Genomic DNA, 72,089 nt, shown 5'->3' with positions numbered 1-72,089 from the left:
ATCCATCCAGTCCAGTGGGTTAGCCAACCGTCCAACCATTGTAGTGATGGGATCCACTTAAGAATTTGGTTAGGTTTTGTCCCGGGTACGAGGGAAAAGAGTAGCCAGATATTCATGCAAACTTAAAACTAGCCACACCACTTATACACCCAATATGAAATTGCCTTTTTCTGAGCATTAGCTATCTTTAAAACAATCATTTAATGAAACCATTGTGTCACTGGTCACAATCCTCAAAATCTTCGGTTAAATCCTTATTTTCAATCATTCCTTCATCAGTATACCAATGGCATCATTGGCAACCAGAACGCTCACCACCTGTTCACTCAGGGGCCTTTTCGATAGTTCCTAGCTCATAGTAACCCACAATATATTCACATATCAAAATGTAATCTCCGTTGAAGATCAGCAAGATCAACCAACGGATCCATATAAAAGAGCCATGGACTCATCCGTTGAGGACCAGCAAGGTCAACCAACCAGATCCATGCCCGAATTTAGAAAACAACTCTTACTCCTTGTTCCAATATCTTCCACAACGTACGTGTGGGTATCTTCGGCGACCCAGAGCCTGAGCACCGTATGGTCAGCACCCTCTAGGATCCTTCGCAAGTCACCTAGTGCTTCACTTCTCATAGGCCGCTTCCTTGGTTCCTCATCCACTGTTAACGGAAGCTCACCATTTAAATCAAACCGAGGCTGGTCAAGACCTCGGCCGCGACCTTGCTACTACGTGAGACGTCCTTCGTTGACTCTCCGTCTCAGCAGTTGTAACTTTAACAGATAGGTCTCCACGACCTTATTCACAAGACGGTCAAAATGCTTCCCCAGCATTCTTGACATAAAACACTCATTTAAAAACATATTTCATATACAAATATAGTTCCAACAATATTTCCATTTTTTCACTCCACATCCTTTCACATAAGTCCCTATCTTTTCTCATCTTCCCACAAACTTTTTTTCATCGATCCCTATCACATCACATCATTCCCACATCCAATCACATCCAATCGCATCATCCATACCAATCCACATCAAATCACATCCAATCGCATCATCCACACCAATCCACATCATCCATACATCCATCCACATCAATCCACATTAATCCACACATCCATCCGCATCTTCCATACATCAATCCACATCAATCCACATTAATCCACACATCCATCCACATCTTCCATATATCCAATCGCATCATCCACACCAATCCACATCATCCATACATCCATCCACATCAATCCACACATCCATCCACATCTTCCATACATCCATCGACATCAATCCAGACGTCAATCCACATTACCCACACATCAATCCACATCATCCATACATCCATCCACATCATCCACATCAATCCACATTATCCACTCATCTATCCACATTATCCACACATTAATCCACATCTTCCATACATCCATCCACATGAATCCATACGTCAATCCACATTACCCACACATCAATCCACATCATCCATACATCCATCCACATCAATCCACATTATCCACTCATCCATCCACATCAATCCACATTATCCACACATCTATCCACATCTTTCATACATCCATCCATACGTCAATCCACATTATCCACACATCTATCCACATTATCCACACATCTATCCACATCTTCCATACATCCATCCACATCAATCTATACGTCAATCCACATTACCCACACATCAATCCACATCATCCATACATCCATCCACATCCATCCACATCAATCCACATTATCCACTTATCCATCCACATCAATCCACATTACCCACACATCAATCCACATTCATTTCATAAGTATTTCCATTCTCATATAATCACATCTTTTTCTATCTCATCACTTATTTCCTCATTTATCCTCATCAGATCACATCTACTTGCATCTACCCATACATCTCATCACTTCACATACATTAACATCTATCCAGTTTACATCGCATCTTATCACATCCATTTCACATCACATCTCATTCTCATTCACATCCCGATTCACATGCTAACACATTCATTCACGTCCCTTATTGTTCATTCACATCCCGATTCACATGTTATCACATTCATTCACGTCCCTTATCGTTCATTTACATCCTGATTCACATGACATCACATCTCATCTATTCATTCACATTTATCTGATTCGCATCACATATCATCACATCTATTTACCTTTCATTCTCATCACTTCTATTCTCATCACATCCATCCATCCATTCTTTCCCATCTATCTGATTTGCATTACATCTCATCACATCTATTCACCTCACATTCTCGTCACTCCTATCGCATCTATCCATCCATTCATTCCCATTTATCTGATTCGCATCACATATCATCACATCTATTCACCTCTCATTCTCATCACTTCTATTCTCATCACATCCATCCATCCATTCTTTCCCATCTATCTGATTCGCATTAAATCTCATCCCATCTATCTGATTCGCATTAAATCTCATCACATCTATTCACCTCACATTCTCGTCACTCCTATTCTCATCGGATCCAGCCATCCATTCATTCCCATCTATCTGATTCGCATCACATATCATCACATCTATTTACCTCTCATTCTTATCACATCCATCCATCCATTCTTTCCCATCTATCTAGTTCGCATTACATCTCATCACATCTATTCACCTCACATTCTCGTCACTCCTATTCTCATCGCATCCATCCATCCATTCATTCCCATCTATCTGATTCGCATCACATATCATCACATCTATTTACCTCTCATTCTCATCACTTCTATTCTCATCACATCCATCCTCTATTCATTCTCATCTATCTGATTCATATATCACATCTTATCACATCTTATCTGATTCTTATCACATCTTATCTCATCTATCTGATTCATATCATATCTTATCTCATCTATCTGATTCATATCACATCTTATCACATCTATTTAATGTAAGAGAATTCTTAATTTTGATATAAAGATTCTTTACGTATCTATTTATGCATAAGAACAACTTCAGTGGGAAATAACACTTTTATAAAAATTCGTTTATGCATCTATTTATGCATAAATTCAATTTTAAGGAGAATAACACTTTCGAAATAAAAATAAATCTTTTATGCATCTTTCTATGCATAAATTCAATTTTAATGAAAAAACTCTTTTGAAATAAAAATAAATTTTTTTATGCATCTTTCTATGCATAAAATCAAAATTAATGAGAATAACTCTTTTGAAATAAAAATAAATTTCTTTATGCATCTTTTTATGCATAAAATCAAAATTAATGAGAATAACTCTTTTGAAATAAAAATAATTTTTTTAATGCATCTTTACATGCATAAAATCAAAATTTGATGAAAGTAACGCTTTTATAAAAAAAAATTCTTTTATGCATCTATTTATGCATAAATTCAATTTTAATAAAAGTAACACTTTTATAATAAGAAAATTCTTTTATGCATAAAAATTCTTTTATGCATAAAAATTAATTTTGATGAAAGTAACACTTTTATAATCAAAATATTTTCAATATGCATCTTTCTATGCATAGAAATTAATTCTAATGAAAATAACACTTTTATTATAAAAATATTTCTAATATGCATTTTTCAATGCATAGAATAAAAATAACACTTTTAGAATACACAAAAAGCAGTGGGGATTACTCTTTTTGAATAATAAAAGATAAAACTTATTTCACAAAATTTAAGAAACTTTTGCCATAACTTCCTTTGTATGGGTGACCATTTTTCAAAATTTTTCATTCTCAAGTTACTTAGAAATTATCCCAAATGGTTTAAAGCATTCTAAACTAATCGAATTCCACTTTTTAAAGAGAAACAATATGAAAAGTTTAATTCTAACAATTTGATTACACATCTAGGATAAAGAAAGGCTGAATTCAAGAATGAAGAGAGGGGGAAAGCCTTTCCAAGAAGGCATAGCATCATTTTTCATTTTAAAGAAAATAAAAATTAGAAAACCATTAAATGGAATAAAGAAAAAGTAGGATTTCTAGCTTACATGAATTTTTGTGAGCTTTCCTTTGGCTTGATGGTTTGAGGGATCTACTCTTGTTTGCAATAAGAGTGGCCACCAATTCTTTTGAAGAGGAAATGGTAAAAAACTAATGAATTATTAATAAATTCACTGTTTTTGGCTCTGGGGAGAAGTAGAGTAACAAGGCATAAAACACTATTAACCATTTACAAAGGGAGAGGCTTCATTTATAGGAAAAAGTGAGCCTCTAACCAAGCAAACTGATTCTAGAATTTTTCAGATCAGTTTGGTCATTTTTTGACCATTTTTAGGTGAGTTTAGCTTACTTTTTGGATCTAGTTGAAGCAGGAGAGAGGAGAGATGAAATATGAAATAGGCGCCTCCTTCATGAGGGGAATTCCCCCACACTAAGGTGTCAAAAATGCATCATTTCTTCTAAATATGTCTTCTGTTTTAACTAATAACCTTGTCCTTAGTCAACTCTTCATCTTATGTGAGTATTTACTCATTTTTGGGGGGATTTCCTTTTATTTCTTCAATTTATCTCCTCCCTGCATTTGGATTAATCTAATGGGTCCATAGGAACCTTAATTCAAAAATTTCAAAAAATCAGGACCCTTAGGCTAAGGTCCTTTTTACCTTATTTCAATTTATTCCAAGTGCACATTGGAAATTTCTTTTGAATATCTATTTCAAGGGAAACCATTTTAGACACTAGGAGGATTTTTATATCCAAAAATATCTCAATTTTGAATTTTCTCTCTCTAGATATTTTCTCTCTCTAGGCCAAAACAGGGTAAAACATGATCTTTCTTTTATTTCAAAGAGGAGAATAATTATAAGATCAGAAGGGGGGGTTTTTACACTTGCACACCTCAAAAGCCGGAGGGAGGAATCTTACATTCTACCCCACTTAAAAAACGCGAGATGTCCTCATCTCGCAAAATTAGAGGAGAACTCTTTTCCTTAAGATCTAATTGATTCTGGGGTTCCTTATAGTCTGGTGAACCCAACAGAATCCTGGGATAAAGATCCCTTATATAAAACTCATCATCAGATAATAATTCACTCAGATCGTATCATTCAAATCCTTATCACAACAATAATGGTCCATTAGACTGAATTTTCTATCTGAACAGTCCTTCATGGAAATTTTCAATTATACAGATTTTTAATTTGACATCCTTTAACTTGATCCACTGGGTCAAATGTTAACAGCAGCAATCTGTCAGCATAATCCACTAATCTCATAGTGATTTGCTGAAGTCATTAACGTCATTCTAGCTACGAACATCATCACAGGGACTCGTCCCATTCATCCTCATTGTGGTTTTGCCTAGTTTATTACATTTCAACCAAAATTCAAGAATCTTCATTTTTCAATCAGAATCCAAATCAACTCATCAATTCTCAACCAGAATTTAAAATCATATCAACCACATTTGAATTCATCATTTGGATAGTATTAATGCTTATAATTTCAAGTCTTAGATTTACTCGTATATACTGCCAGTAAAGAGCTGCAGTTATACCCTCGGTATATATGGGTAGTCACGGTCCTTGGAACTCAAGGTAAATACCATCATGTCTAGGCCTCAAGCAAGTCAGGGATTCCATACAATTGCGGTACTTCCATCTGATGACTTAATTACCAATTTACGAATTTCAGTTTGAATATCAATTCGTATGAATTTTTTCACACAATTACAACCTTTTATTGATCCTCATTAGCCAATTTACTCTGATACCAGCTGTAAGGTCCCTTTCCCCACCGTGCAACGAATTCAGGGGTTCTAGCACAGAGAAAGTAGCACTTCTTGTGCGAGGCAGGGTCTCACACTCGGGGCCTCGCCCACAGATATCCGGACAAGAGACTAATCCATCGGTTCTTCCAAAACTGATCCCCAAAAAACTTCCCTTGCCCGGAAAGCACGAGCAATTCCTCCAGGATAACTTTTCTCTAATGTAGTCAAAAGCCTTAACTAACTGAACTGATCTGACCGAACCCGTAAGTCCCAAATCAGATCAGGGAAAAGATTGCACTTGGATCATAGAGACCAACGCTTTTTTCCTCATTGAGAGGCATAGTCGTTGATTCTTTTTCATAGAACAATTTTTGTCCGGGATTTACTTCATCTATCGTACCATAACAGAATTGAGTCTCAATTTAAGGATCCATTAGTCCATCCAATCCCGTGGGTTAGCCAACCGCCCAACCACTATAGTGATGGGATCCAATTAAGAATTTGGTTAGGTTTTGTCCCAGGTACCAGGGAAAAGAGTTCCCAGGCCCCCTAGCCGGATATTCATGCAAACTTAAAACTAGTCACACCACTTACACACCCAATATGAAATTGCCTTTTTCTCAGCATCAGCTATCTTTAAAACAATCATTTAATGAAACCATTGTGTCACTGATCACAATCCTCAAAATCTTCGGTTAAATCCTTATTTCCAATCATTCCTTCATCGGTGTACCTTTGGCATCATTGGCAACCAGAGCGCTCACCACCTATGGCATCATATGGCAACCAGAACGCTCACCACCTGTTCACTCAGGGGCCTTTTCGATAGTTCCTAGCTCATAGTAACCGGCAATATAATCACATATCAAAATGGAATCTCCATTGAAGATCAGCAAGATCAACCAATGGATAACGCGAGATGTCCTCATCTCGCAAAATTAGAGGAGAACTCTTTTTCTTAAAATCTAACTGATTCTGGGGTTCCTTATAGTCTGGTGAACCCAACAGGATCCTGGGATAAAGATCCCTTATATAAAACTCATCATCAAATAATAATTCACTGAGATCGTATCATTCAAATAATAATCACAATAATGGTCCGTTAGACCGAATTTTCTATCTAAACAGTCCTTCATGGAAATATTCAATTATACAGATTTGTAATCCCTTAACTTGATCCATTAGGTCAAGTGTTAACAGCAACAATCTGCCAGCACAATCCACTAATCTCATAGTGATTTGCTGAAGTCATTAATGTCATTCCAGCTACAAACATCATCACAGGGACTCATCCCATTCATCCTAATTGTGGTTTTGCTTAGTTTATTACATTTCAACCAAAATTCAGGAATCTTTATTTTTCAATCAGAATCCAAATCAACTCATCAGTTCTCAACCAGAATTTAAAATCATATCAACCACATTCGAATTCATCATCTAGATAGTATTAATGCTTATAATTTTAACTCTTAGATTTACTCGTATATACTGCCAGTAAAAAGAGCTGCAGTTATAACCTCAGTATATACGGGTAGTCACAGTCCTCGGAACTATAAGGTAAATACCATCATGTCTAGGCCTCAAGCAAGTCAGGGATTCCATACAATTGTGGTACTTCCATCTGAAGACCCAATTACCAATTTACGAATTTCAGTTTGAATATCAATTCGTATGAATTTTTTCACACAATTACAACCTTTTACTGCTTCTTTATAAATTTTTGACATTTTTGGCTTCTCGGCGGTTGATCCTCATTAGCCAATTCGCTCTGATACCAGCTGTAAGGTCCCTATCCCCACTGTGCAAGGAATTCAAGGGTTCTAGCAGCAGAAGTAGCACTTCTTACGCGGGGCAGGGTCTCACACTCGGGGCCTCCCCCATGGATATCCGGACAAGAAACTAATCCATTGGTTCTTCCAAAACCGATTCCGAAAAACTTCCCTTGCCCAAAAAGCACGGGCGATTCCTCCAGGATAACTTTTATCTAACGTAGTCAAAAGCCTTAACTAACTGAACTGATCTGACCAAACTCGTAAGTCCCAAATAAGATCAGGGAAAAGATTGCACTTGGATCATAGAGACTAACGCTTGTTTCCTCATTGAGAGGCACAACCGTTGATTCTTTTCCATAGAATAATTTTTGTCTGGGATTTACTTCATTTATCGTACCATAACAGAATTGAGTCTCAATTTAAGGATCCATCAGTCCATCCAATCCCGTGGGTTAGCCAACCGCCCAACCACTGTAGTGATGGGATCCAATTAAGAATTTGATTAGGTTTTGTCCCAGGTACCAGGGAAAAGAGTTCCCAGGCCCCCTAGCCGGATATTCATGCAAACTTAAAACTAGTCACACCACTTACACACCCAATATGAAATTGCCTTTTTCTCAGCATCAGCTATCTTTAAAACAATCATTTAATGAAACCATTGTGTCACTGATCACAATCCTCAAAATCTTCGGTTAAATCCTTATTTCCAATCATTCCTTCATCGGTGTACCTTTGGCATCATTGGCAACCAGAGCGCTCACCACCTGTTCACTCAGAGGTCTTTTCGATAGTTCCTAGCTCATAGTAACCGGCAATATATTCACATATCAAAATGGAATCTCCGTTGAAGATCAGCAAGATCAACCAACGGATCCATATAAAAGAGCCATGGACTCATCCATTGAGGACCAGCAAGGTCAACCAACCAGATCCATGTCCGAATTCAGAAAACAACTCTTACTCCTTGTTCTAATATCTTCCCCGACGTACGTGTGGGTATCTTCGACGACCCAGAGCCCGAGCACCGTATGGTCAGCACCCTCTAGGATCCTTCGCAGGTCACCTAGCGCTTCACTCATAGGCTGCTTCCTTGGTACCTTATCCACTATACCGGAAGCTCACCATTTAAATCAAACCGAGGCTGGTCAAGACCTCAGCCGACCTTGCTACGCGAGACGTCCTCCGTTGACTCTCTGTCACAGCAGTTGCAACTTTAACAGATAGGTCTCTATGACCTTATTTACAAGACGGTCAAAATGCTTCCCTAGCATTCTTAACATAAAACAGTCATTTAAAAACAGATTTCACATACAAATACAGTTCCAACAATATTTTCATTTTTTCTCATCACTCCACATCCTTTCACATAAGTCCCCATCTTTTCTCATCTTCCCACAATTTTTTTTTTCATCGATCCCTATCACATCACATCATTTCCACATCTAATCACATCCAATCGCATCCACACTAATCCACATCATCAATACATCCATCCACATTATCCACACATCCAAAATCTTCCATACATCCATCCACATCAATCCACATTACCCACACATCAATCCACATCATCCATACATCCATCCACATCAATCCACATCAATCCACATCATCCACATCATCCACATCAATCCACATTATCCACTCATCCATCCACATTATCCACACATCCATCCACATCTTTCATACATCCATCCACATCAATCCATACGTCAATCCACATCAATCCATACGTCAATCCACATTACCCACACATCAATCCACATCATCCATACATCCATCCACATCATCCACATCAATCCACATTCACTCATCCATCCACATCAATCCACATTATCCACACATCCATCCACATCAATCCACATTATCCACACATCCATCCACATCAATTCATATGTCAATCCACATTACCCACACATCAATCCACATCATCCATATATTCATCCACATCATCCACATCAATCCACATTATCCACATCAATCCACATTATCCACTCATCCATCCACTTCAATCCACATTACCCACATATCAATCCACAATCATTTCATAAGTATTCCCACTCATCTAATCACATCTTTTTCTATCTCATCACTTATTTCCTCATTTATCCTCATCAGATCACATCTACTTGCATCTACCCATACATCTCATCACTTCACATACATTAACATCTATCCAGTTTACATCGCATCTTATCACATCCATTTCACATCACATCTCATTCATTCACATCCCGATTCACATGCTAACACATTCATTCACGTCCCTTATTATTCATTCACATCCGGATTCACATGTTATCACATTCATTCACGTCCCTTATTGTTCATTTACATCCTGATTCACATGACATCACATCTCATCTATTCATTCACATTTATCTGATTCGCATCACATATCATCACATCTATTTACCTTTCATTCTCATTATTTCTATTCTCATCACATCCATCCATCCATTCTTTCTTCCCATCTATTTGATTCGCATTACATCTCATCACATCTATTCACCTCACATTCTCGTCACTCCTATTCTCATCTTATCCATCCATCCATCCATTCCCATCTATATGATGCGCATCACATATCATCACATCTATTTACCTCTCATTCTCATCACTTCTATTCTCATCACATCCATCCATTCATTCTTTCCTATCTATCTGATTCGCATTACATCCATCCATCCATTCTTTCCCATCTATCTGATTCGCATTACATCTCATCACATCTATTCACCTCACATTACATCTCATCACATCTCTTCACATTACATCTCATCACATCTATTCACCTCACATTCTTGTCACTCCTATTCTCATCACATCCATCCATCCATTCATTCCCATCTATCTGATTCGCATCACATATCATCACATCTATTTACCTCTCATTCTCATCACATTCATCCATCCATTATTTCCCATCTATCTGATTCTCATTACATCTCATCACATCTATTCACCTCACATTCTCGTCACTCCTATTCTCATCGCATCCATCCATCCATTCAGTCCCATCTATCTGATTCGCATCACATATCATCACAACTATTTACCTCTCATTCTCATGACTTCTATTCTCATCACATCCATCCTCTATTCATTCTCATCTATTTGATTCATATCACATTTATCACATCTATTTATAGAATGTAAGAGAATTCTTAATTTTGATATAAAGATTCTTTACGTGTCTTTTTATGTATAAGAACAACTTCAATGGAAAATAACAATTTTATAAAAATTTGTTTATGCATCTATTTATGCATAAATTCAATTTTAAGGAGAATAACACTTTCGAAATAAAAATAAATCTTTTATGTATCTTTCTATGCATAAATTCAATTTTAATGAGAATAACTCTTTCAAAATAAAAATAAATTTCTTTATGCATCTTTCTATGTATAAAATCAAAATTCAAGGAAATGAAGAGTCTTAAAGGACCAGGTTTTGTTGAAACAGGGGATGACACTGCTCATCCGATTGCCCATGTTGGGGATGTGCCATTGTCTATGCAGGATGGTAAGGTGAAGTACCTTGCAGATGCACTGTATGTTCCAAACATTACAAAGAGTCTAGGTTGGCGAGATGATTCAACAAGGTTAGCAGGTTCAGTTTAACCCTAATGGCTATTATGTAGAAGACTTTAAAGATAAGTGCAGGTTGGTTGCAAAAGGCAACAAAGTGGGCAGAATGTTTACATTGAATGTAAATATACCTGAAGTGAGTGCTGCAATGTTTTTAAATGGTTCAGGAGTTGTTGCAGATACTGACATTTGGCATAAGAGAATTGGGCATGTCAATGTGCAAAGAATGAAGTATATGTAGACTAAATAAATTATGACAAGGCTGCCTAAGTATATGTAGACTAAACAAATTATGACAGGGCTACCTAAGTTTAAAGTTGAAGGTATGCAGAAAGTTTGTGAAGCATGTCAATTTGGAAAGCAAACAAAACATGTATTTCCACATGACAGAAATGTGAGGAGGAATGTACTAGAAAATGTAAGTGAAAATGTGGTTGCACAGAATGCAAGTCAGCAATCACAGTCATTGAGTGGACTAGGAGAGTCCTCATCCAGTGGTTCTGTTGATAGGCAGGCTTTCATAATACCAGTCCTGAAAATGTAGTTGGTATATCACATAAAGGTAAAGAGAAAGTGGTTGAGCCCCTTGGTATGCCTGACATTTCTGCAGGGAATTCTCTTGTTGACGGAGGTTCTAGTGGCTTGGAGATGAGCCTTGATGAGGAGCTTGGGATTCCAGCAATGAGAAAACCTGGTGTAAAGAAGGCTATGGAACATAAAGGTAAAGAGAAAGTGGTGGAGCCCCTTGGTATGCCTGACATTTCTGCAGGGAATTCTCTTGTTGATAGAGATTCTAGTGGCTTGGAGATGAGCCTTGATGAGGAGCTTGGGATTCCAGCAATGAGGAAACCTGGTGTAAAGAAGGCTATGGAATTCTCTTGTTGACGGAGATTCTAGTGGCTTGGAGATGAGCCTTGATGAGGAGCTTGGGATTCCAGCAATGAGGAAACCTGGTGTAAAGAAGGCTATGGAATTCTCTTGTTGACGGAGATTCTAGTGGCTTGGAGATGAGCCTTGATGAGGAGCTTGGGATTCCAGCAATGAGGAAACCTGGTGTAAAGAAGGCTATTGAAACCATGAATGAGATCTGGAAGAGTCAAAAATCTTGTGGCACATCACTATGCATATATGGCAAAAGTTGTGCAGGTTATAGAACCCACATGTTTGAATGAGGCTATTGGAAATGTGTTTTTGGAGAAAGCTATGGATGAGGAGATGAATGCATTGTATGGAAATGAGACTTGGAATTTGGTGCCGTTGTCTGAAGGCAAGAAAGTTATTGGCTATAAGTGGGTGTATAAGGTGAAACATAACAATGATGGTAGCATAAGCAGGTACAAGGCTAGATTGGTAGCCAAAGGATATGCACAAACACATAGGATTGATTATGAGGAGACATTTATCCCAGTTGCAAAGATGGCAATTGTGAGAGTTGTGATTGCAGTGGCTGTACTTAAATGCTGGTTTTTACATTAGATGGATGTCAAAAATGCATTCTTGCATGGGAACTTGCAAGAAGAGGTGTATATGGATTAGCCACCAAGTTTTAAGGATATAGGTCACCCAAAGTATGTGTGTAAGCTTTGTAAGGCCTTGTATGGGCTGAAGTAAGCTCCACGAGCATGGCATGACAAGATTGTTGCGTATCTTGTCACTATTAGTTTTCATATGGCAGATGCAGATCACTCTTTATATGTGCACAAAAGTGATAAGGGTATTGTGATCATTACCATTTATGTAAATGATCTTATTGTTGGGGGTGATAACTTGGAAGAGATTGAGCATGTGAAAAGTCTTCTCAAAAGGAAGTTTGAGATGAAGGATTTGGGAGATCTGCGCTACTTTGTGGGAATTGAGGTCATTCGCACAATTGAGGGTATTTGGCTATCACAGAGACAATATGCATTGGACATGTTGTCCAAGTATGGGATGGCTGATTATAAGCCAATCTCGGTGCTATTAGATCAAAATGGCAAGCTTAGTGGGGATGCAGGTTATGTGTTGGAAAATCCCACTATGTATAAGAAGATTGTGGGGAGTTTGATCTATGTCATGATCAGTAGGCCAGATTTGAGCTACATTGTTGACTTAGAGAGCCAATTTATGCAAGTTCCGCGCAAACCACATCTTGACAGTGTGCGATGCACACTTTGGTATTTGAGGGCCACTGTTGATTATGCATTGTTTTATGCAATAGGTGTACCAATGGAGCTGTATGGGTACACAAATACAGATTGGGCAGGTAGTATCTCAGACAAGAGATCTGCCAGTGAATTTATGTTTTCATTGGGGAGTGCTGTTGTGACATGGAGCAGCAAGAAGCAAGCCATAGTTGCCTTATCGAGTACAGAGGCAGAGTGCAAAGGAGCTATAGTGGCAGCATGTGAGGTAGCTTGGTTCCACAAGCTACTTGTTGATTTGGGGTTGCATGTGGAGAGAAAGGTTATCATATATTGTGACAATCTTAGTAGTACACAATTGGCCAGGAACCCAGTTTTTGAAAAGATGCAGGGGAGAAGAGAGCTTGAGCTCTCACAAGCACACACACTCACAAAACCCTAAAAGAGAACACACAAGGTGAGAGGCTGAAAATCTTTTTCTTCTTCACACAACACTCAACACACCATATACAAAGATAAGAGTACACACAATATGAAAAGGTACTCAACCAAATACATACTAGGGTTCTCTACAGTGTGAACCCAACTAAATGAGCTGGCGCTATAACTATGCCAGTCTCTAGAATGGCTGTCACACAGCCTGTCATCTCACTGGTTGCATATCACCCATGATCGCACCAACCATGCCAGTGGTGTAAATGTGGGGCCTATCCCTTAGGCGGGTCATCAGTGTCTACCGCCTCACTAGATGAGCTCGATATCTCAACAGTTTTCCATATGCACAGATAAAACACATTGCGATACATTACCACTTCATCAGGGAGAGAGTCTTGGCAGGCGACATCGACTTGGCCTATGTCAGCACACTGGATCAGGTTGCTGACATCTTCATTAAGGCCTTGGGAGCTGAGAAGTTTCGCAGATTTTGAGATATGCTTTGAGTTCATGAGCTGGAGTTGAGTTTGAGGAGGAGTGTTGAGATGTCAAGGTCAATATGAGCTGACACTCACGAGACCCTTGCATGACCGTTCGACATTTATATCACGAGACCCCTGCATGACCGTTCGACATTTATATCACTGGCGGGTTTGGTAGCTGGCACCAACATATCTTCACTAGAGATTCTACAGCTGGACTACACCGACTAGTCCACATCTACCCACTCCTCTTAGCGTGTTCACATTATGGATCGCTTGTATATACTCTATTATGTGTGTTAGTCACTTTATCTTCTTTGTAGACCTCTTTTGTTGTGTGAAGAAGAAGAATTTTTGGCCTCTCACCTTGTGTGCTCTGTTCTAGGGTTTGTGTGAGTGTGTATGTGCTTGCAAGAGCTCAAGCTCTCTTCTCCCCTGCATCTTTTCACTGGGTTGAAGCTATCGGCATAGCATGCTACCTGATGAAGAAAAAATCCCCAACTAAATCATTCTAGGGCATCACCCCATATGAAGCCTTTCATCGACTCAAGCCTCATGTACATCATCTCATAATATTTAGTTGTTTAGCTTTTTCTCATATTCTAGATGCAAATAGAAAGAAGCTTGATGATAAGTCAAGAAAGTGTATGTTTGTTGGATATAGTAATGAGCATAAGGCTTACAAACTCTATGATCCAATAAAAAAGAAACATCTGTGTCAAGGGACATGACCCTTCATGAGACTAGCAGCAGCAGCTGGATGCAGACACCGCTTCTTGATCAACTACTGTCAAAGGAGAGATAGCACTGGAGAGATAGCACCTTTAGAAGACTCCATTTGAAGAGCTAGAAGAAGAAGAAGATGATGCCCACCAAGTAGCCCTTGGGAAGTCTACCAGAGACAGAAGGCAGCCCCAAAGGTTAACGTATCACAGACTTTGAACAAACACAAATTATGTTCTCTTAACATCACTAATGCAACATCATGAACCCCTCTTCTATGAGGATACCTGTGATGATAAGAAAGAATGGACAGATGCACTAGACAAAGAGATGACTCCATTACACAAGAATCACACTTGGGATTTGTGTGAACTTCCACCCAACAAGAAAGCAATAGGCTACAAACGGATCTATAAACTGAAGTACAACAAGGAAGGGAAGATAGATAGTTATAAAGCAAGACTTGTGGCTAAAGGTTTTGCTTAAAAACAAGGGGTTGATTATGAAGAGACCTTTGCACCAGTAGCCAAGATGAATTCTATCAGGTTACTCCTTTCTCTAGCCTCTCTTCATAAGTGGAAATTGTGGTAAATGGATGTTAACAATACCTTTCGCAACAATGGCTAGCTTGAGGAAGAAGTCTACATGCAGCAACCTACAGGTTATGTCAAAGCAGGAATAAAGCATCTTGTTTGCAAGCTGCAAAAGAGCTTGTATGGCTTAAAACAAGCTCCAAGAGCTTAGTATGGCAGAATTGATCAACGTCTAAAAGCTCAAGGCTTCAAGAAGAGTAATGCAGCTTATACTCTCTACTCTATGGTGATAGGAAAGGACATTGTTCTTGTACTTCTTTATGTTTATGATCTAATTTTGACAGGAAACAATGCAACTATGGTTGCAGATGTCAAATCCAAACCCTCACAGCTGAGTTTGAGATGAAATACCTTGGATATTTACATTATATCCTCGGGCTTGAAGTAGCAAGGACCACTGTTGGTGGTATCTTCTTTTCTCAACAAAAGTACTTGTAGACAGACTATCCTCGAGAAGTTTGGTGTGGAGATTTGCAAGCCAGATTCTAAACCAATGGAATCAACTATGAAGCTAACAAAGGATAAAATAGGTCATTCTTATGATACTACTTTGTACATGTAACTCATTGGTTCTCTCATTTACTTGGACTATCACTAGGCCTGACCTCTATCAGTCAATAGTCTTGCTCAGTTTATGTAGAACCCCAAATTTATGCTCAATCAATAGTCTTGCTCAATTTATGCAGAACCCCAAATTATCTCATTGGACTGTAGCTAAAAGAGTGCTTAGATATTTGAAAGGCACTCAGCATTGGGGTATCTTATATGTAGGTGACACACTATGCATGGATTTAGTGATTCTAACTATGCAGCTTGTCTGATGGCAAAATAATCATTAGTGGTAATGCATTTTTTCTTGGTACAAGAACCATTTCATGGTGTTCTAAGAAGTAAAATACAGTCAGCCTTTAATCTATAGGGGCATTTTGTCAAGCTCATAGCACCATTGATCGTCTCATTACTCTTTGAATTTTCATGGAAGAAATCCAATTGACATGTAAAGGCTTACAGAAGCCACTGAGTGTGTAGCCTAAGCCTAACACTCATTGCACTCTATGGATTGTCAGATCTGAGCTGATTGAGCTCCTTAGTACTGGGATAGGTTTTGGGGATTAGCCCATCCACAGTAGAGTGAGAATTTATCATTTCTTGTACTTCATCTAATTTAGTAATATAACCGATTCGGTTTCAAACTTGTTCATTCTATCTAATTGGTGGTCGTTGTGTTGCATTTCCTCTTCCCCACCATTTTAACAGTAGTTGGTATAAGCGGTCCGCATCCTAAGATTGGTGGAAAGAGCATGTGAGCTACACGGAATGATTCACATAGGTGGATGGAGGTCCATGACATCGTGGTGGTGCAACAACAAGGTATTATGCTCGGGTATAATGCTTGGATATCATAGTATGATTCTTAGACATTGGGCTTCTTCATGAGAATACATCAGTCATGGTGAGGTGTTTTTGGTGTTGAGTTAGAGTCGAAGTAGAGGTTATATGCATTACAGCGCTTTGGGGATACCCGCAAGGTTGAGAATTCTCTAGAGGATGGGTCATACCATGGATCACGCTTTATGCCCACCATGGTCCCCCATCCAGAGGTGTACCTAAAGGGCTGGATTTGATGAGGTTAGTTGTTGGTGCATGTGTTTGTATTACCTATTGTTGATTAGGAGGTCAAACTCCAAAAAATAATGGTATTGGAGAATTGGACGTAATTTTGATTATATTTTGATGTTGTTTACATGTGGTTTTACATGCCTTGTCAATTAGGGTGCATTGCATTAAAGTAGAGAATTTGCAAGAAAAAGAGCATTTAAGAAGATGGTTTATGCTTGAAAGAGAGAGGAATCTTTGATATTTTGCGCTAATCCGGTGTTCTTTGTTTGTTTTAGTTGCATAATCTTGTGTAGTAAGTGCATAAGGTCATTAGGAATGAAAAACGTTGCACAAAACCTCCATAAATCGCTTAATTTTTGTTAATTAGTTCTTAATTTTTGGTTTTTTGATTAGTAGGTGATTAGTAAACTTGAAAAAATCTTTAAAAAAACACATAATTAGACTCAATTTGTGAGATGGGGATGGATTAGGAGTGATTAGAGTGTCAAAGGGGCTAGCCATAATCTAATTTTATCGTCAAATCATAAGTTCAAACCCCAATCTATGCACATTAGGCATAAATCAATCTTTTAAAGCCCGAGTTTCCCTCTTTAAATTAGGGGAATTAGAGACCAAAAAAGAGTGATGAAATTGACTAATCACACATAGGCTTTAGCAATCTAGTTGCTAAGTTACCAAAAAACCACTTGATATTCATTGATTTCTCTTAATGAGCTGGTTTTTGTTCATTAAGGGAGTGATTAGTGAACTAAAAGTGACTAAAACCCCCCCAAAAAAAAGTGATTAGTGAACTAAAAGTGACTAAAACCCCCCCAAAAAAAGTGATTAGTGAACTAAAAGTGATTAGTGAACTAAAAGTGACTAATACCCCCCCCAAAAAAAAAGAGCTAAAATGTGTCTCTTTGAGTGCAAATGAAGATTCTTTGATGAACCATTTGCTATTTGGAGTGTTTCTACACATCAATACTTCATTTTAACTCAAAGATCAATCAAAACTCATGGACTTTAGGTTCATTTAATCTCATTTGTGTTGCAAAATTAAGTACTCAATTAATCCTATATTTTTTATTAATGTACTTGCAAATGAGTACTTGTTGAAACGTTAGCAATTTTGTGAGGAATTTGATGATATGTTCATTTGCATACATTGATCAATCTAATAAGATTAATTAGAGTCCAAAGATTGCATCACAAAAGAGAAAAAAAATAGTGGAAGGATTAATTTTCATTAATCCTTAATTGCTTGTTTACACAACTCATTAGGAGTTAAGTGCATTGAATGAGAAGAATCCTAGTGGGACTTGTGTAAGAGAGAGGTGGATAAAATCCAATAAGAAGGTACCATAAGTGTCATAAGGGTTGTCCATGAGTCTAGCTGAATTTAAAATTGAAAGAATCTTCCCACATGTGCACATATGACAATAGAGGGACCTAAGTTGTATTTTACCTAGTGTAGATAGTAATATTTTATTCTTTTTCTAATTTAATTTTTATAGCCCTTGTTTCCCTACTTTACTTGTAATTTTTTTACAAATCCCCCTCTTTTTCTTTGCATTTTTTCCTAATTAAAAAAATCCCTCTTATTTATTGGCTTGTTGGTAATTGAAAAAAAATATATTTCTCCCCTCCCTATGTTTTTCCTTCTTTACGAAATTCTCTCTCTCTCTCTCTCTCTCTCTCTCTCTCTCTCTCTCTCTCTCTCTCTCTCTCTCTCTCTCTCTCTCTCTCTCTCTCTCTCTCTCTCTCTCTCTCTCTCTCTCTCTCTCTCTCTCTCTCTCAGCCAAAATAACCAAAAACAATCACATAGCAAAAAAAAAACTAAATCAAATTGACGTCGGCTCCACACCACCGCATTGTTGTCGCCTAGCTCCCTGTATGCCACCTCCTACAGAAGACAAAAGGAAAAACAAAAAAAAAAACTAATCGCCTATAACACATGCACACACAGACAAACTCACCCACACCACACAAATACACATGCACACACACAACACACACACACACACACACACACACACACACACACACACCCCACCACCACCACCCTCCACGCCTCTTTTTATTTTTAATATATTTTTTAAATTTAGTATTATTTTATTAGTTTAATTTTTTAAATTACTACTACTATTATTATTATTTTCTATTTTGTTTATATTTTATTCTTATTATTATTTAAAAATTAATTAATTAAATCTTAAAATAGATATTAATTACTTAAGTATTTTCATTAATTATCTTTAAAAAATAGTTTTAGCTATAGTATTAGTTCTATTTTATTTTATTCATATGCGAGTTATTTTTAAAAGAGAGAGAAATTAATTTATTTATTTAATAAAATAATTTTAGGATTTAAATATACATATATATCCTTTTTTAGAAAACTATATTTATGTTTACATAAATATATAATAAATAATAATAAATAGAAAACATTATATACATATATATATATATTTATAATTACCCCAAAAATTTTGAAATCAAATTTGAAATACGTAAAAAGTAAAAAAATTTACATTTCAACCATTCGAAGTTTATTTTTATTATTGTTACTTTTAATTTTATTCTTTTCCTCCTAATTCTTTACTTTTTTAAATTCTTTTCCTCCTAATTCTTTTTCTTTCTCTTTTTCTTTTCTATATAAATATAAATATATGCATACATATACACACAAAAAAAACACCAAATAAAATAAAAACAAGAGAAAACACAAACACACAAAAAACACCTTTGCCTGCTATTGGAAATTTATGAAGAAGGCAATGCAGGGGCACCTCCAAGATAGGAAAACCAAAGAGCAAAGCCAAGCAACACCCCAAGCCGCACATGTAGAGGACAATACTCCACGGACCACCAAATCTAAGGAAAAAGTAGAATCAATAAGAGTGTAGTGTCTCAAATCCTTCTACCTCTGATTTTCAGAGCATCAGGTCCGACCAAACAACTAGTATCCAAAAAAGTAACGGCAATAAACCTCAATTGAGTCTACTTTTCTAGTGAAGAATCTTTGTACGACATGAGTCAACCAATCTCAGATCTTGAAGGAGGATTGGTGGACCAATCTGAAATGGAAAGTGCTAGGGTCTAACAGGCACCAAATTCACCCACCAACTTTGTCAATAGTGCTGTGAACTTCATAAAAAGAACTTTCACTCGCCCTATCTTTGGGAGAGGTTCTAGTGTGGGCATAGGAGCAGGAACCTCCACATGCACTCAAAAGAAACATTGCTTACACTATCCAAAACCATGACTTTCAAAGAACTTAGCGAAAAGAACTTAGCGAAGGGACGGTACAAAATCCAGTAGAGGCATTTCCCACAAGCAACCTAGCCCAATCCACCCCACCGCAAGTTAGAAAACAACCTAGGGTCACATTCACAATGCCAAATCAAGACCCACTAGCTGCGCAGGAGTAGTACCTCCCCAAACAAGATGGTCCCCTGTAGTAGCAAACCAAGTGCTAGGGGGAGTAGAACAACCTATCCTAGGCTCTACCTCGTAATTGTCATTTGTTTCTTGTTGGTCTAACTGCATAGCCACACCATTCCTTATTTGAAGCATGCCCACCACTAGCAACTATTTGTCTGGTCTGCCTATTTGAAGCGTCCCTACCACTAGCAATTATGTGTCTGCTCTGCCTATTTGAAGCATGCCCACCACTAGCAATTATTCATATGGTCTGCCTATTTGAAGTGTGCTGACCTTCAGCGCTAACTATGCCCTACAATTTTCTGTAGGCTATTACCGATGTTCAGCGTTGCACCCGATAATGTTCTTTCTTAGAAGCAATGGCGCTCAATTTCCCTAGCTTTCTCCATTCTCCTAGATGATGATGCCCTTTCCAAGGATTTAATGATGCCATACAACTCCTCTACTATATTGTGCATACACCATTTTCTACAATCCTCCCCTTAGGACAAGGCTTACACAATATGGGCATGCTGATGTTTTATGATCCCTCTCTAAGCAAATCTCACCCCACTTTTTCTTCTTCTTCTTCTTCCCCATCGTGAACAATGAGAAGTGGGGCTCTCACGAACAGTGCACCACACCGACACGAGACCCAACTTGCACAGTACAAGGAGAGCTTGGTTCTATACCAAGGTCCAGGCAATGTATGAAATGAAGCTGCCCACACGACTCAAAGTCGGATTAAAAAAAGAGGTAAAACACCATGCATGGATTCCCACTCGGACTGACGGATCCGCTCTGCCCTGTTCCAACTATGGATGGTCTGCTCCAACTTCAGATTCTCCGGTCGTCCGATTCTCCGAGCAGTGGACCCTCCGATCAGCAACTAACCATTGAATGACGGATGCTCCGACTACGGACCTGCTGATCGGTTCCCAGATCACCCATGGTAACACTCTTCATCCTCTAACACGACGTAGTCGCAGGTTGGATGAGAAGTCACGAGTAGGCAGCGTCAACTCTGGATGCACGTGCCCGTCACCACGTCCACCAACTGCATGGGTGATGGCCATTACAATGATCACCCTAGCAGACCGAGTCTCCATTGTCGACGTGCACTTTTGCAGCGTCACCCTGATCAAGTGTCTGTAAACGTCGGTTTAGGACCCGCTTTCGGATCCACATCCAATTGGTTCCATAGCCGTTTTGCTGATCCGACTTTATCACCCTTCCTTTTGCTTGATCGTGGTCGCCAAGTGTTAAAGGCAAAAGGTTGTAATTGTGTGAAAAAATTCATACGAATTGATATTCAAACTGAAATTCGTAAATTGGTAATTGGGTCTTCAGATGGAAGTACCGCAATTGTATGGAATCCCTGACTTGCTTGAGGCTTAGACATGATGGTATTTACCTTATAGTTCCAAGGATCGTGACTACCCGTACATACCGAGGGTATAACTACAGCTCTTTACTGGCGGTAGTATATACGAGTAAATCTAAGACTTGAAAATATAAGCATTAATACTATCCAAATGATGAATTCGAATGTGGTTGATATGATTTTAAATTTTGGTTGAGAACTGATGAGTTGATTTGGATTCTGATTGAAAAATGAAGATTCTTAAATTTTGGTTTAAATGTAATAAACTAAGCAAAACCACAATGAGGATGAATGGGACGAGTCCCTGTGATGATGTTCGTAGCTGGAACGACGTTAATGACTTCAGCAAATCACTATGAGATTAGTGGATTATGCTGGCAGATTGCTGCTGTTAACATTTGACCCAGTGGATCAAGTTAAGGGATGTCAAATTAAAAATCTGTATAATTGAAAATTTCCATAGGACTGTTCAGATAGAAAATTCGATCTAATGGACCATTATTGTGATAAGGATTTGAATGATACGATTTGAGTGAATTATTATCTGATGATGAGTTTTATATAAGGGATCCTTATCCCAGGATTCTGTTGGGTTCACTAGACTATAAGGAATCCCAGAATCAGTTGGATCTTAAGGAAAAGAGTTCTCCTCTAATTTTGTGAGATAAGGACATCTCGCGTTTTTTAAGTGGGATAGGATGTAAGATTCCTCCCTCTGGCTTTTGAGGTGTGCAGGTGTAAAAACCTCCTCTTATAATTATTCCCCTCTCTGAAATAAAAGAGAGATCTTGTTTTACCCTATTTTGGCCTAGAGAGAGAAAATGTCTAGAGGGAGATAATTCAAAATTGAGATATTTTTGGATATAAAAATCCTCCTAGTGTCTAAAATGGTTTCCCCTGAAATAGATATTCAAAAAGAAATTTCTAATGTGCAATTGGAATAAATTGAAATCAGGTAAAAAGGACCTTAGTCTCCTAGTGTCTAAAATGGTTTCCCCTGAAATAGATATTCAAAAAGAAATTTCTAATGTGCAATTGGAATAAATTGAAATCAGGTAAAAAGGACCTTAGCCTAAGGGCCCAGATTTTTTTAAAATTTTGAATTAAGGTTCTTATGGACCAATTAGATTAATCCAAATGTAGGGAGGAGATAAATTGAAGAATAAAAGGAAATCCCCCCAACAATGAGTAAATACTCACATAAGATGAAGAGTTGACTAAGGACAAGGTTATTAGTTAAAAAAGAAGAGATATTTAGAAGAAATGATGCATTTTTGACACCTCAGTGTGGGGGAATTCCCCTCATGAAGGAGGCGCCTATTTCACATGTGTGGTTGAGTTTTAAACTCAAAATAATGAGATATTTTCATCTCTCCTCTCTCCTGCTTCAACTAGATCCAAAAAGTAAGCTAAATTGACCTAAAAAAATGACAAACTGATCTGGAAAATTCTAGAATCAATTTTCTTGGTTAGAGGCTCACTTTTTCCTATAAATGAAGTCTTTTCCTTTGTAAATGGTTAATAGTGTTTTAAGCACTGCTACTCTACTCCTCCCCAGAGCCAAAAACAGTGGATTTATTGATAATTCATTAGTTTTTGACCATTTCCTCTTTAAAAGAATTGGTGGCCACTCTTGTTGCAAATAAGAGTAGATCCCTCAAACCATCATCAAGCCAAAGGAAAGCTCACAAAAATTCATGTAAGCTAGAAATCCTACTTTTTCTTTATTCCATTTAATGGTTTTCTAATTTTTATTTTCTTTAAAATGAAAAATGATGCTATGCCTTGTTGGAAAGGCTTTCCCCCTCTCTTCATTCTTGAATTTAGCCTTTCTTTAACTCCTAGATGTGTAATCAAATTGTTAGAATTAAACTTTTCATATTGTTTTTCTTTAAAAAGTGGAATTTGATTAGTTTAGAATGCTTTAAACCATTTGGGATAATTTCTAAGTAACTTGAGAATGAAAAAAAGTGAAAAATGGTCAGCCATACAAAGGAGGTTATGGCAAAATTTTCTTAAATTTTGTGAAATAAGTTTTATCTTTTATTATTCAAAAAGAGTAATCCCCACCGCTTGTGTATTCTAAAAGTGTTATTTTTATTCTATGCATAGAAAAATGCATATTAGAAATATTTTTATAATAAAAGTGTTATTTTCATTAGAATTAATTTCTATGCGTAGAAAGATGCATATTGGGAATATTGTGATTATAAAAGTGTTACTTTCATCAAAATTGATTTTTATGCATAAATACATGCATAAAAGAATTTTTTTATTATAAAAGTGTTACTTTCATTAAAAATGAATTTATGCATAAATAGATGCATAAAAGATTTTTTTTAATAAAAGTGTTACTTTCATCAAATTTTGATTTTATGCATAGAAAGATGCATAAAGAAATTTATTTTTATTTCAAAAGAGTTACTCTCATTAATTTTGATTTTATGCATAGAAAGATGCATAAAGAAATTTATTGTTATTTCAAAAGAATTATTCTCATTAAAATTTAATTTATGCATAAAAGATTTATTTTTATTTCGAAAGTGGTATTCTCCTTATAATTGAATTCATGCATAAATAGATGCATAAACGGATTTTTACAAAAGTGTTATTTTCCACTAAAGTTGTTCTTATGCATAAATAGATGCGTAAAGAATCTTTATATCAAAATTAAGAATTCTCTTACTCTATAAATAGATGTGATAAGATGTGATATGAATCAAATAGATGAGAATGAATAGAGGATGGATGTGATGAGAATAGAAGTGATGAGAATGAGAGGTAAATAGATGTGATGATATGTGTTGCGCGAATCAGATAGATGGGAATGAATGGATGGATGGATGCGATGAGAATAGGAGTGACGAGAATGTGAGGTGAATAGATGTGATGAGATGTAATGCGAATCAGATAGATGAGAAAGAATGGATGCATGAATGTGATGAGAATAGAAGTGATGAGAATAGAAGTGATGAGAATGAGGGGTAAATAGATGTGATGATATGTGATGTGAATCAGATAGATGGGAATGAATGGATGGATGGATGCGATGAGAATAGGAGTGAGGTAAATAGATGTGATGAGATGTAATACGAATCAGATAGATGGGAAAGAATGGATGGATGGATGTGATGAGAATGAGAGGTAATTAAATGTGATGATATGTGATGCGAATCAGATAGATGGGAAAGAATGGATGGATGGATGTGATGAGAATGAGAGGTAATTAAATGTGATGATATGTGATGCGAATCAGATAGATGGGAATGAATGGATGGATGGATGCGATGAGAATAGGAGTGACGAGAATGTGAGGTGAATAGATGTGATGAGATGTAATGCGAATCAGATAGGTGAAAAAGAATGGATGGATGGATGTGATGAGAATAGAAGTGATGAGAATGAAAGGTAAATAGATGGATGATATGTGATACGAATCAAATAAATGTGAATGAATAGATGAGATGTGATGTCATGTGAATAAGGATGTAAATGAACGATAAGGGACATGAATGAATGTGATAACATGTGAATGAGAATGTGAATGAACGATAAGGGACATGAATGAATGTGTTAGCATGTGAATCGGGATGTGAATGAGAATGAGATGTGATGTGAAATGGATGTGATAAGATGCGATGTAAACTGGATAGATGTTAATGTATGTGAAGTGATGAGATGTATGGGTAGATGTAAGTAGATGTGATCTGATGAGGATAAATGAGGAAATAAGTGATGAGATAGAAAAAGATGTGATTAGATGAGAATGTGAATACTTATGAAATGGATGTGATAAGATGCGATGTAAACTCGATAGATGTTAATGTATGTGAAGTGATGAGATGTATGGGTAGATGTAAGTAGATGTGATCTGATGAGGATAAATGAGGAAATAAGTGATGAGATAGAAAAAGATGTGATTAGATGAGAATGGGAATACTTATGAAATGGATGTGATAAGATGCGATGTAAACTCGATAGATGTTAATGTATGTGAAGTGATGAGATGTATGGGTAGATGTAAGTAGATGTGATCTGATGAGGATAAATGAGGAAATAAGTGATGAGATAGAAAAAGATGTGATTAGATGAGATAGAAAAAGATGTAATTAGATGAGAATGGGAATACTTATGAAATGAATGTGAATTGATGTGTGGGTAATGTGGATGATGTGGATGGATGTACGGATGATGTGGATTGATGTGTCGGTAATGTGGATTGACGTATGGATTGATGTGGATGGATGTATGGAAGATGTGGATGGATGTGTGGATAATGTGGATTGATGTGGATGGATGAGTGGATAATGTGGATTGATGTGGATGATGTGGATGGATGTATGGATGATGTGGATTGATGTATGGGTAATGTGGATTGACGTATGGATTGATGTGGATGGATGTATGGAAGATGTGGATGGATGTGTGGATAATGTGGATGGATGAGTGGATAATGTGGATTGATGTGGATGGATGTATGGATGATGTGGATTGATGTGTGGGTAATGTGGATTGACGTGTGGATTGCTGTGGATGGATGTATGGAAGATATGGATGGATGTGTGGATAATGTGGATTGATGTGTATGGATGTATGGATGATGCGATTGGATGTAATTTGATGTGGATGATGCCATTTGGATGTATGGATTGATGTGGATGGATGTATAGATGATGTGGATGATGCGATTGGATGTAATTTGATGTGGGAATGATGTGATGTGATAGGGATCGATGAAAAAAAAAATTATGGGAAGATGAGAAAGATGGGGACTAATGTGAAAGGATGTGGAGTGATGAGAAAAAATGGAAATATTGTAGGAATTGTATTTGTATGTGAAATATGTTTTTAAATGACTGTTTTATGTCAAGAATGCTGGGGAAGCATTTGGACCATCTTGTGAATAAGGTCGTGTGGAGACCTATCTATTAAGGCTGCAACTGCTGACGGAGAGCCAATGGAGGACGTCTCGCGTAGCAAGGTTGGCTGAGGTCTTGACTAGCCTTAAATGTGGTCGCCGAAGATACCCACACGTACGTCGGCGAAGATATTGGAACAAGGAGTAAGAGTTGTTTTCTGAATTCGGGCATGGATTTGATTGGTTGACCTTGCTGGTCCTCAACGGATGAGTCCATGGCTCTTTTATATGGATCCATTGGTTGATCTTGTTGCTGATCTTCAACGGAGATTCCATTTTGATATGTGAATATATTGCTGGTTACTATAAGCTAGGAACTATCGAAAATGCCCCTTAGTGAACATGTGGTGAGCGTTCTGGTTTGCCAATGATGCCATAGGTACACCGATGAAGGAATGATTGGAAATAAGGATTTAATCGAAGATTTTGAGGATTGTGATCAGTGACACAATGGTTTCATTAAATGATTGTTTTAAAGATAGCTGATGCTGAGAAAAAGGCAATTTCATTAAATGATTGTTTTAAAGATAGCTGATGCTGAGAAAAAGGCAATTTCATTAAATGATTGTTTTAAAGATAGCTGATGCTGAGAAAAAGGCAATTTCATATTGGGTGTGTAAGTGGTGTGACTAGTTTTTTAAGTTTGCATGAATATCCGGCTAGGGGGCCTGGGAACTCTTTTCCCTGGTACCCGGGACAAAACCTAACCAAATTCTTAATTGGATCCCATCACTACAATGGTTGGGCGGTTGGCTAACCATGAGACAAGAGACTAATCCTATCGGTTCTTCCAAAATCAAACTCGAAAAAACTTCCCTTGCTTGGAAAACACAGGCGATTTCTCCAGGATAACTTTTCTCTAACGTAGTCAAAAGCCTTATCTAACAAAACTGATCTGACCGAACCCGTAAGTCCTATAGTCAGATCAGGGAAAAGATTGCACTTGGATCATAGAGACCAACGCTTTTTTCCTCATTGAGAGGCACAGCCGTTGATTCTTTTCCATAGAATAATTTTTGTCCGGGATTTACTTCATCTATCATACCATAACAGAATTGAGTCTCAAATTAGGGATCCATCAGTCCAGCCTACAGTCTCATGGGTTAGCCAACCGCCCAACCACTGTAGTGATGGGATCCAATTAAGAATTTGGTTAGGTTTTGTCCCGGGTACCAAGGAAAAGAGTTCCCAGGTCCCCTAGCCGGATATTCATACAAACTTAAAACTAGTCACACCACTTACACACCCAATATGAAATTGCCTTTTTCTCAACATCATCTATCTTTAAAAACAATCATTTAATGAAACCATTGTCTCACTGATCATGAAATTGCCTTTTTCTCAACATCATCTATCTTTAAAAACAATCATTTAATGAAACCATTGTCTCACTGATCATCTATCTTTAAAAACAATCATTTAATGAAACCATTGTCTCACTGATCATAATCCTAAAAATCTCCGATTGAATCCTTATTTTCAATCATTCCTTCATCGGTGTATCTATGGCATCATTGGCAACCAAAACGCTCACCACCTGACCACTCAGGGGCCTTTTCCATAGTTCCTAGCTCATAGTAATTGGCAATATATTCATATATCAAAATGGAAACTCCCTTGAAGATCAGCAAGATCAACCAACAGATCCATATAAAAGAGCTATGGACTCATCCGTTGAGGAGCAGCAAGGTCAATCAACCAGATCCATGCCCGAATTCAGAAAACAACTCTTACTCCTTGTTCCAATATCTTCCACGATGCACGTGTGGGTGTCGTCTCGGTGACCCAGAGCCCGAGCACCGTATGGTCAGCACCCTCTAGGATCCTTCGTAGGTGACCTAGCGCTTCACTCATAGGCCACTTCCTTGGTCTCTCATCCACCGTACCGGAAGCTCACCATTTTAATCGAACCGAGGCTGGTCCTTGCTATGCGAGACGTCCTCCGTTGACTCTCCGTCAGCTGTTGTAACTTTATCAGCTAGGTCTCACAACCTTTATCACAAGACGGTCAAAACGCTTTCCCAGCATTCTTGACATAAAACAATCATTTAAAAACAGTTCAGAAATACAGGGAAAAGATTGCACTTGGATCATAGAGACCAATGCTTTTTTCCTCATTGAGAGGCACAGCCGTTGATTCTTTTCCATAGAACAATTTTTGTCTGAGATTTACTTCATCTATCGTACCATAACAGAATTGAGTCTCAAATTAAGGATCTATCAGTCCAGCCTACTAACCCCATCCAGTCCCATGGGTTAGCCAACCGCCCAACCACTGTAGTGATAAGATCCAATTAAGAATTTGGTTAGGTTTTGTCCCGGGTACCAAGGAAAAGAGTTCCCAGGTCCCCTAGCCGGATATTCATGCAAACTTAAAACTAGTCACACCACTTACACACCCAATATGAAATTGCCTTTTTCTCAACATCATCTATCTTTAAAAACAATCATTTAATGAAACCATTGTCTCACTGATCATAATCCTCAAAATCTCCGGTTGAATCCTTATTTTCAATCATTCCTTCATCGGTGTATCTATGGCATCATTGGCAACCAAAACGCTCACCACCTGACCACTCAAGGGCCTTTTTCATAGTTCCTAGCTCATAGTAATTGGCAATATATTCATATATCAAAATGGAAACTCCCTTGAAGATCAGCAAGATCAACCAATTGATCCATATAAAAGAGCCATGGACTCATCCGTTGAGGACGAGCAAGGTCAATCAACCAGATCCATGCCCGAATTCAGAAAACAACTTACTCCTTGTTCTAATATCTTTCACGACACACGTGTGGGTGTCGTCGGCAACCCAGAGCCCAAGCACCGTATGGTCAGCACCCTCTAGGATCCTTCGCAAGTGACCTAGCACTTCACTCATAGGCCGCTTCCTTGGTCCCTCATCCATTGTACCAGAAGCTCACCATTTTAATCGAACCAAGGCTGGTCAAGACCTCAACTGACCTCGCTACACGAGACGTCCTCCGTTGACTCTCTGTCGTCAGCTCTTGTAACTTTATCAGCTAGGTCTCCACAACCTTAATCACAAGACAGTCAAAATGCTTTCCCAGCATTCTTGACATAAAACAGTCATTTAAAAATAGTTCACATGACATGACATCTCATCCATTCATTCACATTTATCCGATTCACACGCATCTCATCACATCTATCCACATCACATTCTCATCACTTCTATCCACATCACATTCTCATCACATCTATCCACATCACATTCTCATCACTTCTATTCATATCACATCCATCCATCCATTCATTCACATCTATTTGATTCTCATCACATTCGTTTAAACATAGAATTTAAGAGAATTTCTAATTTTTGATATAAGATTCTTTACGCATCTATTTATGCATAAAATGAACTTCAATGGGAATAACACTTTTAACAAAATCCTTTTACGCATCTATCTATGCATAAAATCAATTTTAATGAGAATAACTCTTTTGAAATAAAAATAAATTCCCTTATGCATCTTTCTATGCATAGAAGCAAAATTAATGAGAATAACTCTTTTGAAATAAAAATAAATTCCCTTATGCATCTTTCTATGCATAGAAGCAAAATTAATGAGAATAACTCTTTTGAAATAAAAATAAATTCCCTTATGCATCTTTCTATGCATAAAATCAGAATTAATGAGAATAACTCTTTTGAAATAAAAATAAATTCCCTTATGCATCTTTCTTTGCATAAAATCAAAATTAATGAGAATAACTCTTTTGAAATAAAAATAAGTTCCCTTATGCATCTTTCTATGCATAAAATCAAAATTAATGAGAATAACTCTTTTAAAATAAAAATAAATTCCTTTATGCATCTTTCTATGCATAAAATTAAAATTAATGAGAATAAATCTTTTGAAATAAAAATTTCCTTATGCATCTTTCTATGCATAAAATCAAAATTAATGAGAATAACTCTTTTGAAATAAAAATAAATCTTTTAGAATGCACAAACGGAAGGAATTACTCTTTTAGAATAACCTAATGATAAACTTTAGTTCCACAAAATTTAAGAAAAATGTGCCATACCTCCTTTGTATGGCTGACCATTTCTCAATTTTAACATTCAATTTATGACTTGAATTAATCCAATTTGAATTCTAATATCTCTAATCTACTCCATTTTTCAAAAATCAATAGAGTAAACAATGAAAAGAGTTTAATCAATCTTTTAATTAAACTTTCTAGGATTAAGAAGGACTGAATTGTAAAGAAGAGAAGGGGGTGGCCTTTCCATCAAGACATAGCATCAGACTTTAAAACTCACTTTAAAACTCATCCACACATGTGAAATAGGCGCCTCCTTCATGAGGGGAATTCCCCACACTGAGGTGTCAAAAATGCGTCATTTCCTCTAAATATCTCTTCTTTTTTAACTAATAAACCTTGTCCTTAGTCAACTCTTCATCTTATGTGAGTATTTACTCATTTTTGGGAGATTTTTCTTTTATTCTTCAATTTATCTTCTCCCTACATTTGGATTAATCTTATTGGTCCATAGGAACCTTAATCCAAAATTTTTAGAAAATCTGGACCCTCAGGCTAAGGTCCTTTTTACCTATTTTTAGTTTATTCCAATTGTACACTGGAAAGTTCTTTTTGAATTTCTATTTTAGGAGAAATCATTTTAATAATAAGAAGGGATATTTTTCCATCCAAAGATATCTAGAAACTGAATTACCTCTGTAGAAAATTTTCTCTCTCTAGGCCAAAATAGATAGAAACAAGATCTGTTATTATTCTGAAAAGGGGATTGATTACAAGGGGAGAAACTGGACATCTTGAGGGACTGGGGGAGGAATCTTACTTCCTACCCCACTTAAAAAATGCGAGATGTCCTCATCTCGCAGGTGGAGTATGACCTCTTTCATCATCTTCTTCTTCTTCAATCACTTCCAGCATTACTGCCTTGGAAGTGGACGGCCGATTTGGGAACAACTCTCTTTGACTTCCCTTATTCTGAGGTAGAGGTCTTACATTACTTTGGTTTGAAACTGCGGGTTGGTTAGAGGCTCTACCTCTGGGATTTCCTTGATTTTGGCAGATAGAAACCTGATTACTCTGGAAGGAAGGAGCTGGAGTCTGGAATCTTGATCCTTGATTTCCCTGCGTCCTGAAAACCTTGATCCCTGATTTCCCTGCGCCCTGAAAACCTTGATCCAAACGGAGATGGACAATCCATACTGCGATGTCCAAATCCTTGACAGTTATAGCATTTCACTTCCTTGTTCAAGGGTTGAACTTTTGAAGTTGAATTCCAGGGGATTGAGTTTCGGGAAAAGGACATTTCTTCCATTCTGAAACTTCCCATATCCTAGGCTTGACCCTGATATCTCTTAGGTGGTGGAAGGTTGGAATCACCTTCTAGAACTAAAAACCTTTTGAAAGGTGATGGTGCTGGATTTGGTGGGACCTTGACATCAAAGGCCTTGGAGAAATCCTTCGCCATCCGCACTGCTTCGGCCATGGAAACTGGCTTGGCATTCTTCACCAAAATATTCAAAGGTTCGTTCAGTCCCCAAATGAAGCTGGCCATCAGCTGTTCTTCATTCAGTAGTAGCGAGTATTTGAGGAGGAGAGCGAGCGCTTGGTGATATACTTCAATAGTTCTGCTCCCATGGGTTAACTCTAAGAATTCGTTCATCTTTGTTTCCAAAAAGCCAGGAGGACAGAACCTCGTCCTTAGGTAAATTTTGAGATCATTCCATGTCTGGGTATTCCGATCCAGACGGTTTGTCTCGCAGTGGTTTCTCCATGCCACTCTGGCTATTTCTACTATCTTCAGCCTTGCAAGAGCCATTTTGCTCCTCATTGTACCCGGTGAGATCAAAGTACTCTTCCATTGCTTCGATCCACTTCTCCACAGCCTCGCCCAAGTTTTTCCTGGCTGTTTCTACTATCTTCAGCCTTGCAAGAGCCATTTTGCTCCTCATTGTACTCGGTGACATCAAAGTACTCTTCCATTGCTTCGATCCACTTCTCCACAACCTCGCCCAAGTTTTTCCCTTCACCCTTGAAAGGTCCAGGCTGCGAACTATGAAGAGTTTTACGAACATCCAAGTCGAGCTCTTCCTCATCGAGTTGGGGGTTATCATTTCTACCACGATGACCTCGATCCATGTTCCTATCAATACGAAAAATCTTGTTAAGTCCCTTTATTTATGATTCAAATCCGATTTTTGATTCATTTGATTCTGGGGTTCTTTAGATAGGTCGGCTCCCCAACCACAAAATCGTGGGATAAAGATACTCGCATTATCAGATAACAATTCATTGAGAACATATCATTCATATCTTTAACACAATAATGGTCTATTAGACCGAAATTTCCATCTGAACAGTACTCCATGGGAGATTTCAATTTTTATAGACTTTTAATTTATCATCCCTTAGCTTGATCCACTGGGTCAAATGTTAACAGTAGCAATCTGTCAGCACAATCCACTAATCTCATAGTGATTTGCTGAAGTCATTATCATCATTCTAGTTACGAACATCAACACAAGGACTCGTCCCATTCATCCTCATTGTGGTTTTGCTCAGTTTATCGCTTTTCAACCAAAAATTCAGGAATCATCATTTTTTGATCAAAATCCAATTCAACTCATCAGTTCTCAATCAGAATTTTAAAATCATATCAACTACATTCGAATTCATCATCTGGATAGCATTTTAGCTTATAATTTCAAGATCTTAGATTTACTTGTATATACTGCCAGTAAAGAGCTACAGTTATACCCTTGGTATATACTGCCAGTAAAGAGCTGCAGTTATACCCTTGGTATATATGGGTAGTCACAGTCCTTGGAACTATAAGAAGGTAAATACCATCATGTCTAGGCCTCAAGCAAGTTAGGGATTCCATACAATTGCAATACTTCCATCTGAAGACCCAATTATCAAGTTAAGAATTTCATTCTGAATATCAATTTGTATGAGTTTCATCACACACAATTCCAACCTTTTACTGTTACTTCATAAATTTATGACATTTTTGGCTTCTCGGTTGATCCACTTTAGCCAATTCACTCTAATACCAGCTGTAAGATCCCTTTCCCTACCGCACAACGAATTCAGGGGTGCTAGCAGTGGAATTAGCACTTCTTGCGCAGGGTAGGGTCCCACACTCGGGGCCTCGTCCCACGGATATCCGGACAAGAGACTAATCTATCGGTTCTTCCAAAACCAAACCCAAAAAAACTTCCCTTGCTCGGAAAACACAGGCGATTTCTCCAGGATAACTTTTCTCTAACGTAGTCAAAAGCCTTATCTAACAAAACTGATCTGACCGAACCCGTAAGTCCCATAGTCAGATCAGGGAAAAGATTGCACTTGGATCATAGAGACCAACGCTTTTTTCCTCATTGAGAGGCACAGCCGTTGATTCTTTTCCAAAGAACAATTTTTGTCCGGGATTTACTTCATCTATCATACCATAACAGAATTGAGTCTCAAATTAGGGATCCATCAGTCCAGCCTACAGTCTCATGGGTTAGCCAACCGCCCAATCACTGTAGTGATGGGATCCAATTAAGAATTTGGTTAGGTTTTGTCCCGGGTACCAAGGAAAAGAGTTCCCAGGTCCCCTAGCCGGATATTCATGCAAACTTAAAACTAGTCACACCACTTACACACCCAATATGAAATTGCCTTTTTCTCAACATCATCTATCTTTAAAAACAATCATTTAACGAAACCATTGTCTCACTGATCATAATCCTAAAAATCTCCGGTTGAATGCTTATTTTCAATCATTCCTTCATCGGTGTATCTATGGCATCATTGGCAACCAAAACGCTCACCACCTGACCACTCAGGGGCCTTTTCCATAGTTCCTAGCTCATAGTAATTGGTAATATATTCATATATCAAAATGAAAACTCCCTTGAAGATCAGCAAGATCAACCAACGGATCCATATTAAAGAGCTATGGACTCATCCGTTTTGAGGAGCAGCAAGGTCAATCAACCAGATCCATGCCCGAATTCAGAAAACAACTCTTACTCCTTGTTCCAATATCTTCCACGATGCACGTGTGGGTGTCGTCTCGGTGACCCAGAGCCCGAGCACCGTATGGTCAGCACCCTCTAGGATCCTTCGTAGGTGACCTAGCGCTTCACTCATAGGCCACTTCCTTGGTCTCTCATCCACCGTACCGGAAGCTCACCATTTTAATCGAACCGAGGCTGGTCAAGACCTTGGCTGACCTTGCTATGCGAGACGTCCTCCGTTGACTCTCCGTCAGCTGTTGCAACTTTATCAGCTAGGTCTCACAACCTTAATCAAAAGACGGTCAAAACGCTTTCCCAGCATTCTTGACATAAAACAATCATTTAAAAACAGTTCAAAAATACAGTTTCTAACGAACTCTCCTCTTTCCACAATAATCAACATTATTTAATTCACATTCATTTCATATAAATTCCCATTCTCATTCAATCGCATCATTTTCCATCTCATCACTTCTTTCCTCAACTATCCTCATCAGATCTCATCCACTCGCATTTACCCATATCCACATCTCATCCATTCATATTTACCCGATTCGCATCACATCACATCACATTCATCACATCTCGATTCACATGACATCACATCCATTCTCATCCCATATCATTCATTCACATCCCGATTCACATGACATCTCATCCATTCACATCCCATATCATTCATTCACATCCCAATTCACATGACATCACATTCATTCACATCTCTTATCATTTATTCACATCTTGATTCACATGACATCACTTTCATTCACATCCCATATCATTCATTCACATCTCGATTCACATGACATCACATCCATTCACATCCTATATCATTCATTCACATCGCGATTCACATGACATCACTTCCATTCACATCCCATATCATTGATTCACATCCCGATTCACATGACATCACATCCATTCACATCTCATATCATTCATTCACATCCCGATTCACATGACATCACTTTCATTCACATCCCATATCATTCATTCACATCCCGATTCACATGACATCACATCTATTCACATCTCATATCATTCATTCATATCCCGATTCACATAACATCTCATCCATTCACATAATCCATTTTACATCACATCACCTCCATCCATTCACATCCATCACATCACATCCAATTCATTTCTATCACATTCACATCCACATATATTCTTTCACATACACATCTTATCCGTTCTTTCACATACATCCACATCCATTCTTTCACATACTCATTCACATCCATTCTTCACATATACATTCACATCCATTCTTCTCATACACATCCTTATCCATTCTTTCACATACTTATTCACATCCATTCTTCTCATACACATTCACATCCATTATCATCACATGCATTCACTCATATCCCATATAATTATTCATTCATATCTCGATTCACATGACATGACATCACATCTCATCCATTCATTCACATTTATCTGATTCACATCGCATCTCATCACATCTATCCACATCACTTTCTCATCACATCTATCCACATCACATTCTCATCACTTCTATTCATATCACATCCATCCATCCATTCATTCACATCTATCTGATTCTCATCACATCTCATCACATCTATTCTTATCACATTCGTTTAAACATCCATTCATTCACATCTATGTGATTCTCATCACATCTCATCACATCTATCCACATCACATTCTCATCACATCTATCCACATCACATTCTCATCACTTCTATTCATATCACATCCATCCATCCATTCATTCATTCACATTTATCTGATGCTCATCACATCTATTCTCATCACATTCGTTTAAACATAGAATTTAAGAGAATTTTTATTTTTTGATTTAAAGATTCTTTACGCATCTATTTATGCATAAAATAAACTTTAGTGGGAATAACACTTTTAACAAAATCCTTTTATGCATCTATCTATACATAAATTAAATTTTAAGAAAAATAACACTTTTAAAATAAAAATAAATCCTTTATGCATCTTTCTATGCATAAAATCAATTTTAATGAAATTAACGCTTTTGGAATAAAAATAAATTCTCTTATGCATCTTTCTATGCATAAAATCAAAACTAATGAGAATAACTCTTTTGAAATAAAAATAAATTCTCTTATGCATCTTTCTATGCATAAAATCAAAACTAATGAGAATAACTCTTTTGAAATAAAAATAAATTTCCTTATGCATCTTTCTATGCATAAAATCAAAACTAATAACTCTTTTGAAATAAAAATAAATTCCCTTATGCATCTTTCTATGCATAAAATCAAAATTAATGAGAATAACTCTTTTGAAATAAAAATAAATTTTCGTACGCATCTTTCTATGCATAAAATCAAAATTAATGAGAATAACTCTTTTGAAATAAAAATAAATTCCCTTACGCATCTTTCAATGCATAAAATCAAAATTAATGAGAATAACTCTTTTGAAATAAAAATAAATTCCTTTACGCATCTTTCAATGCATAAAATCAAAATTAATGAGAATAACTCTTTTGAAATAAAAATAAATTCCTTTATGCATCTTTCTATGTATAAAATCAAAATTAATGAGAATAACTCTTTTGAAATAAAAATAAATTTCTTTATGCATCTTTCTATGCATAAAATTAAAATTAATGAGAATAACTCTTTTGAAAAAAAAATCCTTATGCATCTTTCTATGCATAAAATCAAAATTAATGAGAATAACTCTTTTAAAATAAAAAAAAATCTTTTAGAATGCACAAACGGAAGGAATTACTCTTTTAGAATAACCTAATGATAAACTTTAGCTCCTCAAAATTTAAGAAAATTTTACCATAACCTCCTTTGTATGGCTGACCATTTCTCAATTTTAACATTCAATTTATGACTTGAATTAATCCAATTTGAATTCTAATATCTCTAATCTACTCCATTTTCCAAAAATCAATAGAGTAAACAATGAAAAGAGTTTAATCAATCTTTTAATTAAACTTTCTAGGATTAAGAAGGACTGAATTGTAAAGAAGAGAACGGGGTGGCCTTTCCATCAAGGCATAGCATCAGATTTTAATTCAAACATTTACAAAGCATAAAATTTAAGAAAATCATAGATTTAAAATTCATAATAAGTAAGAATTAAGCTTACATGGAACTTGTAAGCTTTCCTTTGGCTTGAGGGATTGAGGGTTCTACTCTTGTTTGCAACAAGAGTGGCCACCAGTTCATTTGGAGAGGATTTAGTAAAAAACAATTGAATTATCAATTGAATTCAATGTATTTGACTCTGGGGAGGAGTAGAGTAGCAGTGCATAAACACTATTAACCTTTTACAAAGGGGGAGGCTTTTATTTATAGGAAAAAATGAGCCTCTAACCAAGCAAACTGATTCTAGAATTTTTCAGATCAGTTTGGTCAATTTTTGACCATTTTTGGGTTAGTTTAGCTCACTTTTTGGATCTAGTTGAAACAGGAGAGAGGAGAGATGAAAATATCTCATTATTTGTGAGTTTAAAACTCATCCACACATGTGAAATAGGCACCTCCTTCATGAGGGAAATTCCCCACACTGAGGTGTCAAAAATGCATCATTTCCTCTAAATATCTCTTCTTTTTATCTAATAAACCTTGTCCTTAGTCAACTCTTCATCTTAAGTGAGTATTTACTCATTTTTGGGAGATTTTTCTTTTATTCTTCAATTTATCTTCTCCCTAAATTTGGATTAATCTTATTGGTCCATAGGAACCTTAATCCAAAATTTTCAGAAAATCTGGACCCTCAGGCTAAGGTCTTTTTACCTATTTTCAATTTATTCCAAACAATTGCACACTGGAAAGTTCTTTTTGAATTTCTATTTTAGGAGAAATCATTTTTATAATAAGAAGGGATCTTTTTCCATCCAAAGATATCTAGAAACTGAATTACCTCTCTCTAGAATATTTTCTCTTTCTAGGCCAAAATAGATAGAAACAAGATCTGTTATTATTCTGAAAAGGGGATTGATTACAGGGGGAGAAACTGGACATCTTGAGGGGCTGGGGGAGGAATCTTATAGCAGTCCTCCAAACTCTAGAATTCACCAACTTGCTATATAAATATATCATCTTAAATTTTATGAAGGCTTTTAACCACCCTATCTTTGGGCATAGCTCCAGTGTGAAGGACTAGGACCAGGACCAGGAACCTTAAGGTTCGCTCCCATGGAAAGCGGTCAAACCATATTCGATGCCATAATGTTTCAAATATTTGATGTCGATCATGAGCTGGCTTTATCCCAAGCTAACCACCATGATTAGCAAATAACCTAGAAATCACAATTAGGGAAAATGTGACGTGTCTCTTTTATTGTACCACGAGGGATAAGTGTTCCATAGTTGGGTTTATCCCAAGCCGACCATGACTAGCAAATAGACTAATAACCATAGTTATGACAAACATGATATTTATCTTTTGTCGTACCACCAGGGACAAGTGTTCCACAATACACTCAACAACAAGTGCACAAACGCAAGCAAGAGTCTCGCTTATAGAAGTCCATTATAGAAGTGCCTTTACCAATGAAACTAAGTTGTTCCATTTCTTATCCATTTAGATGAGGAACATTGAACCCACAGAAGGATAAAGAGCCAATGTCTAGGAATTCCTCATGAAAATGGGATACACACGAGCATTCCTCATAGAATATGTCCTTACCTACAATAAGCTATCAGCCTCAAAGCCCAGTTGATAGGGGAGGACAAGTGCCATTAAAAACTATGTAACCTAACCCATTATGGTGGCAAGAGATCCCATACCCTAAAATAGAGGGTTTCGTGCAACTACAACCACGTGAATACATATAAAATATGCTTAGGATGGTGTTGGAACTGGGAAGGGGTGTTGCAAGCAACATAGCACCTAGAGGTTCAGATTTGGGTAAACGTAAGCCAATCCACATCTCAAGGATGATGACCAAATTTGATGGAATTAAATTTTTTATGCAAAACCTAGAGAAGTTCAATCAAATTTATGAGTCCATAGGATGGATTGATGATCCCATCAAGATCTTCTCATTCAAAATTTACCTTGAAGGCAAAAAGAAAGCAGGCCAACGGTTTAGGTAAACCCACTTGAAAAAGTAAGCTACCACAAGGTCTTGAGACACACTTTCATCTTTCAATGTTGGCTCATAGGCTACATTGTTAGCTTAAAGCCTATAGTTTTATACATGGGTAGGAATACAATGATTGAGTATAAGCACAAGGTTAGAGGGATGCCTTCTTCCATTGACTAGAAGAGTCTTTCTAGTGGATGCCTTCTTCCATTGACTAGAAGAGTCTTTCTAGTGATTGGCCTCCTTCCTAGGAAGCCCCTTCATTGGGGTCTTCTTTTTTTGTCTCATGATGTTTTCTTGATTGTTGTTAGGAGACTTCAATCTTTCTCTATGTGGCCTGGCTTGCCATAAAAGCTGCATTACACTATGGATCTTGCTTCTTTAGTGAAGAAATATTTCTCTTCGTATTGTGAGGATTCCCCCACTTTTACTTTGACTCTCTTTACTTCCTTAATCAAGGCACCTTCAATGCTAGTGTGAAGGCTGGGTCAGGTAGGTTCTTCAAGGTAGCCACTAACAGCAGAGGCAAAAAGTTTTCAAGGTCATACTCTTAGCATCCTGCTCTTCCACCCTCCTCTTCCACAGCCACCAACACATGCAAGTTATTGTGTATGAAACTTTTTATTTTATTTAGATGTGTTTAGAGAGTGACTCACTCTCTTCAATGTCCAACCCAAAAACTAAAATTTTAACCTTTTCTTTGGTTTGGCACCAACAAATAGTTTCTTTAGCTCATCTCATGCTCCTTTATTATATTTTAATGCAATGTGATGGGATGAAACTATCACCTAGCCTTAATGCAATGATGGCCAAAGCTCTCTCATCTCTTCCTATCCAAAATATTTTAGCTTCCTCTTCTAATCCTCAACATTTCTCTCTTCCACTTACTGTTCCCCAAAGCCCATCTTTCATGAGAGCAAACTTGTGTTTAACTTGCCATGTATGGAAACCTTCACTATTAAATTTATCTACTATGAGTGGATTTGACATGATTTTCTTATGGGGATGGAAAGATCTTATGGGGATGGAAAGATCTTTGCAATGTGTTTATCCAAAGCCAATGTCTAGTCCTTTACAAAAGCAGAGATATGCAATCTATGAGATTAACACTTCCCAAATTCAAAAACTGTAAAACTAGAAAATACCCTAATTTGGGAGAGTGATTTGAGGTGTTAAACCAAGGGGGGCAAATTGGTCTTGATGATGTACAAGTGTTTAACAACACCCCAATGGTAGAGTAGAACCCTAAATGGCTTTGGAAATTAAATGGTATTCGTACTAATTACTTTGATAATAGAGGTAATTTTGCGCTAACAGAGTAGAGAATGAGCACATAATGATTTGACAATTAAAGTTTCACTAGTTGTAGTTTGTGCTCATCAAACCACTATACACATCCTATATAGAATAAGTAGTGAACCCATGAGCTAGGAAATATCAAGAATGATGCACAATTTTAACCCGTAACGCTATAATTTTTACCACCTACTATTGCTCCTTTTTTATGCTTTGATTTGATCAATACGATACCCCTTTGATGAGAGTTGGAGATCCTTGAGATGATGTCCTAGTACCAAATTATGCCTTCTTGAAGAAAGTAAATCAAAAACCTTTGATTCTTGATGATTTAGAGCTTTGCAGCAAAACTTGACAAAAAGTGGGGGAAAAATGCTTGAAAAATAATTAAGAAAACTAATGTTTTTGCTGATCTAATCTATCCTATGGTGCATGAGATGATGGATGGCTTGATACCAACTTGAGATTTACATCTAAAGTTGATTAGGGTGTGTAGAAATGAATTAAACTAATCATCCTAGCATGCGAGAAAGCAAGTGAGAGATTAACCCTAATGATAAAACTAGTGACAAAAGTGAAGCATAATGACTGTGTACATGTCCATTAGCCACATTAACCATGGTCCATGAACTTGTTTAAGTAACACCTAATCGTTTCTAGATTTGAGAACCATCGAGGTACCATCTCCCTTAAAGCTAGCACCCATGAAGCCTCCCTTCTTCCCACTTGTTCTAGGTGCTTGGTTTTGGCCTCCACATGGGATGGCCTCTCTCTCTCTCTCTCTCTCTCTCCCTTCTTCCCACTTGTTCTAGGTGCTTGGTTTTGGCCTCCACATGGGATGGCCTCTCTCTCTCTCTCTCTCTCTCTCTCTCTCTCTCTCTCTCACTCTCACTCTCACTCTCCCTCTCTCCCTCTCTCTCTCTCTATATATATATACATATATATATATATATATATTTCATGTGATTTGTTGTAATCTTGCATTGCATGATGGAGTGCAATTGTGATTGGGTGTGATTTAGTGGTTTTTTGTTGTATAATCTTTTTTTTTCAAGTGAGTGTGAGAGATTACCAAAGTAGATAGTCTCGACTTGCTTTCATCATAGTAAGATTGAGCACTCTTTACATCCCATTATCTATGGAGCTCTCTGATGTGATAATGGAGTGATGTCACATGCACTCTGCACTATAGTGCATGGTGACAAACTGGCTCATCATCATTACTGTAACATTTGTACAATATTAGTTCCATTTAGGATGATATTGGTCATACGCCGTGACCCCATTGTAATCCTCAATCCATGATAAGTCAGGCGCATGAGCTACGTAGGTCATTCTCAGCCATAGCAAGTCAGTCAATTAGTCACATTCACTCTGCAGCACTGTAGTGCATGGGGACAAACTGGCTCATCATCATCAGTGCAACATTTGTACAGTATTAGTTCCATTCAGGATGATATTTGTCGTACGCCGTGACCCCATTGTAATCCTTAGTCGTTTAGGATAAGTGAGGCACGAGCTACGTAGGTCATTCTCAGCCATAGCAAGTCAGTCAGCTAGTCTAAGTCCCTTAACCCACTTAAAGAGACGCATTCATGCATATACAGTCAATAGAAACCTTAGGGTTTACATCAGAAAGCATCTTGCATATTGCACATCATTTATGCATAGCATCTAGAACATTGCAGGAACCCCATATGCTATCCAGTATTTATCAAGATATTTAGTAGGATTTTTCTCATCATTTTTAGCATTTTATACACATTTATGCATTATTCATTGGACATGAGCAGTCGGCTAGCTCAGTAGCCAGCTGTCTGGCTCATTCAGCCCATATAAATAGAGCCCTTGCATAATCATTCTCTCATTCATTCAGCATTTTATACACATTTATGTATTATTCATTGGACATGAGCAGTCGCCTAGCTCAGTAGCCAGCTGATTGGCTCATTCAGCCCATATAAATAGAGCCCTTGCATAATCATTCTCTTATTCATTCAGCAAAGAGCATTCACGTGCATCATATTAACATGTCAATGGGATGTGATAGGATGTGAATGGATGTAAATGGGATGCGATAGGATGTGAATGGATGTGATAAGATGTAACTGGGATGTGATAAGATGTAAATGGGATGTGAATGGATGTGATAAGATGAAAATGGGATGCGATAGGATGTGAATGGATGTGATAAGATATAAATGGGATACTATAAGATGTGAATGGGATGTGATAAAAATGAATGAGGATGAGATGTGAAGTAAATGGATGTGGATGTGCATGATGAGATGAGAGGATATGTGAAAGGATGAGATGTGAAGTAAATGGATGTGGATGTGGATGAGATGTGAAGTAAATGGATGTGGATGTGAGTGATGAGATGAGAATGAGATGAGAGGATATGTAAAAGGATGAGATGGGAAGTAAATGGATGTGGGATGTGTATGTGAAAGAATATGATGTAAATGGATGTGTATGTGTATGTGAAAGAATATGACGTAAATGGATGTGGATGTGTATGTGAAAGAATGTGATGTAAATGAATTTGGATGTGTATGTGAAAGAATGTGATGTAAATGAATGTGGATGTGGATGTGAAGTAATGTAAAGGGATGTGGATCTGAAAGTGATGCAGATGTGGTTGAGATGTGACGAGATAAAAAGAGTTGTGGATGTGAATGTGCTGTGGACGTGGATGAGATGTGATGTAATGTAAAGAGATGTGGATGTGTTGTGGACCTAGATGAGATGTGATATAATGTAAAGAGATGTGGATGTGTTGTGGACCTGGATGAGATGTGATGTAATGTAAAGAGATGTAAAGAGATGAGATGTGATGTGAATATATGTGGATGTAAAGTGATAGATGTGAATGTATGGATAGATGTGGATAGTCGTGCATGTGAATGATTGGATGGATGTGGATGAATGAGATGGGATGTGGATGAATGAGATGGGATGTGTATGAATGAGATATGATGTGGATGTGATGTAATGTGAAAAGAATGTATGTGATGAAATGGGGATACAATGAATGTGATGAATGTGAATGGATGTGATGTGATGTGAGTCGGATAAGTATGAATGGGTGAGATGTGAAATGGATGTGATGTGATATGATGTAAATTGGGATAGATGTGAATGGATGAGATAAAATTCATAAATTGGTAATTGGGGCTTCAGATGGAAGTACCACAATTGTATGGAATCCTTGACTTGCTTGAGGCCTAAACATGATGGTATTTACCTTATAACTCCAAGGACCATGACTACCCGTATATACCAAGGGTATAACTGCAGCTCTTTACTGGCAGTGTTGTGCCCCAAGCCCATTGAGCAACACGGGAGCCTTGAGGAGTGCTTAGAGGCCGCTCTTCTTGTTGCCCGCCCCGGACTGCCTCAATTTTGGTGCCCCCACTGAGGAACGAGCAGTTTTTGATGGGTATTTAAGGTACATCGATCTCTTTAACACATAAATTTCCTTGTGTGCTTGTTGGGTATCATATTTTAAGAAGGAAAGTTGGTACTTTTGTGTGATCTTTCATGAATAATCCACCTCCTCCTAATCCTCTTGGGATTCAATTCAACCAATTTCATTGGGTGCGCTCCATTAGAGTGAATGTTTGCATTGATAGAAAAATTTTCTACCAACAACGCATGGTTCTTCTTTTTGGTCCAGAAAGACTAAGAGAGGTTTTAGCATCACCTAATCCTGTCATACTTCCCATTAACACCATATTAGTGAATTTGGAAATTTTTCAATTCCCATTTTTGAATACTTAAAAAAGGAGACATGGATAACATGTTTGTTTCTCAAAACCCTATCATATGACCTATCGTTGGAAAGCGCTTGAAAAATAGAATCTAAAGAGATATAAAGCGCTCATTTTGGATTAGTGGTGTTCAAGTTATGGTTAATCCAAACTTTTGACCACGTGTCCCAAACTTGTGGGAAATTCCCATATTCCCCAATATGGTGTTCATTGTAGATTACACCATTTCCTTTGATGTGCATATTTTCATCCTGTTTTAGCTTAGTTTTATGAATCAAGAAGACTTATACCGTAGGCTAATTTCTTATGCTAGGCAAGAAATACACATAGTTGTTGGTAGTAAGTTGCAATTTCAGCATGTCATTCATCGTATGTTTGGACCTAGGCAAGTAGCAGCCCCATTAATGCCTCAGTTAATCCATTTATTTTGCCTTTGATTCGTTATGACATAAGCTTTGACATCTTTATTTTCATTCTACTTTGAAAAAAGGAAAAAAAAAGTGAGAGAGAAAGAGAGTGAAGGAAGACCTTTGTGCAATCATATTTGTGCTTCTTTTTCTTAAGCATGGATACCACTAGGAAAATGAGTGGCTACCCCTCATTCTTTGGAGAGCCCGGTGAGGATGCTGAGTTGTTCTTATCAAACTTTAGAATGGCACTCCACATAAAGAGAGTGGTAGGAGACCAAGAGTGCTTAGACATGTTTGAGTTGGTCCTACAAAGAGATGCTTTCACTTGGTTTCAATCTCTACCTGCACCCGCACGAGTAGATTACAAGGGGGTCATACAACTTTTTAGAGACAATTACTTCACTCCTTTGAACACACAAAAGCTATGGCAAGAAATAGTTGCTCCTAAGCAAAAGGATCTAGAGAACTACTTGAGTTATAAGCAAGAATTCTTACGTCTTTGGACTCTTTGGTTTCGTAGTCTTCCTAACCCTGGAGATGGTGCAGAATTCTTGAAGAAGGAGAGATTTATTGCAGGGATGTACCCATCACTAAAATTGCAAGTAGATTCAGAAGAGCCCACAACATTTGATGTTGCTGAGGCTAGGGCTACCAAGAAACTCCGAAAGATGAGGTGTATACTAGGGGGGGCTTTATCTTTGATGATTCAAACCCTAGGGAAGAGGTACAGTCTTGCACTCATAGAGAATTACCTGAGGTTACAGTCGAGGTGATAGAAAAGTTAAATGAGTCTTTAAATAACTTGTCTATCCACTTTGCACAAGCTGTGGAACAGAAGGGCCAAGCCAAAAGGGTTGAAGAACGGGAGTCACGACCTAGGCGACTCTTGCAATGTTGGAATTGCGGAGAGTCAGGGCATGGGATGTATAATTGTCCTTGGCCTCGTGGGGAGCTAGGGAAGCCTAACATGAATTATCCAGTGATGAATGTAGGTGAAGGCACTAGTCAACAACAACCGATGTTTTTGCAAAGGCCCAATACAACAAGACCACCTCCACGAGGAATGGAAGGAATGCTGCCCTTGCCGGACCCAAATATACATGTGGTAGAGGTAAAAAGGCCAAGGGGGTAGACATTGAAGCAAATGGTATCAAACGAGGGCGTGGAAAAGACAAGGAAAAGGAGGGTGTGGCATCACAAAGTGACCATGGACGAGGAAAGAAAGTGAAGGAAAGCAAGGAAGTCAAGAGGAGATGACGTCGTATAAACCTCCAAGATTTCCCCCTTGGACATGGTATGGCTCCATACAACCTTTTGGAAGACATGAGAGGTAAGGGTCCTGATATCTCGTGGCCTCAATTTCTAGCCTTATGTCCACAAGTTAGGAGAGAATTAACAAAGGCTGTGAGCACTAGGAGAAAAACAAAAGAGAATGTGCCTGTTGTAAAAATTTCACAAGCCGAGATGGATGAGGACATTACACCTATATTAGATTGCTACATCAAGGGAAGGCTAGTTAAGAAGGGTCTAGTAGATGGGGGTGCACAAATTTGCATCATGACAGAGGACCTTATGCAAAGACTAGGCATGCATATTCATGAAACACCTAAAATTAAGGTGAAAATGGAAAACAATAGCAAAGCAAAGTATCTTGGGATTTGTAAGAATGTTTCTGTGGAAGTTTTTGGTATTAAGAAGGTTGTTGATTTTTATATTATGTCTACCAAGGGAAGTGGTTATCCATTTATCCTAGGTAGACCATGGCTAATGAGAATGCGAGCTTTGCAGGATTGGGAAAATGGAAAGTTAATTTGCAGGAATGAAAATCATAAGAAGATTATCTTTGACATGAAGGAGCAACGACGAGAGGAGATAAATGAAGAATCTTCTCAAGGTGAAACAGAGGAGGATTGGACCGATGACACCTCAGAGGAAGAAAGCAGCAGTAGCACTATGGAAGAGAAGTCTTCCATTGAAGTCATGGGGGTAAGATTCAGAGCAAAAGACAAAGAGACACCCTGTCAAGGTTTGGATGAGGTAGGCTCTCAAGAAGACCAAACTGTGCATGATGAAGAAATGTTTGATGCTATGCTCTCAAAAAAGCTTACATCGGAGGAAGGAGAGGAGTTTAAATGTGTACTAAGGAAATTTCCTAGGTTTTTTGCCAAAGATTACACAGATGTGCGTGGCGTAGAGGCCATTCAACACAAGATCGAGCTAAAGCCAGAAGCCAAACCTAAGGCACAAAAGCTACAAAGGCTAGGAGTCATCAAGAAGCAAGCACTACTCAAAGAGGTGAGGAAGCTTCTAGCAGCGGCGTTCATATATCCTGTAGAAAATTCAGAGTGGGTCTGTCCTGTCGTGGTCACTCCCAAGAAGAACGGCAAATGGAGGGTGTGTGTGGACTATCGTCCACTCAACGAGGTGACAAAAAGGGACCACTTTCCTCTCCCATTTCAAGATGAGATCCTAAATGAGGTAGCAGGTCATGAGAAGTATACGATATGTGATGGCTACTCGGGTTACTTTCAAATTGGAGGATCAATTGAAAACAACCTTCATCACTCCTTGGGGTTGTTATGCTTTCAGAGTCATGCCATTTGGTTTGACCAATGCCCCAGCAACATTTCAACGTTTCATGAACATGGTATTTCAAGCATTCTTTGGGAAATCCATTAGAGTGTTCATAGATGATTTTTGCATCTATAGCTCTAGCATTGCATGTTCAGAGGGTGGAAGAAGGCTTGAAGAAACTCTATGACCTGGGGGTCAACTCAATCCCGACAAATGTCATATCGGTGAGGATGAAGTAATCTTGCTTGGTCATAAGGTTTCTTTCAAAGGCATTGAGGTGGATCATACAAAGGCAAAGGCTCTTATCGATCTACCATCTCCAAAGAGTCTCAAGGAGGCCATCTCATTCATTCAAAAGGTGAAGTACATGTCACGCTTCATTCACTTAGCCTCAGAGTTACTTCACCCCTTGCAAAAATTGGCTCAACAAGTAGAGTTTGCATGGTCTAATGAGCTTGAGGAGTACTTGTGTAACATTAAAGTCATTTTGTCAGATCTACCAACACTCATGCCTCCTTGTTGGGAGTACACTTTCTTCGTTAGCTCTAGTGTTGGAAAGGAAACTGTGGGTGCACTTTTGCTACAACAAGATCCACACAGTACTAGGATGCGGCCCATCTACTTTGTTAGTAGGGTCATGAATGTCTTGGAGAAAGGCTACACGGAAGCAGCACTCATGATGCTTGCTCTCATCTTTGCGGTGAGAAAATTTAGATCCTACTTGTTACCAAAACCTTTTGTAATTCTCATTACAGAAAATTTGTTTCCTTGGGTGTCTTCTCAAATGACTCTCAGCGCTAGAATCACAAAGTGGGTTATGGAATTGCAAGAATTCCAATACTCTTTCAAGGTAGAAGGTGCGTGCACAATTGGCAGGGATTCTCACTTATAGAGTGCATGAAAAGGAGATTAAGGTGCCTGAAGTAAAGACCCTACCATTGCCACCACCCAAAACTATACCTAATGCATTCACCTTGTTCTTTGATGGAGCTTTTAGAAAAGCCACAGGTAAAGCAAGGGGAGGACTGGTGCTGCTCAACCCAAGTGGAGAGGTGGTTATGAAGGAGAAGGTCAACTTGCCAAGTTCTACTAGCAACAATGAAGCAGAGTACGACATACTACTTCATGGCTTGAAGGTGTGCATCAATCAAGGGATACAACGTCTCCTGGTAAAAGGGGATGCACTTCTTATTGTAAGGCAAATTTTAGGCATTTGGGCATGCAAGAATGAAAGATTAAGGCAAAAGGTTCATACTATCCGTAGGTTGTTTAATCAATTTGAGGAGGTGCAATTGTATCATATTCCTAGTAAACAAAATGAGGATGCTGATCTACTTGCACAACAAGCTGTTGCATGTGTTAAGAAGGAAATGCAAGTAGTCTTGGCCTGCACAGCAGCGGCTATTAAGCAACCACAGTACCAAGGAATGGAAACACTGGCTCCCATAGTAAGCTACATCTTGGAAGGTGAATTCCCACAAGACTTCACAAGGGCACAAAAGAGGGGGCTCATGAAGAGGGCAAGTTCTTTCTTGTTCTTAGAAGGTGCCCTCTACCAAAGAGGAAAAGATCAAGTGTGCAGAAGAGTACCAACGACCAAGGAGATTCCGGCCATTTTAGAAGGTTTTCATGAAGAAGCATGTGGTGGCCATTTTGCTCAAGAACTAACTATAAAAAAGATTTTGCTAGCTGGATATGTTTGGCCAAGCTTACATGTGGATGTTTAACATTGGTGTAAGAGCTGTCATAACTGCCAAGTCAATGGTAATAAGAGGTTGCTACATGGTCCACACCAATTAGTCATTGCAAGTGGTCCATTTGAAAAATGGGGCATTGATGCTATGGGTCCACTACCTAGAACTAAAAATGGAAAATTGTACATCTTAGTGGCCATAGACTACATGACTAGGTGGGTGGATGCTCAAAGTGTGGCAAGGGTGAATGAAAAGACTGTAAGCAAATTTGTTTACACTCATATATGTTACAGATTTGGCACACCCTTGGAGATTGTTTCTGACAATGGTCCAGGTTTTAGAAAAGGTTTGCACACCGAAGTTTGTGAAGAGCTTCATATTTCACATCGTCATAGCACACCCTACTATCCCCAATCAAATGGGTTAGTAGAGAAGGCTAATGGTGTCATTGCAAGAATCATAAGGAAGATGGTGAAGAACAAGACAAAGCTTTGGGATGAGTTCCTTGATGGAGCACTATGCGCATACCGGACTACCTACCGAGAAGCAACGGGGTTTACACCCTTTCACTTGGTTTATGGTCAAGAAGCATTGCAGCCTATTGAGCTCAACATTCCAACAATGCGGCTACATGGAAAAGGTGGACTAGGAGATCAAGATGCATGGGTGGATCGACTTCTCACTTTAGTTGAGCTAGAGTGGAAAAGAGAAGCTGCATACGAGTGTTATAGAAGAAAAGCCATGCAAGCAGCGGAGAAGTTCAATGCAACTTTGAAAGACAAGGGCATCAAAGAAGGAGATCTTGTGCTAAAGTATGACAATCGACTTGATAACCGGTTTGATGCCAAGTTTGAAACTAGATGGCAGGGACCATACATTGTCAAGAAGGTTTTTAACTCTAGCTATTATCAGCTCATGGATTTGGATGGCAAAGAACATTCTAAGAAGGTTAATGGCTACAGACTCAAGCCATACTTGAGTCGCATTCTACCGACAGACTTACAAAAGCAACCACAAAAAGGAGATAAAAGGGCATGTAAGTTATGTGGTTTGAGTGATGTCTGTGGTGTAAAACATGAGGAACATAAGAAAGATGGACAAGAGAACCACATTACACCACTTGCTTTAGAAGGCCTACTTTATGATGGTACATGAATATACCATCATCTAGGGGGAGGGCTAAATGATAGCTGTTTTTTCGACTATCCACATTACCATACAGGGAGCTACCTCGGCCAAGGAAAATCACATAAACTCTTTGTCATAAATACCTTTTCACTGTAAATAGGCGTGTGTACGTTAGGGACTTTATCCATATCTTCTATATATTTTTATATTATTTAAAAAAAAGTTTTTGCTAGCTACATATCAAAAATAAATAAAATTATTACAGCCCATTTTGTGTAAATATTTCATTTCATATAAGGGCCTAAATATGGGGGTCTCTATTTTCTCCAATTATGTAAATATTTCATTAGGTGTGTGTATTACAAAATCTAAGTATATTTTATTTATTTATTTATTATTATTATTATTTTCTTTTGGACCATCATTGTACATATGCTTCAACTTTACCATGCATAAGTAAATCCTGTACCCTCACATTTCTACCCACACCATGTAGAAAGCCTACTACCTAAATCACTTTTTCCCTTAGACTATTTCATCTTTTATTCTCTCATCTACCCTAAAATAATGAGGGTCTCCCTCCCTTTTGACTTCCATAGTTTAGTATTTTTGTATATATTTTTTACTATTAAGTATTTTTTATATATTTTTATATATCAATTATTTTTTATATTTTATTTTAGTATTTTTATTCATAATTAGATCTCTTTGTTTATTTTATTTTCCTATCATAATAACCATATTATCATGATATGTTGACTAGTTAAAGTACAAGGTTGTTTTTTTCTTATTATATCTTTATAAAATGGAAAAAATCCATGTAAGTGTCCACATACACTTGAGTCTCTAAGGTCAGGATATGATGTATTGGGGACTCACTCTTGGAGCTATCAAGAAATTCTACCAATGGGGACCCACACAAAGATTTTGAAAATTCAGAAAATACATGATTCTGCAGAAATTTTTGCGCTTGCCTCCACTCTGAATTTGGACTAGTCATCAAAAGACAAAAGTTAGCTCGTGAGCTCAGGAATATGCTCAAATGTTTTGAGAATTTTTGGAGCTAATGGCAGTGAGATATGAATTTTTTATTGGACCCTAGTCTGTCCACTTTTTGGCAAGGTACACCTAGTCTCTTCTCACCTCCCTTACACATTCATCATCTACACACTTACTCATTCCTTTCTCACTCCATCAAACCTGCAAACTTCATGTCCTCTCTCACCCTCTCCACCTTTGCCCTCTCCTTCCATCTCCATTTGCTCTCATATCTACTCTACACCCATACCTCATCTCCATTTCTCTCCCTACTACTCCCATATTACTAAATTATTTTTCCAATCTCAAAAAATACATAAAAATTCAGCATGAATGTATCATATTAACCTCTGCAAATATGGGGGTTTCATCTACAAAAACCCCCATGTTCTTCACCTCAATCAACTATTATGGTGTCAAATGCAAGAAGGAGACCGGCGGTTAACTTAAAGATCTACACATGGGAGAGTCCAAGCTTCTTTGAGCTTTCAACCACACAAAGGATCTTTCCAAATCTTTACTCCTCTCACTCAACCTCTCAGCCCTTTTTACCCATTTGTACATTGTACTACTAACCTTTTATAGTGATTACTAACTACTAACCACTAAACATATGTAAATAAGCACCCACTCTACTATTTTTTGAGTAGGCATTACTACAAGTTATTTGCTCAAACCTCTACATCACACTCTCCTCTCACCTTCAATAATTCTCTCACCTTGAGCCCACATCCATGTGACTCAAGGGATAAGAAGAGGCCCACTCTCATTTCAAAATAAAAAATCCATAATCTATGATTTCTCATAATAAAATTGATTAGGCTTAATCCTAATTGGGGCTTCTCAAACCTATTAATAGAGCCCCTCCATTCCTTGTGGAGAAGGGGATTACACACATTGTACACCACTTCCAACTCTAGTGTGTAAGGAGATAGTGAACTTGTGAGCTCTCTCTATACATCAATACCTTTGATTGCATAGAAAAGTTTGAAGCTAGTTATGTCATTGTGAGGGCTTGAGTGATGCCATACTCCCTATCATAATTGTATCTTGCCTTTGTTGCATAAATAAGATTAGTAGTTTGGGTGCAATTGTGTACAAAATCTTGGACTCCTACATCTCCAAAGTTGATTTAGCAAAGCAGTCGGATGTTTGATTTAAGGTAAATTCGATCCTTGTATTTTGTGGTAAATTCGATCCTTGTATTTTGTGGTGTGTAATTTTATGCTTGGCGGCTTGAGGGCTTGTTTTTGATTTGTTACCTTTTAATCCATGGTAAGAGGGTTGTGCGGTGAGAGGGCTCCTGTAACCTTAAGACCATGTGTATACCGACAACAAAATCAAGCTTATATTGTCTCTCTAAGTCCTTCTCCAAGTTTGGTGTGCATCTATTTATGTTATGCTAGTCTCCTCCACACACAATATCATATGTTATGAGTGTTTGTTGAGGGTGTGTGCACTTTTTGATTGATGTATATGGTTAGCTTATATTGATTGGCTACAAGGAAAGATCTTTGGTGTCCTAGTTCACACACATAACTAGGTGGTGTCCCTTTTCTTGTTGAGTGTGTGGTTTGGGGTTTTTATATTTGTGTTGTGTTGTGCCCCAAGCCCATTGAGCAACACAGGAGCCTTGAGGAGTGCTTAGAGGCCGCTCTTCTTGTTGCCTGCCCCCCCGGACTGCCTCAGTAGCATGATCATCTTCTAGCATGTTGTTATCTAAACGTATTACTTATTTACAACATTGATCGAATGTTTTCGGATTAGATACAATGATCAAGTTGTGTAAGCTGTTATTCTTCAAGCCCATCGTGAAAAATCTCTTCAATTGAACATCGTTTAATTTTTTCATGACTCATAACCTGAGTCCAAGAGTTTTATCCCAAGGATAAAATCTCTAATGGATTCATTTGGTTGACACTCAATTTAATAGAGTTCTATCACAGAATGTGGTTGCGTGGATGCCTTGTCTAGGAAACCACATGTGGTCCTCGTCTCTATTATCTTTCATCATGAACTTGATGATATGCAAGAACAGTATGCTCATGACTCAGATTTTGAGCGGATTTTTGATTGTTTGACTGAAGGAGAGCGAGTTGATCATTATTCTCTCAAGGAAGGATTTTTTATGATGCTACATGACAAATTGTGTGACACATCTCAGTTGAGGCAGAAGGCTACTCTGCATTCTTATGCAGGCCATCGTGGTATTGATGCTACAGTGAAAGCTTTGGAGGCATTCTTTTATTAGCCTACTATGCGCAGGGATGCTGATGCTTTTGCTCGTGATTACATCATTTGTCAGAAGGTGAAGTATGACTGTCAAAAGACACCTGGGTTACTTCATTCTTTGCCTATCCAGGTAGACCATGGGAGAGTATTGCTATGGATTTTATCTTTGATCTTCCTAGGACAAAGAGTGGGAATGATGGCATCTAGACTATCGTGGATCATTTCAGCAAGTAGGCCCATTTCATTCTAGTTAGGAAGAAGATTAATGCAAAGCAAATGGTGAGGATATTTTTGACAAATATTTTCAAGTACCATGGGATGCCCACATCTATTGTCAGTGACCAAGATCCTCAAATGACGAGTTTATTTTGGAGAGCATTGTTCGAGAACATGAAGACTTCATTGAAGTTCTCATCGTCTTTTCATCCACAAACAGATGGGCAATCGAAAATTGCCAACTCAATCGTACTGGATCTTCTAAAGTGTTATGTTTCGGATCATAAGGAGCAATGGGAAAAGTATCTTCCTTTGGTCGAGTTTGCTTACAACAACACCATTCACACTTCGACAGGTAAGACACCTTTCGAGATTGTGGAAGGCAGGAAGAAAGTACCTCGATCCTACATATGCAAAAGATAAGATCTTTGAGGCAGATCGTTTTGTTGAGAATATGGATAAGGCTTACAAGAAGGTCAAGATGGCTCTTCAAAGGACTCAAGAGAAACAGAGGAAAGCAGCAAACCTACACCGTCGATCATTGGTTTTTGATTTGGGTGATTGGGTGCTTTTGAGATTTGAGAAGGCTAGACTCAAGAAAATGAAGGGTAAATAGAGCTTATATCCTAAAACTAAGTATGCAGTACTATGGGCCTTTTTAGGTGATTGGGAAGATGAGTGATGTTTCTTATCATCTTTAATTATTGGATCTTTGGAGGATTCATAATGCATTCCATGTGAGTCTTCTTAAACCTTTCAGAGGTGAGGTGCCCTACAGATCAGGTTAATGAGACACAACCAGAAGTCAAAGAACTAGATGAGATTCTTCAACCAGAACAGATTTTCACATACATAAAGAAAGAAAAGTCAGAGGAAAAGTTTCACGTCGATATCTGGTGAAGTTTGTGAACTATTCACCTATGGATTCGAAGTGGATGGAGGAGGGTGACTTGGCAAATTCACCAAGGATACTACAACTTTACCTCGAGGCTTTTGGTTTGTAGCCTACCTTCGAAAGTGCTTCAACAAGTTGAGCTGTGGATTCCAGAGTACTACCTCTTACACAAGAGGGGGGTGACTCCACTCCCTTGTCACAGAGTTCGCTTGGATAAGGTCTGGAAGTCGCTTGGTGTTCTTATCAACACACCCGAGATATTGAACTGACAGTATATCTGCCTATGGGATTTCTATGATATATGTGTACTAGTCACATGGTTTGATTCATGGATATACGAATCTTTTGAGAGAATGGGGATGCGTACTCTAGAGTTTCATTTGATAAGCATCAGTGTTTACTCATGTTCATGATGTATTGCTGATCGTGGGTCCTGTGGGATGGCCATGAGTGGAGCAGGTAAAGCATCCAGGGGGACATGACTATTTCACGAGGTGGATGCTCTTGATTTATGTTATTCAGATGTTCTGTTTCAGTTGGCAGGACATACCTTTCTCGTTGTGCTCTTAGGTTCTGTTTCTGTTGGCAGATCCTTAGAATAAACAATCGAGGACGATTGCTTTGTTTTAAGAGGGGAGTATTGTTGAGGTATCGAGCTCATCTAGTGAGGCGATGGACACTGATGACCCGCCTAGGAGATAGGCCCCACACTTACACCACTGGCATTGTGGGTGAGATCATGGGTGATATGCGGCCAGTGGGATGACAGGCTATGTGACAGCCACGGGCATAGTTATAGCACCGCTCATTTAGTTGGGTTCACACTGTAGAGAACCCTAGTATGTATTTGGTTGAGTACCTTTCATATTGTGTGTACTCTTATCTTTGTATATGGTGTGTTGAGTGTTGTGTGAAGAAGAAGAAGATTTTCAGCCTCTCACCTTGTGTGTTCTCTTTTAGGGTTTTGTGAGTGTGTATGTGCTTGCAAGAGCTCAAGCTCTCTTCTCCCCTGCATCTTTTTATGGTATCAGAGCCTAGTTCATGCTAAGGGCTGAGCTGCAAGCAAGAGAAGCATAGGAAGCAGTACGAGAGTAAGAGCTTCATCTACGCTTTCCTATTTGTGCTGGTGACTATACCCTTGTCGGGATCTCTACGAGAGACACCGGAAAACGATCTTTGATTGAAGAGCTTTCTTTGCAAGAGTAAAGCTATAGGACAACTATACTGTCCTATTGGACTTTTGGACAATATTTTTTGGGCCGAAAACGCGTTTTGGGCACGTTAGGACCTCCGTTTTTCATAAAGCAGGCGATTTCAAGCAATGCGGGTAAGCCATCGATTCTCTGTAAAACTCAATTTTAAGAACTGCAGGAAGACAGATTGGTTGTGTAGACATTGTGTGTGCTACAAGGAGGTCAACAGTTGCCATTGGGTGTATGTATGCACATTGAGGTCACTGGTTATGACATTTGAGTATAGTACAGTACCGCTGCAGAAAATACATCAGTTTGTGCAGGACAAACCAGAGTGCTATTTCTGGTAAATTTGTGTGTCTGGCAAGATGTCAAATGATGGCATGAACCAGATTGTTGTTGAGAAGCTTAATATTGGGTTGCTATGTGTTGACACATGGTTTGAGATAGGGTTTTGGATTGTTGTCCAAGGATGGACGTTTGCCTCGGTGGTTTTCGAGGGTGTGGACGCTCCAAGAGTTCCTCCTTCCTAAAGAGCTTTGGTTCATAGTGGAGGAGAAGGTAGGTGAATCCTTATCTAAAGTCTGATGAGCACATGTGTTTTAGGGAGCTGGTGAATGCTGATTCATCCGATCTATATTTTGTTGATAAATTCGGTTACGAATCGCTGGTGTGGGAGCAGTTTGGGGGAGCACAAAATGAAGAACCAGAAGGACTTTATCCAGGAACAGAAGAGGAGGTCGTGCAATTCAAAGCCCGCCTTGAAGCATTCTGGTCCCTCGGGTATCCTGGATAACAGATCGCTGGAATGATCGACTATCACCAGAGGGTGTCTTCACTGTAGGTGGTTTTGGTAAGATCCCTCTAAGTCAGCTGCAAACTGACAATGTATAATGCTCCTCTAGAGAAGGAATAGAAGACTTGTCATTATTTTAAAATGTTGAAGAGGAAATAATATAATTGACTTGTTATTGCCGCATGAGTTGCTAGCATGTGATACATGAACATTTGTTGCCATGGATGCCATCTACAATTTTCTATCCATTATGTGCCATATTATTTCCTTTTTCTTTTCTTATTCCTATTTTTATTAAAAGTCATGAAATTGTGGTTTTTTCCCTCAAAATTATGATGAGGGAAAATTTTACAAGCCCCTCAAATGACCCCTTAGTTTCACCACTGCTACCTCACTACAAATCTAAATGGGTGTCTGAGATAGTCATTCAAAACATACCATACCCTCGCAAAGATCATTTGGTATATATCCCTACCCAGAACCACAACCGTTGGGAAATTAAGGGTTGGATAGTATCTCACAGCCTCATCAAAGCTCAATGATATTATGAAGGGAACATGCAGATATGGCTGCCCAAAGCATCAGCTCAATGGTGGGATAATCCTACACCTCTCAAACACAGAAGAAGAATTTGATGAGATTGTGGAAATAGCAATCATTGCAAAGAAGAGAGCTCTAGAAAGGAAGAAAGTAAGAAAGAGCATGACTTGAACAAAGGGTGACTCTAGCTCCTCAGAGTCTGAACCAAAGTAGGAAGAAGAAAAGAAGAAGAAGAGCAAGCCAAAGAAAGGCAAGGCAAAGAAGAAAAATAAAAAAGAAGATGTTCTCAGCAAGGTACAAGCTCTCATGGAAGATATAAAGAGGGACGAGCTCCAAATATTAAAAAAAGGAACATTTTGTTCACAATGCTAGCAGGAAGGACATCTAAAGGAGGAATGCATAGTGCCTCCCACTTGTTCCATATGTAACATGTATAACCACAGTAAATGGAACTGTAGGTACAACATGAAAAATAGAGCTCTCATGGTACAACAAGTGGGCACAGAATCTTCTACACCTAAGTATTATGGAAGAGGCAAGGGAAATTATAAAGGCAAAGGTGGAGGTCATTTCCACCAGTGGGGGCAGGTAACAGTGGCAAGTTCACCTATTATTATTGCCAACTACATGTTCATACAAAATAAGACAACCCTATGCCCAAGAGACATGATACTGAGAAGGAGGCTTTTTGTTATGTTTTTCTCCTCTTTCAAAATATCTGACATTTTGAGCTCAATCTTCAAAATTTTGCAAAATTGACCACATCATTGTGTTTGGGAGGCTAATTCCAATCGATTTACATGTGTGTGCATAAAAATCGTAGCCAAACAAGTTCATTTTGCAAGATTTAAGATTTAATTGTGGATAAGGTTTCGTATCTTGGAATGCTTGTTGCCAATAATTTGCACCTAGTAGGTCCAAGTCAAGTACAAGCTCATGTCCAAAGCCTTGTGGCCATTTGTCCCAAGCAAGATTTCTCAAATGACAAAGATTCCATGATTTCTCATCATTTGCAAGACAACATTTCTTGGTTGCTTCCCTTTCTCTTTCTTGACTAGGAATAGCTTTTGGAATTGTTTCTAGCCTAGCTCGTAAGGGTTGGATAGTATCTCACAGCCTCATCAAAGCTCAATGATATTATGAAGGGAACATGCAAATATGGCTGCCCAAAGCATCAGCTCAATGGTGGGATAATCCTACACCTCTCAAACACAAAAGAAGAATTTGATGAGATTGTGGAAATAGCAATCATTGCAGAGAAGAGGCTCTAGAAAGGAAGAAAGTAAGAAAGAGCATGACCTGAACAAAGGGTGACTCTAGCTCCTCAGAGTCTGAACCAAAGTAGGAAGAAGAAAAGAAGAAGAAGAGAAAGCCAAAGAAAGGCAAGGCAAAGAAGAAAAATAAAAAGAAGATGTTCTCAGCAATTTACAAGCTCTCATGGAAGATATAAAGAGGGACGAGCTCCAAATATTAAAAAAAGGAACATTTTGTTCACAATGCGAGCAGGAAGGACATCTGAAGGAGGAATGCGCAGTGCCTCTCACTTGTTTCATATGTAACATGTATAACCACAGTAAATGGAGCTATAGGTACAACATGAAAAATAGAGCTCTGGTGGTACAACACGTGAGCACAGAATCTTCTACACCTTAAGTATAAAGGTGGAGGTGGAGGTGGAGGCAAGGGAAGTTATAAAGGTGGAGGTGGTTTCCGGTGGGCAAGTGACCATAGCAACAGTGAACGAGTTCACCTATTATTACTGCCAACTACATGTTCATACAAAATAAGACTGCCCTATGCCCAAGAGACATGATACTGAGAAGGAGGCTTTTTGTTATGTTTTTCTCCTCTTTCAAAAAATCTGACATTTTGAGCTCAATCTTCAAAATTTCGCAAAATTGACCACATCATTGTGTTTGGGAGGCTAATTCCAATCGATTTACATGTGTACGCATAAAAATCGTACCCGAACAAGTTTGTTTTGCAAGATTTAATTGTGGATAAGGTTTCTTATCTTGGAATGCTTGTTGCCACTAATTTGCACCTAGTAGGTCCAAGTCAAGTACAAGTTCATGTCCAAAGGCTTGTGGCCATTTGTCACGGGCAAGATTTCTCAAATGACAAAGATTCCATGATTTCTCATCATTTGCAAGACAACATTTCTTGGTTACTTCCCTTCCTCTTTCTTGACTAGAAGTAGCTTTTGAAATTGTTTCTAGCCTAGCTCGTAAGGGTTGGATAGTATCTCACAGCCTCATCAAAGCTCAATGATATTATGAAGGGAACATGCAAATATGGCTGCCCAAAGCATCAGCTCAATGGTGGGATAATTCTACACCTCTCAAACACAGAAGAAGAATTTGATGAGATTGTGAAAATAGCAATCATTGCAGAGAAGAGAGCTCTAGAAAGGAAGAAAGTAAGAAAGAGCATGACCTGAACAAAGGGTGACTCTAGCTCCTCAGAGTCTAAACCAAAGTAGGAAGAAGAAGAGCAAGCCAAAGAAAGGTAAGGCAAAGAAGAAAAATAAAAAAGAAGATGCAAGGTACAAGCTCTCATGGAAGATATAAAGAGGGACGAGCTCCCAATTAAAAAAAGGAACATTTTGTTCACAATGCCAGCAAGAAGGATATCTGAAGGAGGAATGCACAGTGCCTCCCACTTGTTCCACATGTAACATGTATAACCACAGTAAATGGAACTGTAGGTACAACATGAAAAATAGAGCTCTAGTGGTACAACACGTGAGCACAAGATCTTCTACACCTAAGTATTATGGAAGAGGCAAGGGAAGTTATAAAGGCGGAGGTGGAGGTGGTTTTCGGTGGGCAAGTGACTGTAGCAATAGTGGCAAGTTCACCTATTATTACTACCAACTACATGTTCATACAAAATAAGACTGCCCTATGCCCAAGAGACATGATACTGAGAAGGAGGCTTTTTGTTATGTTTTTCTCTCTTTCAAAATATCTGACATTTTGAGCTCAATCTTCAAAATTTTGTAAAATTGACCACATCATTGTGTTTGGGAGGCTAATTCCCAATCGATTTACATGTGTGCGCATAAAAATCGTAGCCGAACAAGTTCGCTTTGCAAGATTTAATTGTGGATAAGGTTTCTTATCTTGGAATGCTTGTTGCCACTAATTTGCACCTAGTAGGTCCAAGTCAAGTACAAGTTCATGTCCAAAGGCTTGTGGCCATTTGTCACGGGGCCAAGATTTCTCAAATGACAAAGATTCCATGATTTCTCATCATTTGTAAGACAACATTTCTTGGTTGCTTCCCTTCCTCTTTCTTGAATAGAAGTAGCTTTGGAATTGTTTCTAGCCTAGCTTGTAAGGGTTGGATAGTATCTCACAGCCTCATCAAAGCTCAATGATATTATGAAGGGAACATGCAAATATGGCTGCCCAAAGCATCAGCTCAATGGTGGGATAATCCTACACCTCTCAAACACAAAAGAAGAATTTGATGAGATTGTGGAAATAGCAATCATTGCAGAGAAGGGAGCTCTAGAAAGAAAGAAAGTAAGAAAGAGCATGACCTGAACAAAGGGTGACTCTAGCTCCTCAGAGTATGAACCAAAGTAGGAAGAAGAAAAGAAGAAGAAGAGAAAGCCAAAGAAAGGCAAGGCAAAGAAGAAAAATAAAAAAGAAGATGTTCTCAGCAATTTACAAGCTCTCATGGAAGATATAAAGAGGGACGAGCTCCAAATATTAAAAAAAGGAACATTTTGTTCACAATGCGAGCAGGAAGGACATCTGAAGGAGGAATGCGCAGTGCCTCTCACTTGTTTCATATGTAACATGTATAACCACAGTAAATGGAACTATAGGTACAACATGAAAAATAGAGCTCTGGTGGTACAACACGTGAGCACAGAATCTTCTACACCTTAAGTATAAAGGTGGAAGTGGAGGTGGAGGCAAGGGAAGTTATAAAGGTGGAGGTGGTTTCCGGTGGGCAAGTGACCATAGCAACAGTGAACGAGTTCACCTATTATTACTGCCAACTACATGTTCATACAAAATAAGACTGCCCTATGCCCAAGAGACATGATACTGAGAAGGAGGCTTTTTGTTATGTTTTTCTCCTCTTTCAAAAAATCTGACATTTTGAGCTCAATCTTCAAAATTTCGCAAAATTGACCACATCATTGTGTTTGGGAGGCTAATTCCAATCGATTTACATGTGTACGCATAAAAATCGTACCCGAACAAGTTTGTTTTGCAAGATTTAATTGTGGATAAGGTTTCTTATCTTGGAATGCTTGTTGCCACTAATTTGCACCTAGTAGGTCCAAGTCAAGTACAAGTTCATGTCCAAAGGCTTGTGGCCATTTGTCACGGGCAAGATTTCTCAAATGACAAAGATTCCATGATTTCTCATCATTTTCAAGACAACATTTCTTGGTTACTTCCCTTCCTCTTTCTTGACTAGAAGTAGCTTTTGAAATTGTTTCTAGCCTAGCTCGTAAGGGTTGGATAGTATCTCACAGCCTCATCAAAGCTCAATGATATTATGAAGGGAACATGCAAATATGGCTGCCCAAAGCATCAGCTCAATGGTGGGATAATTCTACACCTCTCAAACACAGAAGAAGAATTTGATGAGATTATGAAAATAGCAATCATTGCAGAGAAGAGAGCTCTAGAAAGGAAGAAAGTAAGAAAGAGCATGACCTGAACAAAGGGTGACTCTAGCTCCTCAGAGTCTAAACCAAAGTAGGAAGAAGAAGAGCAAGCCAAAGAAAGGTAAGGCAAAGAAGAAAAATAAAAAAGAAGATGCAAGGTACAAGCTCTCATGGAAGATATAAAGAGGGACGAGCTCCCAATTAAAAAAAGGAACATTTTGTTCACAATGCCAGCAAGAAGGATATCTGAAGGAGGAATGCACAGTGCCTCCCACTTGTTCCACATGTAACATGTATAACCACAGTAAATGGAACTGTAGGTACAACATGAAAAATAGAGCTCTAGTGGTACAACACGTGAGCACAAGATCTTCTACACCTAAGTATTATGGAAGAGGCAAGGGAAGTTATAAAGGCGGAGGTTGAGGTGGTTTTCGGTGGACAAGTGACTGTAGCAATAGTGGCAAGTTCACCTATTATTACTACCAACTACATGTTCATACAAAATAAGACTGCCCTATGCCCAAGAGACATGATACTGAGAAGAGGCTTTTTGTTATGTTTTTCTCTCTTTCAAAATATCTGACATTTTGAGCTCAATCTTCAAAATTTTGTAAAATTGACCACATCATTGTGTTTGGGAGGCTAATTCCCAATCGATTTACATGTGTGCGCATAAAAATCGTAGCCGAACAAGTTCGCTTTGCAAGATTTAATTGTGGATAAGGTTTCTTATCTTGGAATGCTTGTTGCCAGTAATTTGCACCTAGTAGGTCCAAGTCAAGTACAAGTTCATGTCCAAAGGCTTGTGGCCATTTGTCACGGGGCCAAGATTTCTCAAATGACAAAGATTCCATGATTTCTCATCATTTGTAAGACAACATTTCTTGGTTGCTTCCCTTCCTCTTTCTTGAATAGAAGTAGCTTTTGGAATTGTTTCTAGCCTAGCTTGTAAGGGTTGGATAGTATCTCACAGCCTCATCAAAGCTCAATGATATTATGAAGGGAACATGCAAATATGGCTGCCCAAAGCATCAGCTCAATGGTGGGATAATCCTACACCTCTCAAACACAAAAGAAGAATTTGATGAGATTGTGGAAATAGCAATCATCACAGAGAAGGGAGCTCTAGAAAGGAAGAAAGTAAGAAAGAGCATGACCTGAACAAAGGGTGACTCTAGCTCCTCAGAGTATGAACCAAAGTAGGAAGAAGAAAAGAAGAAGAAGAGAAAGCCAAAGAAAGGCAAGGCAAAGAAGAAAAATAAAAAAGAAGATGTTCTCAGCAATTTACAAGCTCTCATGGAAGATATAAAGAGGGACGAGCTCCAAATATTAAAAAAAGGAACATTTTGTTCACAATGCGAGCAGGAAGGACATCTGAAGGAGGAATGCGCAGTGCCTCTCACTTGTTTCATATGTAACATGTATAACCACAGTAAATGGAACTATAGGTACAACATGAAAAATAGAGCTCTGGTGGTACAACACGTGAGCACAGAATCTTCTACACCTTAAGTATAAAGGTGGAGGTGGAGGTGGAGGCAAGGGAAGTTATAAAGGTGGAGGTGGAGGCAAGGGAAGTTATAAAGGTGGAGGTGGTTTCCGGTGGGCAAGTGACCATAGCAACAGTGAACGAGTTCACCTATTATTACTGCCAACTACATGTTCATACAAAATAAGACTGCCCTATGCCCAAGAGACATGATACTGAGAAGGAGGCTTTTTGTTATGTTTTTCTCCTCTTTCAAAAAATCTAACATTTTGAGCTCAATCTTCAAAATTTTGCAAAATTGACCACATCATTGTGTTTGGGAGGCTAATTCCAATCGATTTACATGTGTACGCATAAAAATCGTACCCGAACAAGTTTGTTTTGCAAGATTTAATTGTGGATAAGGTTTCTTATCTTGGAATGCTTGTTGCCACTAATTTGCACCTAGTAGGTCCAAGTCAAGTACAAGTTCATGTCCAAAGGCTTGTGGCCATTTGTCACGGGAAAGATTTCTCAAATGACAAAGATTCCATGATTTCTCATCATTTGCAAGACAACATTTCTTGGTTGCTTCCCTTCCTCTTTCTTGACTAGAAGTAGCTTTTGAAATTGTCTCTAGCCTAGCTCGTAAGGGTTGGATAGTATCTCACAGCCTCATCAAAGCTCAATGTCATTATGAAGGGAACATGCAAATATGGCTGCCCAAAGCATCAGCTCAATGGTGGGATAATTCTACACCTCTCAAACACAGAAGAAGAATTTGATGAGATTGTGAAAATAGCAATCATTGCAGAGAAGAGAGCTCTAGAAAGGAAGAAAGTAAGAAAGAGCATGACCTGAACAAAGGGTGACTCTAGCTCCTTAGAGTCTAACCCAAAGTAGGAAGAAGAAGAGCAAGCCAAAGAAAGGTAAGGCAAAGAAGAAAAATAAAAAAGAAGATGCAAGGTACAAGCTCTCATGGAAGATATAAAGAGGGACGAGCTCCCAATTAAAAAAAGGAACATTTTGTTCACAATGCCAGCAAGAAGGATATCTGAAGGAGGAATGCACAGTGCCTCCCACTTGTTCCACATGTAACATGTATAACCATAGTAAATGGAACTGTAGGTACAACATGAAAAATAGAGCTCCAGTGGTACAACACGTGAGCACAAGATCTTCTACACCTAAGTATTATGGAAGAGGCAAGGGAAGTTATAAAGGCGGAGGTGGAGGTGGTTTTCGGTGGGCAAGTGACTGTAGCAATAGTGGCAAGTTCACCTATTATTACTACCAACTACATGTTCATACAAAATAAGACTGCCCTATGCCCAAGAGACATGATACTGAGAAGGAGGCTTTTTGTTATGTTTTTCTCTCTTTCAAAATATCTGACATTTTGAGCTCAATCTTCAAAATTTTGTAAAATTGACCACATCATTGTGTTTGGGAGGCTAATTCCCAATCGATTTACATGTGTGCGCATAAAAATCGTATCCGAACAAGTTCGCTTTGCAAGATTTAATTGTGGATAAGGTTTCTTATCTTGGAATGCTTGTTGCCACTAATTTGCACCTAGTAGGTCCAAGTCAAGTACAAGTTCATGTCCAAAGGCTTGTGGCCATTTGTCATGGGCAAGATTTCTCAAATGACAAAGATTCCATGATTTCTCATCATTTGTAAGACAACATTTCTTGGTTGCTTCCCTTCCTCTTTCTTGAATAGAAGTAGCTTTTGGAATTGTTTCTAGCCTAGCTTGTAAGGGTTGGGGATAGTATCTCACAGCCTCATCAAAGCTCAATGATATTATGAAGGGAACATGCAAATATGGCTGCCCAAAGCATCAGCTCAATGGTGGGATAATCCTACAGCTCTCAAACACAAAAGAAGAATTTGATGAGATTGTGGAAATAGCAATCATTGTAGAGAAGGGAGCTCTAGAAAGGAAGAAAGTAAGAAAGAGCATGACCTGAACAAAGGGTGACTCTAGCTCCTCAGAGTCTGAACCAAAGTAGGAAGAAGAAAAGAAGAAGAAGAGAAAGCCAAAGAAAGGCAAGGCAAAGAAGAAAAATAAAAAAGAAGATGTTCTCAGCAATTTACAAGCTCTCATGGAAGATGTAAAGAGGGACGAGCTCCAAATATTAAAAAAAGGAACATTTTGTTCACAATGCGAGCAGGAAGGACATCTGAAGGAGGAATGCACAGTGCCTCTCACTTGTTTCATATGTAACATGTATAACCACAGTAAATGGAACTATAGGTACAACATGAAAAATAGAGCTCTGGTGGTACAACACGTGAGCACAGAATCTTCTACACCTTAAGTATAAAGGTGGAGGTGGAGATGGAGGCAAGGGAAGTTATAAAGGTGGAGGTGGAGGCAAGGGAAGTTATAAAGGTGGAGGTGGTTTCCGGTGGGCAAGTGACCATAGCAACAGTGAACGAGTTCACCTATTATTACTGCCAACTACATGTTCATACAAAATAAGACTGCCCTATGCCCAAGAGACATGATACTGAGAAGGAGGCTTTTTGTTATGTTTTTCTCCTCTTTCAAAAAATCTGACATTTTGAGCTCAATCTTCAAAATTTCGCAAAATTGACCACATCATTGTGTTTGGGAGGCTAATTCCAATCGATTTACATGTGTACGCATAAAAATCGTACCCGAACAAGTTTGTTTTGCAAGATTTAATTGTGGATAAGGTTTCTTATCTTGGAATGCTTGTTGCCACTAATTTGCACCTAGTAGGTCCAAGTCAAGTACAAGTTCATGTCCAAAGGCTTGTGGCCATTTGTCACGGGCAAGATTTCTCAAATGACAAAGATTCCATGATTTCTCATCATTTGCAAGACAACATTTCTTGGTTACTTCCCTTCCTCTTTCTTGACTAGAAGTAGCTTTTGAAATTGTTTCTAGCCTAGCTCGTAAGGGTTGGATAGTATCTCACAGCCTCATCAAAGCTCAATGATATTATGAAGGGAACATGCAAATATGGCTGCCCAAAGCATCAGCTCAATGGTGGGATAATTCTACACCTCTCAAACACAGAAGAAGAATTTGATGAGATTGTGAAAATAGCAATCATTGCAGAGAAGAGAGCTCTAGAAAGGAAGAAAGTAAGAAAGAGCATGACCTAAACAAAGGGTGACTCTAGCTCCTCAGAGTCTAAACCAAAGTAGGAAGAAGAAGAGCAAGCCAAAGAAAGGTAAGGCAAAGAAGAAAAATAAAAAAGAAGATGCAAGGTACAAGCTCTCATGGAAGATATAAAGAGGGACGAGCTCCCAATTAAAAAAAGGAACATTTTGTTCACAATGCTAGCAAGAAGGATATCTGAAGGAGGAATGCACAGTGCCTCCCACTTGTTCCACATGTAACATGTATAACCACAGTAAATGGAACTGTAGGTACAACATGAAAAATAGAGCTCCAGTGGTACAACACGTGAGCACAAGATCTTCTACACCTAAGTATTATGGAAGAGGCAAGGGAAGTTATAAAGGCGGAGGTGGAGGTGGTTTTCGGTGGGCAAGTGACTGTAGCAATAGTGGCAAGTTCACCTATTATTACTACCAACTACATGTTCATACAAAATAAGACTGCCCTATGCCCAAGAGACATGATACTGAGAAGGAGGCTTTTTGTTATGTTTTTCTCTCTTTCAAAATATCTGACATTTTGAGCTCAATCTTCAAAATTTTGTAAAATTGACCACATCATTGTGTTTGGGAGGCTAATTCCCAATCGATTTACATGTGTGCGCATAAAAATCGTAGCCAAACAAGTTCGCTTTGCAAGATTTAATTGTGGATAAGGTTTCTTATCTTGGAATGCTTGTTGCCACTAATTTGCCCCTAGTAGGTCCAAGTCAAGTACAAGTTCATGTCCAAAGGCTTGTGGCCATTTGTCACGGGGGCAAGATTTCTCAAATGACAAAGATTCCATGATTTCTCATCATTTGTAAGACAACATTTCTTGGTTGCTTCCCTTCCTCTTTCTTGAATAGAAGTAGCTTTTGGAATTGTTTCTAGCCTAGCTTGTAAGGGTTGGATAGTATCTCACAGCCTCATCAAAGCTCAATGATATTATGAAGGGAACATGCAAATATGGCTGCCCAAAGCATCAGCCCAATGGTGGGATAATCCTACAGCTCTCAAACACAAAAGAAGAATTTGATGAGATTGTGGAAATAGCAATCATTGTAGAGAAGGGAGCTCTAGAAAGGAAGAAAGTAAGAAAGAGCATGACCTGAACAAAGGGTGACTCTAGCTCCTCAGAGTCTGAACCAAAGTAGGAAGAAGAAAAGAAGAAGAAGAGAAAGCCAAAGAAAGGCAAGGCAAAGAAGAAAAATAAAAAAGAAGATGTTCTCAGCAATTTACAAGCTCTCATGGAAGATATAAAGAGGGACGAGCTCCAAATATTAAAAAAAGGAATATTTTGTTCATAATGCGAGCAGGAAGGACATCTGAAGGAGGAATGCGTAGTGCCTCTCACTTGTTTCATATGTAACATGTATAACCACAGTAAATGGAACTATAGGTACAACATGAAAAATAGAGCTCTGGTGGTACAACACGTGAGCACAGAATCTTCTACACCTTAAGTATAAAGGTGGAGGTGGAGGTGGAGGCAAGGGAAGTTATAAAGGTGGAGGTGGAGGCAAGGGAAGTTATAAAGGTGGAGGTGGTTTCCGGTGGGCAAGTGACCATAGCAACAGTGAACGAGTTCACCTATTATTACTGCCAACTACATGTTCATACAAAATAAGACTGCCCTATGCCCAAGAGACATGATACTGAGAAGGAGGCTTTTTGTTATGTTTTTCTCCTCTTTCAAAAAATCTGACATTTTGAGCTCAATCTTCAAAATTTCGCAAAATTGACCACATCATTGTGTTTGGGAGGCTAATTCCAATCGATTTACATGTGTACGCATAAAAATCGTACCCGAACAAGTTTGTTTTGCAAGATTTAATTGTGGATAAGGTTTCTTATCTTGGAATGCTTGTTGCCACTAATTTGCACCTAGTAGGTCCAAGTCAAGTACAAGTTCATGTCCAAAGGCTTGTGGCCATTTGTCACGGGCAAGATTTCTCAAATGACAAAGATTCCATGATTTCTCATCATTTGCAAGACAACATTTCTTGGTTACTTCCCTTCCTCTTTCTTGACTAGAAGTAGCTTTTGAAATTGTTTCTAGCCTAGCTCGTAAGGGTTGGATAGTATCTCACAGCCTCATCAAAGCTCAATGATATTATGAAGGGAACATGCAAATATGGCTGCCCAAAGCATCAGCTCAATGGTGGGATAATTCTACACCTCTCAAACACAGAAGAAGAATTTGATGAGATTGTGAAAATAGCAATCATTGCAGAGAAGAGAGCTCTAGAAAGGAAGAATGGTGGGATAATTCTACACCTCTCAAACACAGAAGAAGAATTTGATGAGATTGTGAAAATAGCAATCATTGCAGAGAAGAGAGCTCTAGAAAGGAAGAAAGTAAGAAAGAGAATGACCTGAACAAAGGGTGACTCTAGCTCCTCAGAGTCTAAACCAAAGTAGGAAGAAGAAGAGCAAGCCAAAGAAAGGTAAGGCAAAGAAGAAAAATAAAAAAGAAGATGCAAGGTACAAGCTCTCATGGAAGATATAAAGAGGGACGAGCTCCCAATTAAAAAAAGGAACATTTTGTTCACAATGCCAGCAAGAAGGATATCTGAAGGAGGAATGCACAGTGCCTCCCACTTGTTCCACATGTAACATGTATAACCACAGTAAATGGAACTGTAGGTACAACATGAAAAATAGAGCTCCAGTGGTACAACACGTGAGCACAAGATCTTCTACACCTAAGTATTATGGAAGAGGCAAGGGAAGTTATAAAGGCGGAGGTGGAGGTGGTTTTCGGTGGGCAAGTGACTGTAGCAATAGTGGCAAGTTCACCTATTATTACTACCAACTACATGTTCATACAAAATAAGACTGCCCTATGCCCAAGAGACATGATACTGAGAAGGAGGCTTTTTGTTATGTTTTTCTCTCTTTCAAAATATCTGACATTTTGAGCTCAATCTTCAAAATTTTGTAAAATTGACCACATCATTGTGTTTGGGAGGCTAATTCCCAATCGATTTACATGTGTGCGCATAAAAATCGTAGCCGAACAAGTTCGCTTTGCAAGATTTAATTGTGGATAAGGTTTCTTATCTTGGAATGCTTGTTGCCACTAATTTGCACCTAGTAGGTCCAAGTCAAGTACAAGTTCATGTCCAAAGGCTTGTGGCCATTTGTCATGGGCAAGATTTCTCAAATGACAAAGATTCCATGATTTCTCATCATTTGTAAGACAACATTTCTTGGTTGCTTCCCTTCCTCTTTCTTGACTAGAAGTAGCTTTTGGAATTGCTTCTAGCCTAGCTTGTAAGGGTTGGATAGTATCTCACAGCCTCATCAAAGCTCAATGATATTATGAAGGGAACATGCAAATATAGCTGCCCAAAGCATCAGCTCAATGGGGGGATAATCCTACACCTCTCAAACACAAAAGAAGAATTTGATGAGATTGTGGAAATAGCAATCATTGTAGAGAAGGGAGCTCTAGAAAGGAAGAAAGTAAGAAAGAGCATGACCTGAACAAAGGGTGACTCTAGCTCCTCAGAGTCTGAACCAAAGTAGGAAGAAGAAAAGAAGAAGAAGAGAAAGCCAAAGAAAGGCAAGGCAAAGAAGAAAAATAAAAAAGAAGATGTTCTCAGCAATTTACAAGCTCTCATGGAAGATATAAAGAGGGACGAGCTCCAAATATTAAAAAAAGGAACATTTTGTTCACAATGCGAGCAGGAAGGACATCTGAAGGAGGAATGCGCAGTGCCTCTCACTTGTTTCATATGTAACATGTATAACCACAGTAAATGGAACTATAGGTACAACATGAAAAATAGAGCTCTGGTGGTACAACACGTGAGCACAGAATCTTCTACACCTTAAGTATAAAGGTGGAGGTGGAGGTGGAGGCAAGGGAAGTTATAAAGGTGGAGGTGGTTTCCGGTGGGCAAGTGACCATAGCAACAGTGAACGAGTTCACCTATTATTACTGCCAACTACATGTTCATACAAAATAAGACTGCCCTATGCCCAAGAGACATGATACTGAGAAGGAGGCTTTTTGTTATGTTTTTCTCCTCTTTCAAAAAATCTGACATTTTGAGCTCAATCTTCAAAATTTCGCAAAATTGACCACATCATTGTGTTTGGGAGGCTAATTCCAATCGATTTACATGTGTACGCATAAAAATCGTACCCGAACAAGTTTTTTTTGCAAGATTTAATTGTGGATAAGGTTTCTTATCTTGGAATGCTTGTTGCCACTAATTTGCACCTAGTAGGTCCAAGTCAAGTACAAGTTCATGTCCAAAGGCTTGTGGCCATTTGTCACGGGCAAGATTTCTTAAATGACAAAGATTCCATGATTTCTCATCATTTGCAAGACAACATTTCTTGGTTACTTCCCTTCCTCTTTCTTGACTAGAAGTAGCTTTTGAAATTGTTTCTAGCCTAGCTCGTAAGGGTTGGATAGTATCTCACAGCCTCATCAAAGCTCAATGATATTATGAAGGGAACATGCAAATACGGCTGCCCAAAGCATCAGCTCAATGGTGGGATAATTCTACACCTCTCAAACACAGAAGAAGAATTTGATGAGATTGTGAAAATAGCAATCATTGCAGAGAAGAGAGCTCTAGAAAGGAAGAAAGTAAGAAAGAGCATGACCTGAACAAAGGGTGACTCTAGCTCCTCAGAGTCTAAACCAAAGTAGGAAGAAGAAGAGCAAGCCAAAGAAAGGTAAGGCAAAGAAGAAAAATAAAAAAGAAGATGCAAGGTACAAGCTCTCATGGAAGATATAAAGAGGGACGAGCTCCCAATTAAAAAAAGGAACATTTTGTTCACAATGCCAGCAAGAAGGATATCTGAAGGAGGAATGCACAGTGCCTCCCACTTGTTCCACATGTAACATGTATAACCACAGTAAATGGAACTGTAGGTACAACATGAAAAATAGAGCTCCAGTGGTACAACACGTGAGCACAAGATCTTCTACACCTAAGTATTATGGAAGAGGCAAGGGAAGTTATAAAGGCGGAGGTGGAGGTGGTTTTGGGTGGGCAAGTGACTGTAGCAATAGTGGCAAGTTCACCTATTATTACTACCAACTACATGTTCATACAAAATAAGACTGCCCTATGCCCAAGAGACATGATACTGAGAAGGAGGCTTTTTGTTATGTTTTTCTCTCTTTCAAAATATCTGACATTTTGAGCTCAATCTTCAAAATTTTGTAAAATTGACCAAATCATTGTGTTTGG

The 72,089-nt window shown here is 38.3% G+C and overlaps 1 pseudogene; it reads left to right on the top strand.

The window, feature by feature from the left end:
- Positions 1–48,710: 48,710 nt before the first annotated feature.
- LOC147612922 (uncharacterized) lies at positions 48,711–57,085 on the top strand (annotated as a pseudogene).
- The last annotated feature ends 15,004 nt before the right edge of the window (positions 57,086–72,089 follow it).

This window comes from Cibotium barometz, chromosome 44, assembly GCF_041138505.1.
Source record: "Cibotium barometz isolate CiBa-2024 chromosome 44, ASM4113850v1, whole genome shotgun sequence".
In the NCBI taxonomy this organism is placed as follows: domain Eukaryota; kingdom Viridiplantae; phylum Streptophyta; class Polypodiopsida; order Cyatheales; family Cibotiaceae; genus Cibotium; species Cibotium barometz.
This window is presented reverse-complemented; position numbering and strand designations above follow the sequence as displayed.